Here is a 72,089-nt window from a genome sequence, read left to right on the forward strand (position 1 = left end):
CTGCAGTGTCCTGTCTTGAGACAGGGGACAAGTACTTTGTATCCTAGAATCATTGGCTACCTGGGGAGAGGGGGCGGATAGCCTCCCAGGCTCCCGTGTGGCAAGGGCAAGTAACCAGAGAAGGTCGCGGGTGGAAACTACATACCAAACAAATGTAGGATGAGGGCACTAGCTGGTCAAGGGAGCTGGATAGAGTGCCACAAGCAGCTACCACACCCATGTCTGTAGTGAAATGAGTTATCATGGGATTTTGTTTAGAAACAGCTTCCTAGTATAGGAATCCAGTTTAAAGGAATATTACTATATTATCATGAACATAAAGGACTTTAATAATGACCTTGTGTGCTACATAATTAAGACTATGTCTAATTTCCACCATTTGTTAGAAATTTAAAAAGCAATTGATCGGGCAACAAATTAATTGAATTTTCATTCATTTTCGCTGGTAGCTATGTAGTAATAATTTGCTTAACTGAATCCAGGTGACATTCTGGAATTTACATGAATACGTAGAAATGTTTCTACTCAACTTTATGTGTGGACTTTTAAAGGCATACTGTCTGATGTGTTTGTAAAAATTAGTTAGCAACTGTATTTTATCTCTAGTTTGTATTTCTTAAAATTCTTAAGTGTCTTTGGGGAGTTTAAATTAGTATAAAACTAGATTAATAAGCATTTAATTTTATACAGTCTACTAGAATTGCCTGGAATATATGTCTGTAACATATAATATAGAGATGGTAATTATATATAAAGTGAGTGCTGACCTCAAGATGATTTCAAAAACCTCAAGAACTTGTGTTTACATCTCCCTTCCCCGTGAGAAAACTGTGGAAATTTAGATAAGAATAGCAAACACTTAAATTGCACTTACCATTGGAGAAATTTAAACACTGGATGTTTGAAGACAATCAGGGATTACTATTAAAAACTGAGGAGTTCAGGGGCGCCTGGGTGGCTCAGTTAAGCGTCCGACTCTTGGTTTCAGCTCAGGTCATGACCTCAGGGTCATGAGATTGAGCCCCGCGTCGGGCTCCCTGCTCAGCAGGGAATCTGCTTGGAATTCTGTCTCCCTCTGCCCCTCCCCCGGCTCTTGCACGCCCCCCCCCCCCCCCCCCCCGGTAAATCTTTTTTAAAAAAGAAATTTATCTTAAGGCTATAATCAGACAGGGGCAGAAAGCTCTATGTACAAGAATGTTCATCTCAGCATTATTTATTTTCAAACGTTTGTTACCCATGTTTCCTATAAGAAAAAAGGAAATGTTACTTCAACAAAATGAAAAAGGAACCTAAGATAGATTAGATGAGGACACTGAAATACAAAGAAAACAGTGGCAGCCCAAGGGTGAAAACAACTCAGAAGGTCAATTTCCTATATTTTGGGTGTACTCCAGTAGAAAAGGTTAGGAATCACCCCAAGTACTGGGGAGGGAGAGAGCTCCCTCTGGGCCACTTGATCCAAATATAGTTCATGCTCTTTCCCCCAGATGTGGTTCCTTAGTGGCCTTCCTCTCTAGGATACTTGATCCAAATATAGTTCATGCTCCTGCCTCCAGAGTGTGGTTCCTTTTCCCTCCCCAAACCTTCAGAAGGATGACTTCCCAAGTCAACCTTCAGAAGGATGACTCCCCAAAGCTTACTCCTGGGCCTTCTTCAGGCTCCCTTAATAATGGCTGCTATTTCTGCCGGTATGCCTAACTTTAAATTTTTTTCCCAAAATTATAGAAAAGTTGCAACAGTACAAAGAGCTCTTGCATATCATCCATCAAGATTCATCAACATGTGATATCTTGCTCCATTTGCTTTATCTTTTTACACACGCGCGCGCGCGCGCACACACACACACACACACACACACACACACACTCTTCTTTTTCTGAACCAGGTAAAAGGCAGACATGACACCTTTACTCCTAAACACATCAGTATATATTTTCTAAGAATAAGAATATTCTCCTGTAGCCACAGTTATCAAAATCAGGACATTAACGCTGACATAATAATATCTAATCTTCAATCCATATTTACACTTAGTCAATAGTCCCCCAAATGTCCTGCACACCAAGAATTCTTTTTTTGCTGAGCCAGTGCCCAATTCAGGATCACACATTACTTTTAGTCATCATGTCTCTATCACCTTTAATGTGGAACTGTTCTTCAGCCTTTCTTTGATCTTCAAGACATTCAAGACAAGTAGAGGCCAGCTGTTCTGTAGAATATTCTTTAATCTGGGGTTCTCTGCTGTTTCTTCACCATTGGATCAGCACTGTTTATAACAGCAAGGTAATAGCAATGACAAAACCTGGAAACTTAATGATCTAGTGATAGGGAAATGGCTAAACTAAGACAGATCCACAAAATGGACTATTATGCAACCAGTAAGAATGATAGAGTTTATTTACTGAACTGTGAAGATACTTCCGATTTTTAGGTGAAAAAAGCAGAATACAACTTAGGTATAAAATGCGCCTGTTATATATAATTACATATATGCCCAGATATGTTTGAAGATTTTACAAAAAATATAATGGTGACCTTATGGTTCATAAGATTAGGGGAGATAGGAAGTTTTTTTTACTTCTCTATATTTTCTAACTTTGGTTCAAGGAGCATCAATTCATGTGTGAGAAGTGAAAAAAACACAAAAAAACTTTTCAAAGTGACAGGATAGCTTTACTTTTACATCTGAAGGATCACGTGTGGCAAGGGGACTAGCCGATGGAAGGATTTCCAATCTCGGTCCTGTCATCTAATGTGTTACTCTTGTTCTTGGGTTATCTGCAAAATAACCATGTGACAGCACTGTGACAGTCAGGGACATTACAGTCAAGAAGTCAAGGAAATAAGAACTGAAGAGGATCCACGGGCTTTAGCAATGGCCACTGGTGGACTTTGCTGGAACAGTTTCTGTGTAGTTGAGAAGGTGGAGAGGTGTGAACAGAAGTGAGCGCAGAGAAGCTGAGGAATGAGTAATAAAAATATGGAAGCAGAGGTGTCAAGTGGGGGCTCAACTTTCAAGAAAATTATATGAGAAGAGAAGAGAAACAGGGTAAAACTAGAAGGGAACATAGGAACAAGGGCAAGCGTTTCAGGAGATGGGAGAGTCTTTTTTTTTTTTTTTTTTTTTTTTTAATTTATTTGACACAGAGCGAGACAGTGAGAGAGGGAACCCAAGCAGGGGGAGTGGGAGAGGGAGAAGGGGGAGAGTCTTGAGTCTGTTCTCTCCTTTAATCGTCACAAGTCCATGCATGGAGTACTATTTTTATGGGCATTTTAAAGGTGAGATCATGGAGGTGGAGACTGAGTAACTTAATCAAGGTTACATAGGATCCAAGCCAAGGCCACCAAACCTAGAGTCCGTATGCTTATGTTTGTAATAGTTTCTAAGTATAAAAGGAAAGACAAGTAAAAAGGATTGAAGACCGATGTGGAGAGCCTGAGACTAAACACCAGTATTTGGGGCAGCATCAGTCCGCACTGCGGCGATCTCCTCTAGAGGGTCACCTTCCCCAGATGGAACAGTAGAAGGAACTCTAGGCCAGGGGCAGGAAAAGGGTGATTAACCATCTCCTGCGGACTGAGTAGTACAGGAAGTGAGGCCAAGAACTGCTCCCTAAAGAAAACGAAGGCATGAAGAGTCTGAGGAACAAGGGTGCGGAGCGGAAACAGAAGTTAGGATTCTGGGCAAAAGGTGAAAGAGAAAAACCAACACCAAGTAAAATCCAAACTAGTTTATCAGCAGTGAGAATAAGGAGGATGGCTCCAAAAGACAGAATGACAGATTCTGAGGAACTTAGCGAGCGGATGTGGAGATGGAAGCAGACCAAGTGTAGCCCTATCGACTGATGGTGTCATTAACAGAGATAAAATTCAGGTCAGGACAATTTAGTTTGGGACTCACGCTCGAGTAGCCCGCAGGCTGGGTAGAAATGCCCAGGAGAATAGTTGAGACTATTCAGTGGGTGGAGCCGACTGTGCCTAAGGATGGGGGACTCCTCAGCAGAACACAGAGCTGACAGCTGGAGCAGATGATGGTATAAGTGAGAACAACCCAAGATGGCAAAGACGGGAGCACTGGAACACTGACATCAGGGCTGGGGAGAAGGGTCGGCAAGGGAGTAGTCTTGGAGGGGTGGTACAGATCATGGGAGTTAAGGCAAGAGAGTTTCCAGGAGGGCATCAGAGGAAGAAAAAAAATAAAGATGCGAAATGTTCCAAGTTTTGTGCCGATCTTTCTAGGAAGTGGCCTAGAGTTGGCTGCATTTCATGGAATGAAGTGACCCCAGTTATGAAATGCCGGAAAGGCTACCGAAAACTTCTCTCTCCTGCCCTGCCTCTTCCGGAGCAAGAAAGCACATCTGTCAAGCCTTTCCCTTAAGCAACATATGTTTTCTTTAACCCCGCTCCCCGTGTCCTCGCCCCCAGCCCCCACATACTGGATAGCTGCCCTGAGCGGTTTGGGCACATGGGATAGGTTGAAATGCTTAAGAACAACTTTTCTAAGGGAGGTCCGGAAAGACTGTTGTATTTGAGGATAATGCCAAAATTCCAGCTCTCTGATCTGCCAACTTTCAGAGACTGCTTATCTTTTGTGCTTGCTCTCTAACCGAGAACATGTGAAACCAGGGTCCCAAGAATGATTGCTTCCTGGTAATACTAAATCAATACTAAATATAGAACATAAGCCTAGTTGGGCTTAAGGATCAGGAACATTTGAAAATAAGCCTTTGTGTTAAATTGTCTGGCTAACCTCTGAAATGAAAGCAACAGCAGTCTCCATGACCACTGAAGTTCAAAGTTACAAAAAGAACGAATGGAGTCAGGGTGTTTTCTTACTCCTCTTTACAGACTTCATTATTTCGTAAACATAGGAGAAATGAGTGGAGGGAAACATGATCAAAGGTTGGGTTATTGGTAAAACAGTAAAGAATTATTTTTGTAGGGTTATACATCTGACTTAAATCTTTTTAAATAAAATGGCTGTTTGGCTAATGTCATAAGTACCTAATTAGCACAGACTGATTTTGGGAATTAGAAAAAACTTCTTTTCAGGTGGCATCGATCATCCTTGACTACATTCAATTTATTCTTTACTTAGAAACTGGCAGGTTGACTGACCAGCATAACTGAATACTTGTGTTCTTTTTACCAACAGTTTATTTTTAGACAGGCAGGTAACTGTTGCTTGAAATTCTTAAATGAAAACAATCATTTTTTAGCAAATGAGCTAAAAGCATGATATATACACCAAGTCGATTCGTCTGGTTTGTCTTAGATTTTACTCATACAAGGACGAAACAACTAGTTGAAAAGGGAAAAGTGCCAATAGCTTCATCTTGTTTTTACACAACTGACTAGCTGTTAGACATATTCATGATTTGGGGAGTAATTACGAACCATCACGACAGATAAAGGTCATAGGAATTCTTCAACAAAACAGTACATGACCCCTTCAAGTACATGGAACCGAGCCACATATGACCCTGGACACACAGAGAAGCAGATCCATCTGGCAACAATGAACAGCTTTGAACAATCTGTTACTTTTCAGAAAGCAGGAGGAAGGGAAATGATTCACCAATTACTACTGTTACTAATACATATGAAACAAAACCTTGACTTGTTTCACAAATGAGATATGGTGTCCAGTTTCCCCAAAATAAGCCATATTCTACTTTGAGATACAGTCTACATGGGCTTTATGACAAAATGAAAACCCCAGAGTTTTCCATAGGGCATGTATCATGTTTTTTAAAAGAAGGTACCGTAACTCTTTCCATTAAAAGACACTCCTTTGGAGAGGAAAAGCAGGGAAGCTTAATCCCTTTGGGTGAACTTTTCAATTGGTGCAGTTTTTGGATGGCAGTTTTTATTATAACTTTAAATATATTTACCTTTTACTTAGCAGTTCCACTTCTGGAAATTTAGCTTAAGAAATGGCCTGCGTAAGAACGTGAAGACATACATGAGACCAGACAGAACAATTCCAGTTCTTCCACACATTGCCATGGATCAGAGCTGCTGAACAGAATGCGAGAAATCTAGTTGTTCCGACACTTTGTAGTGTTGTTCAAGTGAAAACGACAGGTGCAGAACTGCATGCCTAGCATGATCCTATTTATGCTAAAAAGTAGAGAAGTTATATATGTACACAAGCACTTTAGAAGGACATACGTCAAATACTGGGGAGCAGGCTTGTGGAGAACAGGGGAATTTCGCATTTTGCCCTACAGATCTTTGTATGTTTTAATTGTGTACGATGACCACAGAGTACTTTTTTAAAATCGAGGTAAAAGTCATATAAAACTCACCCTTTCAGAGTATATAGTTCATGGTTTTTAGTATATTCACAAAGTTGTGCAACCATCACTACTACCTAATTCCAGCCATTTGCATCACCACAAAAAGAAACCCTGTACCTGCTAACAGTCGCTCCCCGGGGGCCCCCCTCTCTGCAGCCCCTGGCACCCACTAATCTGCATTCTGGCTCTATGGATTTGCTGCTTCTGGACATTTCACATGAAAGGCATCATGCAGGGGCCCCCAGGTGGCTCAGTCAGTTAAGCGTCTGCCTTCGGCTCAGGTCCTGATCCTGGGGTCCTGGGATCGAGCCCCACTTCTCAGGCACCCTGCTCGGTGGGGAGTCTGCTTCTCCTTCTCCCTCTGCCCTCCCCCCCCCATGCACTCGCTCTCTCACGCTCTCTCTCTCTTAAATAAATCAATTAAATCTTTAAAAAAAAAAAAAGGGCACCATACAAGATGTGATCCTCGGTGCCTGGCTTCTTAGCATTAAGTTTCCAAGCAGGGATCAGTACTTCAGTTCTTTACACGGCCATGTATGACTTCAATAAATAAAAATAAATCTGGGGCGCCTGGGTGGCTCAGTCGGTTGAGCATCTGCCTTCGGCTCAGGTCATGATCCCAGGGTCCTGGGAACGAGCCCCGCATCGAGCTCCTTGCTCGGCGGGAAGCCTGCTTCTCCCTCTCCCCCTCCCGCTGCTTGTGTTCCCTCTCTTGCTGTGTTTCTCTCTGTCAAATAAATAAATAAAATCTTTAAAATAAATAAATCAATCAATCTGTAAATAGCTCTGATTAAAACAAAAGCACTCAGAAAAAAACCTCACCCTTTTGTACAGATCACTTTGTAGAAACTCAGCAGCTCTAAATCCAATGTCCATATTGAAGCACAGTTTATTTCTATCTTCCTGCTCCTAACACTCACTTTAATATACTCTCAGGTCCCATTTCAAAGGTTTGCCCCTTCAAACGGTATTTTTATTTCCACGTAAGTCTGTTTATGAGATCATTATCATTCACCCAGCAGACCTAGTTAGTTCTTTGCCCAGCTTCATCTTCCCTATCTCCCTGGCACTGCCCCCACCCCCACCGTAAAAACACATTTATAGCCACAGAGAGGTAGAGACAAAGGCATAATGTGGGTATTTATGGACCTCCTATCTTTTGACAAAGATCCAGGTCTAAATGATTTCAGTACACTGACCATGTGCAGAACATGTCTGCCACAGTGTAACACTTTAAATGCTATCATTAACTTTCGTAAGTAACTTTATAGTTTCCACCCTCTGAATAGAAATCAAGAATACATTTTTGCTTTATGTCCTTAATGTCCAGATACCTCATTATCTAAAGGCAAAACTGTGTAACATTGGTTGATCTATAAAGCAGCACTGTCTGTACAGCTGAGGACTCCGGTATATAAATAAGGAGGGTTTTCCCTTAAAAAGATGGACTGGCCCCTTGCTGGCCATAGAATTTTCCTAGGAAATTCTACCAGCTTTATACTTTAGAATGACCTCAGCAACTGCTGATGACTGCAGCTGGGGGGGGGGAACAACAACCCCCCCGAAGGTCCCCAGCTGTCAATAGTTTCAATTAGCTAAAGAAAACCACAGAACCCCCTTCTCCAGATTTTTATGGTGGTTATAAAAATGGAACTAAGTAGTAGGGGTGCCTGGCTGGCTCAGTGGGTAGAGTATGTGACTCCTGATCTTAGGGTTGTGAGTTCGAGCCCCACCTTGGGTGTAGGGATTACTTAAAAATATATTTTTTTAGATAAAATATTTTTTAAAAGTTTTTAAAAAACCAAAATGAAACTAAGTAATGGATTTTGAACACACACGCGCACGCACGCACGCACGCACGCCAAGCACCACTGGGTGACACTTGCAGCCGGGCAACCATCCCACCGGTCCCAGCGTTAATCAGAGCCTGTTACATAATTTTTTTCCTCTCGAGTAGGAATGCAGGTGAGGACTTGTCTGTATGGAATGAGCTCATTCCACTAATTAAAAACTGATTTCTGTCCTGGGTACGACTACCTCAATATATGAGCACTGTACTAGAAGTCAGCTGTCCATGATAAAGGGAGGACATCTAAATCTATAAGGTGGAATCCCTTCACAAGAATATTAATCCCCATCCTTATTAGCAGCCAGATAAACCACACTAGGAGTTTTGGTTCATTTTCAAAATCACCCTCTAACTAGGTTCCAGAGGACCCAATTTCAGCCAAAGGTACCCGAGTCAGGTAATAATAAAAGAACCAACGTGTAACGCAGTTCTGCTGTGGACGTGAAAGATTGCTGTTTCTCTCCATGATGAAACCTTCATGTGGTGAAACCTTGAAATGGACTCAAATTCACTTTTTGTTCTCTCTCATACTTGTTTAATGACAAGTTACTAAACAAACTAGGCATTTCATCTTGAAATGAAGACTAAAGGGACCTTTAGTCCTATTGCCGCTACAAATAAGCTTCATTATACCCTTTCACAAAAAAGACATACATACAAACATGAAAGTCATAACTCATTTATTGAATGAATAGTATATGCAAGAATACCAATAAAAGGAAACTAATACTACAAACTACAATTCTGAAAATAAAGCCAATATAACAGGAACAAAATATACATAACATGAGAGGAATGTTTGATTTTGACCCATGATGCATTCCTTATCTTTACAATTAACCTAAATGCCTGTTAGAACAAAACGGTATACCTTGGTCTAACCTTTAGTGCTTTTCAAAAAAGCAACAACATTCTAGAACACTTTTCTTTTTCTTTGAGATATTTAAGGTTCACACATTTGTTCAAGTACATAGACTCTGATCCAACAGTAGATCTACATAGCTTGTTATTCTCGTAGTATCTTGAGTAGCATGTACTCCTGAGCAAGTACTATCTGAAATTCTAAAATTGCTGATCTTTGAAATAAAATGTATTTCAACTGTGGGTTTTTAATAAATTGAGATGAAAGTAAAATTCACACCCCACCCCCCTCCCCCCAGGAACAAAGAGCTCTTATTAAAGTATAGAAACTCAAGTCTATCTTTCTACTCTAAAGAACATTTCTTACTAACAGTTCTGGTAAGGCAATAAATGCTCCAGAATAATCTTCAATATACGCTTGCAAAGATTACACTGTTGAGTATCAATAACGAAAACAAAACAAAACAAAAGGGGAAAAAAGGAAAGAAAGAAAAGACACTTCAAAATTTCAAGCTAAAATATGCGTAAAAGACAGTCATGGCAGTATTTTTCAAAATGATGTACATGTTATATACTTATCAAATAATGTCATGCTTATTAAAACTACAGTTAAGGACTTAAGAGATGAACAGTAAATACACTGCTGAGGTCCATTTTTCTAAATATTCATACCACAATGTAATTACTACCCAGAAGATGATGATGCTACTTGGGAACATAAGTACTGTACAATTTTTACATTGTAAGGCACTTTTTACTCAGCATGTGACGAAAACATGGATGGAGAATCAAAGTATTGGAGGTTTACAACCAAAGGTGATTTTTCATGTGACTTCAATTTACATTTCAACTTTTAATGAAAGACTGTTTAGCCAATCACACCACAGTGAGAAAAATAGGTAGCCAGCCACTTATTCTAGCCAACCAAAAGGTAAAGTGCTATTCTGGTTGCTAGTGGCAGAGAAAGGGTTGAAGACACCCATACAAAGTTACACACTTGATTACATAACAAACCCATCGACTGACAGCTATAGTATTTGAAATCTAAGATATGATCATTGGCTGGCCACTATTACCCCAGCACCTTCCATTTTTCCTAAAAACATCATTACAGTAGTTGTCCAAAAATGAAGGTGCTCTATTGTTCCATGGGTAAGTCTATGGCACACAATGTAAAAATGATCAAGACACAGTGATTCAAAGATTTTTAAAATAACAGGTTTCAAGCTGTTGTAAGGAAATAAAGTACAGATCCTTTGGGAAAAGTCACATAGCTTGGTAAACAAACATCTAGATCTGTCGTTGCACTTCAAGTCATGGTGAATTTTGAAAATTCATCACATACACACACACACACACACACACACACACACACACACAAAAACCCAATGGCATATTTAGAGCAAAAAGAAAAACATATAGGGCAATCCCACTAAAGCTAGTTTCCTTCTAAAAATAACAAAAGATGGTTAAAATAAAGCAATCATTGAGTCCCTTGATTTAAGTGAATGTGTGAATACACACTTGACAAATGTGACCTTAAGGGACTAGCAGTTAAAAAAAAAAAAATCAGTCATTAAGCACAGTGTAATTTTCCACCTGTTACATTTTAAAAAATGCTTCTCCATAAGCTGCAGAATATCTTGATGTACAGTCAAGTTAACATGTTATTTCTTATTTGCTAATTTGCTTTAATGTGGTAGGTTAACGAAGAATTCGGAAATCAGGATCCCTACCCTTGGTATTGAGGTGCTATGGTAATATTAGGCAGACCACAACTAAAGTTTTTTGGTTTTGCCATAATGAAATATATAAATGTGCTTCAGCAGGTAAGTGGAAGAAAATATCCCTAGCTAGAAATGCCAGTGTGAAAATCCTTTCTAAACAGCTGGGTTCTTAGGCTTTGAAAAACAACTCTGATGATCAAGAAAACACCACCAAGCCCTACCAGAAAAAAACGTAGGGCACAAAAGCCTAGTCAATAGATAAGCAAAGCGATGCATGAAAACATTAAAAATATTAAATAATTTTTTTTAAAAAATAGTGGTCACAAAATGAAAAATAAATACTGTTTTATGCAGACTGTTTTGTTTTTTTTTTTTATTCCAACAGCACATGAGACCTCCTTATGTACTTTGGGCCAGTATATGAAGTATTCCACACAACACGGCACTTGAGAGGAACCAGTTTCAGACATGGTGGCTTAAGTCCTTAGTGAGTGGTAACCCTTTAAATCTTAAAGAGGTTTAATTTGCTGTTGCCAAATCTTAGTTTAAACTTGAAAGGATCCAATCATTTTGCTAGAAGCTCTTTGTAGGACATGATAAGAGAAGAGGTTTACTGTCAAGAGAATTTTGGCATAAGCACTGGAGCTCACAACTTAAAATCACCAGTCGCCCAAGTGCATGCTGGTCAGTGAGAACAACTTTAACAGGAACGAAATGAAAAGCTTTAGCGCACTTCTTGGAAGAGATTTTTAGCATGTGCTGTCAAAGCCAAGAGAAAAAGAAGGTTCTCTTCATTTCTAGCCTCCGTTACTTGAGTGTGAAAAAAAAGACCACAAATTCCCATGTGTTGCCACCAGAGGCGTGTTTGCACTGTAAAGTGAAATTTGCTTATGCTTTCCCTTGAGTATGAATCCACTAAACAAACTTAGACACTCTAAACAGTAGAACTTTGTTCATTCCAGAAATATAGCTTACTTCATTTCAATGTCTGCTTTAACTGTTGACACTATACACAGGGTTAATAGTGTTTCGATTGCTTCCCAGAAACTGCAAACTACAGCTACGTAATATCAACATGTCAAATTCTGCCATCTAGTGAAGGCTCATAAAACAAACAAGACGTTTTTAGGCAGTTCAATGAAGGATCTAAGAGTTGGGCAGTAAAAAGTTACAAACCCTTTTTGATTTTAGAAAACAGTGAAAAAAGAATAGTAGTTATGGATGTCTTATTCATTCCCAGTTTTCTAACTCTGTCCCATGAACCTGTTTAAAAGATGATAAAAAATTGTAAAATATGATGCTTGAGGGGAACACAATAAATATAATGTTACTGAGGAGCGAGAACATCTTACTGGTTCGACATTACAACTACACTTATTGATAAAGTGGATAGCTTGTTTTTACTGTTACAAAATCAGCTAGCTAAAAAAAAAAAAAAAAACTATGCAAGCCTACACAATCCTTTAGCATTCTAGTAACATGCTTAACTAAACATAATAGCATTAAAAAATCATACTGCATATACCATTACTCCAACATGTATTTATCAGCGAGTACTGTATCCTGACAACAGATCCGACATAAGTAACGTTCATACCTAGTTTCCATTAAGTTGCTGCTGAGTTAGTTGTTGCTGGTCAATTTCTACTTTTCCCCGGCTTTTACTCTCTCGTTCCTCATCTTCTTCGTCTCTCTCATCATTTCCACTATGATTTTTACAATATAGTCTACAATGACGAAAGATAAAAATCTCAAAATGTTTTGTCGCTGTTGATGGGAATATATTTATGCCATTAGATGAGGTTGGTGCCCATTTAAAATAAGGGTTTCCTCATCCATGCTTTTTTAAAAACGCTACAATTAGTTACAGGTCCATTTCTATCTAAACGATAGGAAAGCACTCTATTGAGATCGTAAAAAGTTCATCTGACATAAAACCTCTGGTTTAGCATAAAAGTTGTTATGTATGCCCGAAGATGAGGCAATTCCTCATTTTGCCCATTTGATTAAAAATAAAGCTTCCAGCCAACTTGAAAATATTAACTTGCAGGTATATAGATGAAATAGTCAAATTCTAGGTTTCAGATACAGAATTCAAAAGCACATTTTAGGAAATAATATAAACTCTATAGATACTGCTGCTTTCTGCTCATATTTCATGAAACATTTTTATTCAAACTCCTCAAAATGTCTTTTCATCATTAGTGTCCTGGCCCTTCATGAGCCCCCTAACAGTTTTCCAGGCCCTGCATTTGGCTTGTTCTCTCTTGATCTAGGCTGGCTCCTCCCAACTTCTTTTTTTCCCATGACACTGACCTTTTGGGAAAAGTCAGACCAGCTACCTTTTCAATTATACCATTCTGGAATTTGGCTAACTGTGGTACTGTTTTATTTGGTTCTCTCTTACCCCATATTTCCTATAAACTGGAAATAAGGTCTAAAGGCTTGGTTAGCTCTAGGTTCAACTTTTCCTTGTTAGTCCAGGATATTTGATAGGGGACCCTGCATACTTCAGGAGGCATGTTAATTTCAGAATGCCCTACTATTACTATTAGTGATATCGTTGGATCATTTGGTTAAAGTGGTGGTGATAGCCAGATTTCTCCATTGTACAGGTAGGTTTTCCCCCTTTAAAATCAGCAAATAACCTCTGGAGTGAAACTTTGACATCAGACTGTTCTGACAACCTTTTATGTGAGTATACACACTGTTTACTTGACTTTAGTTGTTTTCAATAAAAAAGCAATGCGCATTATTTAGGACAAGGGTTTAGGTAGGCCAATTAATGTATATGTACCAATATGTGTTTTATAGTTAACCACCCCACCATAATCAATGGGTGAGCTGATCTCAGCTCAGTTTTAGGTCAATGATATACAAGATGACAAGATGGAACAATGCTTTAAAAATGTTCAGTGGGTGCCCTCTTGTGGTCAACAATAGGTAAGACATTCATATACGAATTCTGACACACATGACCTAAAACTAGGTTTAACATGAAGAGTTTCTAACGTGTGAGTAGAATAAAAGGCAGGGAGGGGGGTAGGGAGCAACAATAGCAACGGACTTCTGACCTAGTTTTGCTTATTTTTTTATTCTTAAAACATTTTCGATTTTTTCCAAAGAACTATGGAGAATTTGTACTCTTCTTCAAACGCTACATATTGGGAATCACTTAAAAACAAACCAACAACCTGAGTTCAAATATCAAGAGTGAATTCCCTTATAGTACACCTATAAAGTGTCTTCCTCCAAAATACAAGCCGAATTAAGCCTTTGAGCCAACTTCTAAATTACGGGGTAGAGAAACAAGGTGAATGGCATCATGAAAAAGCAAAAAGATAAATCTAGAATGTGGGACTTTCACAGGACGACTTATCAGGGTTCTGCAACAAGTAGGGGGGAAAGGCGGGGTGGAGTGGGGATTGCTCTATATTGAGGGACTTATGAGACATATCCATTAAATGCAATGTAGGGATCTTGTACATACTGAGATTTGAACAAATCAGGTCTGAAAAGGCATTTCCAAGACAACTGGGGAAATGTGAACGTGGACTTGGGAGATGACACTAAGAACTTCCTGTTAATTTTACAAAGTGTGATAATGGCATAGTGATACTGATGTATGTAGGGATACAATGACAAGAGGTGTGGGGTTCTGCTTTAGCAGATGTCAGAAAGAAAAACAACAGATGAAAGCACGTGTGGCAATAACTCAGGAGCTGCTGAGATGGGGAGCTGCTATGCTATCCTATTTTTGTATACTTTTGAAAATTTTCAATAAGAGGTTTTTCTAAAAGGATGAGCCCTTTGTTGTTAAAACAGATTTTAATCTTTTTATGGGATTTTTCACTTCCATAGGCCCATTATGTATCCTTCACCAATCTAGACACCAAGACCACAGCTGTCAACCTGTCAAACAAGATCCCTATCACGTAGTTTACTTTTTTATGGTGGGGGACTGACTTTTTAGAAACATACATATTTTTTAAAGTTTAGTAATACAACACAGACAATAAAACAGGATAAGCAGAATCACTGTAATCTTCCCTCGCCTTTTTAAGGAACAAATACATTTAATCTAATGAATAGATTAATGTAATAATTTAATGAATATATTCAGGATCCAGAAGGAGCCAGTAAAGAAGGGAAGCCGCATGTAGGAGAGGGAAGCCACTTCATTCAGAAGTATTTCTCCTTGCATTTCCTCCTATTTGTGCATTCTTCTATCCCCAAACTACTTGCATATGGACTCTCATTTGAACTCAATAGCCTATGAAAAAATCTGGAATCTGCACCATAAGCAGATTTTAGAAACAAATTTCAATGTGAAAAAATAAAAAGAGTCATTCAAATCATTGTGGATCCCAGTGTAAATATTTTCTTTAGAGATGGTCACTGCAACGTGGTTTTCTAATAGCTAAAGAATAAAAACCATCTGAATGTCTAAGAAAGGAACTGATTAAACTGATAGACCCATACAATGGAATACTATGCAACCAAAAACTGTTTAATGTCACAGAAAAATATGTCTCAGACACAGCAAGTAGAAAACAGATTATAAAAGTGTATATAAGAAAATCTTAAATGCACACACACAATCACATAAATGTCTAGAAAATATTCTGAAAGATTTAAAATTCTCTCTGCTGGTAGAATTAAAAGTTCACATTAAGCTTTTTTCCCCTTTATTTTTCATTTTTTCCCCAAAGTGAAAATGGGTAACTATTACAATATCTTAATAGAGCTGAAATTTAAATACAGTAATTTTCCACATATCTGATTTTAGATGTTTAGCATGGGCCTGCCATTTTTAAGTTATTAATGCTACTTTAAAATAATGGACTGCTTACAAAAATATTCAACCACTGAACTATATAGAGAATACAAAGCTGCTAAACAGGAAGTTGTATAAAGAATATAAAATCGCTTCTCTTCCATCCCCATGCAATGAATGAGGTAACAACTGTTAAGTGGCTCAAAATTTTACGTATATAGACACAACTTATACACATGTATTTCTATATGCCAAAATAGATCCTACAACTTGGTTGTTTCACCTTACTCGACCATGGAATACCTCTGCATGACTCTCCACACGGATCTACTTCAATCTTTAATTGCTGCATAGTATTCCATTAAATGCACGTACTATAACTTGAGTCTCTTGATAAGACATTCTGTTTTGGGCTTGATTTTTGCTATTGTGGGTGAAAGGCTAAAATTCTTTTCCCATTTCACCTTTAGTTAACTCTAGCTATTCCCTTGGCAACTGAGCAAAAATTGGCATGGTGGGTCCGCTTCTTTACTAAGCTGCTAGCCCCCAGCTGGTAGACGGTAGCTGGATTGGGAGAATTATATTCTGATGAGCCGTATCTCCAGCCCTGTGTGGTGTAACCTGAAAATGACCCACGCCTATGTAACTATACGGTAACAGGTGCTGGCTCCAATTGGGTAGGAGGCTTTTAAGGCACGGTGGGCCCCCTGTGGACCCACCCAGTGTGAATCCAAACTTACTGGGCCTGCGCTGTACTGCTACTCTGAATGCTGTGAGTGCTCTCTCTCGGGGTCAGCTGTTGCGCCGCTCACGCCATCTGTGCTAATGTCACCAATCCCAAGTACAGGTGAGTAAATAGGAAGCCCTAGCGGGTAGTGAGCTCTCATTAACAGGGCAACGGAACTGCTTGCACATACATCTTTGTGCTGTTTTCTGCTCATTTCCCCCGCAGAAATCCCTACAGAGCAAACTAGTAGCAAAATACATACGTTATTTTGTTAAAGGTTGTGGTCTCCAATGCTAAACTGCTCTCCTAAATCGCACCAAGGTACATTCTAACTATCAAATGTGAATGCCCAGGTCTCCAGAACCTGGCTGATAATGGGAATCCTACTAATCTCTGCCCATCAGATAGGCAAAAACTGGTAAGATCTTGTTTTAATTTGCATTTCTTTCATTACTAAGGGTGAGCGGCTTTTCACATACTGTTAGCCCATGGCTAGTTCTCCTATAAACTGCCTTTTCATGTTCTCTGCCCATTTTTTCCCCCCTAAACTGGGCTGTTTTTCTTAAGGATTTGGAGTTCTCTTTAGCCTAATTTTAATGTAGTCAAAAATTCCAAGTTTCCTATCATGCCTAGAAAGGTCATCTGTACTCAACAGATTCTAGAAAACTTCTACATTTTGTTTTACTTAGGGTTAGATTTTTAGCCCATTGAGGATGTATTCTGGGGTAGTCTGAGGTAAGGATTCAAATTGTTTTCTAAATTGAGCCAACTATATAAACTGTATAGAGATCAGATACTGAATAATCCAGATCTAGTCCACAGTCTAGTACCACCGAAATTACCCAACGAAGACATGGATCTGTTTCCTGTGATCTTTGTCACTGTGCCAGTACCAGTTTTAATTACTAGGTGACGGGGTTTGATATCTAATAGGGGATTTCTTGATCTCATTAAAATTGTTCTTGGCTGCACGTGATAAAGACTAGTTGACTACCCCAGTACCTATTTTCCCCCCTTCCCTTCATAGCATTGAACCAGATTTGGGTAGCAACGTGCCCACCGGGGGTGCATTTCCCAGCCCCCTTTGGATAGGTGACTAAATTCTGGCTAATGAGATGCTGAGCAGAAGTGTGTGTGGAACTTCCAGGAAAGGATTAAAAACCCGTCAGCTAGGAGGAACTGCCACTTTGTCCTTCCACTTTCCTTTGCTCCCACTTCTACTGCCTATGGAAGGACACCCCAAGGATGAGAGAGCAGAAAGATGGTAATCTGGGTCTCTGATGACACGGAGACGAGCCTAACACATCTGGACTGCTCTCCTTTGGACATCTTGCAGGGAAAAACAAATTTCTATCTTGTTTAAGCTTCTCGTTCTTCCCTGTTCATGAGGTAACTTAATCATTACCAGTAGAAAATAATATCCCATTCACTCTTCTAGATAAAACCATCAACATTTTGTATTTCATTAAAATTGTATTTGATGTATAGATTAATTTGAGGAGAATAGGTATCCTTCAGTGTTGAGTAACTTTTCATCAAGGAACATAATATATTTTACTATCCATTTGGGTCCTGTGTAAAACTGTTTTTTGTTGTTGTTGTTTTAAAAAGGTTCAACTTTGGTGTGCGTGTGTGTGGGGAAGGGGTGGAGGGTGATGTTTTTCCTTTCCATTTTCTAACTGTTACTGGAAAAAACTAGTTTTTAAAACCTCATCTCATACTCAGCAACCTGAGCTTTTATTAATTTTAGTAAATGGAGTTGGTCCCTTTGGATTTTCTTGGTAGACAATGACATCAATAACAAATACTGACAATTTTATTTTGCTCCTTCATGGTATTTATTATACATTTTTCTTCCTTTTCTTGTTGCACCGGCTTAACCCTCCAGAAGAACGCTGAAAAGTAACATTAGTAGTTGGTACCCTTGTTTCGTTCCTGGATCTGAATGAAAGTGTATTGGTATAGTGGTTCTCAATTATGGACGAACATGAGAATAACCTGGGGAGTCATCGAAAAACATGGTTTGGGCCTCAATCCACTGAATTTAAAATCTGAGGGTGGGGCCCAGACATGAATATTTTTAAAGAGGGCCCTATTCACCCTCGGGTGGTTCTGAGGCTTAGCCCTGGTTAAGAACCACTGTCCCTTTACTTTAACACTAAATAAAGCTCTTTGCTGTTGTCTTCTCATAAATGCTCCATTAGGACTCCTCGCTTCCCAAGGGCACTCTTGGTACTGCACTTTAAAATTCAGAAATGGATGTTGAATGCTATGAAATGCCTTTTCACCATCACCAGGAAGGTGACAGGATTTTTCTTTCTCTATTAATGACGATGGATCACATTAATATATTTCCTAATTTTGAACAGTCTTTAAATTTTTAGAAACAGCACGGGATTTGATTTTCTAACATTTTATTTAGGACTTTGGTATATTATTTATAAAAGTAAGATTGGTCTATAGTTTTCTTATTTGTTTTTGTTTTAAATGCTATCTTTGCCAGGTTTGGTCTCACAGTTATGTAAAGTTTTATAGAATGAAGTTTTTCATCTTTTGCTATGTGCTGGACCTCTCTAAATAGTACTGGAATTCTCTGTTAATTAAAGGTTTGATAGAACTCACTTGAAAAACAGCTCTGCCTTTATTATTAAACGAAGTTTGGCAAATTTTATAATAGAGCACTAGCACCTCATCCAGTCACCCAAATACATGGTGACTGTTTGTATAAACTGCTTTGTACACAGAATAGTAGGGTGTTGACTCAATGGTTTATTGCATCCTGGGAATGTAAGGAAGTGCTTTACAACTCGCAAAGGCAAGTCGGAAAATCCACGGATCCCCACCAACTTATTCTTCATTCAATCAAACAAATGGAACCATTAATAGATGCGCACTGATATGGAAGACCCAGAAAACAGAGGGTAACATGTAATCCCAAATCTCCAAACCTTATGCCTTCATCATCCTTCCAAGAGTGTCTTTGGCCTTCTATCTTCACAAATACATCCTAGTCTAAGCTACCACAAATCCTCACCTGGACCCTGAGCAGGAGCCTCCTAACTCAGCCTTCCCATTTGCACCCTTGCTTCTATCCCACCGTAGGGACTTGCACAGGCTGTTCCTTCTGCCTAGAACACTGTCCCAGTGCCCACCTTGATCTTCGCCCAAGAAGATCAAGCTCTTCAGCTCATGCTCTATCTCTTTAAGGACATTCCTAAACACTCTCCCAGTACAGACTAAGTCAGGTCCTCCTTGTCACATGCTCTCTTAGTGCTTTGTAATGTATCCTTTCTAGCACTTGAGTAGATTGTAATTGTAGATTTATTTATGTGGCCATTTAATTAGTATGTCTCTCCCACTAGACGACAGGCTTCACGAGGACACAGTCTGTGCCTCTACTGATCACTCTCGTATGCCCAGCTCCTAGCACAAAACCTTGCACTTAGTAAGCATGATGCATATTGGCTGAATGAATGCGAATCCAGCGATGTGTTGTCAGAGGAAAACGCCAATCGTCATACTTGTTTCGTTATATAGAGTCCTAAGTATTCTACACTTGGCTAAATACCACCTAGGAATAGTGACCAAGTAAACTAATGCCATCTATTCAAGGGCAGTTACTTACTGACAAGTTTAAGAAAATGGACAATTGTTGTTCTCTTACTTGTAAATTCCTCGTGACATATTTTCAATGTATTTAGCTTTGTCTTGTACTCCACAGTGGTAATGGTAAGTCTTAACACAGGCTTTTATTTCACATCCAATAGTAGCACCGGGCTGACTGCAAAGTGTACATTTCTGTTTAAGGGAAGAGAAAGAATAATCATAAGCAGTATTTCAAAGTTTTTGCAACCTTATTTATTCTATTTTAGCCATATTTCAGCCAAACATTCTAGTTTACAAAGAAAACAGCCAGTTTTCTATGGAAAAAGAGTACACTGAACTTACTGTTTAGCGTATCTGTTAAATCATGCTGCAATTTAAACCATACTTTGATAGACTTTCTGATATTAAGTCATTCCCTGATGTTTCCAGTATTTACCTATATTAACCTTCGAAGATCTGACATCTAAACATAAATAAGACACTCCTCATTACTGCCAAACACAAAAGAATTATATTCTATATTTTAGTGGTTGGCTTCTCCTCCTCCCTGGGACTAGTTGCTTTCCTATGATGACTAAAGAATGAGAAGACAGGAAAGCAATTCCCCACCAAGAGGGATTGCTACCAAGTAGGTAGAAGGGCAGAGGGAGACTAGAGGGGCTGAAATCTTTTTGAGACATCACAACTTGGCCTCGATCAGCCTTGCCTCAAGAATGTTCTGAGATTAAAAGGTGGCTGTTGACGAAAGGGTTTCATAGTCAAGTAAGTTTGAGGAATGCTAGTTTTAAACAGATCGCTTGATTGCAGAACTTCTCACAGGCCTTCTGCAAGAAGGAGGGTATGGTAAGTAGTTCCCAAATTATTGAACTCGAGATGCCCTTGTATTTTTGGAGGGGTGGGGGAGTATTTTGACGGACTACTTTCCTTTGGAGCACACTTGGTAAAGTGCTAGGTTGGTGTTTACATGGACATTCAACTGTGCAGAGGTGAATTAAGTTCACCAGGAGAACTGAATTGTTATCCTAGTCACCTATTTGGACTTCAGCTGTATGACACAACAACACTGCTTGGTATGGTAAGTTGAAGAGATTTTTCCCTTACATTTTTTTAGTACTATACATTCTGATTTAGAGGAGTTTCATTTTTAAAAGAGTAATCAAAGTATCAAAACTGAACTGGATTTAAATGGAACAGATAACATCAACAATCTTCACACCTTCAAAAACGCAGCTCCACAAAGAAAGGGTCATCTCTAATGGATTCAGATAAAGCTCACCAACGTCTGAAACCACTAGATGAAAGACTGAAGGGGAACTTCACAACAGAGGGGGGGAGGGATTAGACTCACCACCTGAATCCAAGGATCAGACATTATGACTAGTCTGATGTGATAAAATATGGATGATACAGTCCCACCTGTGAAGTATTCTTACCCCCAAAAATCTTGAAACTGAATCTAATCAAGCCTTTACATCTAACTTCCACTTTAAAAGAAAATCTGGCGGATAGAGGGACAAGTTAAATGGCATCATGAATAAGCAAACAGACAGATAAAACATAGGGGATATTCTACAGGACAATTAATTCATTTTCTTCAACAAGCCAATGGCATACGACAAAACAAAAACAGAAACAACAAAGACAAGGAGAGGGGGAAGTGCCCTAGGTTACATCAAGGATATAGAACAACCAAATGCAATGTGTGATCCTCCTTTGGATTCTGATTCACACAAATCAACTTTTAAAAGATACTTTTGAGACAATTGGGGAAATACAAATACGAACTGGGTATTAAATGACACTGAGAACTCATTGTTAATTCATAAGGTGTAATGACATTGTGGTTAGGTAAGAAAATGTCCAACTTTTAAGAGATACATACTGAAATAATGTAGAGGTGAAATGATATGAAGTCTCAGCTCTGCTTTAAAACACTTCAAGCAACAAGAATAAAAGGCATAGATGAAACGAGTGCCGCAAATTCTTGATAACTGATGGGTCAAGGTGATGGACAGACGTGTGTTACTAGTCTTTCTAATTTTGAGATGGTTGAAAATTTTCACAATAAAAAATTTTTTTAATTCAAGTCATCTCTAGAGACAGTTGAGGTCTTAAAGAAAAGATTTTGCATTCCATTGACATTTTATAATATTCATCAACTGTAAAGGAGTAAGTGATCAATAAAGATGCCAATATTTCTTAAAGCTATTTATTAGTAATTCAGTATGTTTAAAAACATGAGACTTAGGCACATTTTATAAAGAAAACTTTAAAGCTATGATAAACATTTTAAGAGACATAACTGTGTATGTGAACTTTAAACAGAAGGCTCTGAAAAAAAAATCTTTTCCTTTTATTTGAAAAAAAAAAGAAAAAAGAAGAAAAAGAATGAATAACAACATGGGGAAGTTCCCGATGCTCTATTAGGATTATGGAACTATTCTTTAAGCAAGCTTAAATAATATTAACATTTTAAACTTAGTAAGGTGTGTCACATTCACATCTTCATTTCTTTTATTAAAAGACCCTCAGATACCCTGAAATATAAATCTCAGTGTAATTCTCTTAAGTAATGAGGTTACATAGAAAGAGGAGTAAGTTCCAGAAACATCAGCATCCTTTATTATATTACAAATAAGTCAAATATATACTTGCTTTAACATATGAACTACTTTATATTAAATGTTTTAATGACTGGATAAATTTGAGATGTGTTCTAAATTTAAAGCAGAAAGTCAGAGGAGTAACGTTGCATAGCATAAATATAAAACCACAGACCATTCTTTTTCCTCGCTTAATCTCCTGAAGTACAGTTTTAATATCAAAATCTCCAAATTCTGCTCTTGATGTTGTTGTGAGCTGGACTGTGCCAGAAGAAAATAACTAGAAAAGAAAAACGCAGGAACATTTAATGTTCAGAATCCTTGTGAGAGAAACATTAAACAACAGAATAACAAATGTGTTTTATTACTTCAGTATCCTGAGAAAGAGAACTTTTCCTTAAAAATCAAGTACTGACTCAAGTATTTTTAATATATTCATATGTCTGATTAAAATATAACCCAAAATAAGGACAATAGGGGCGCCTGGGTAGCTTAGTCTGTTGAGCATCCGGCTCTTGGTTTCGGCTCAGGCCATGATCTCAGGGTCGAGGGATCGAGCCATGGGTCAGGCTCCGCACTTGGTGGGGAGTCTGCTTCTCTCCCTCTCCCTCTGCCCCTCTGCGTGCATGTGTTCTCTCTTTCGCTCTCTCAAATAAATAAATAAATAAATCTTTAATTAAAAAAAGGACAATAAGGGGCGCCTGGGTGGCTTAGTCGTTAAGCATCTGCCTTCAGTTCAGGTCATGATCCCAGGGTCCTGGGATCGAGCCCCGCATCAGGCTCCCTGCTCTGTGGGAAGCCTGCTTCTCCCTCTCCCACTCCCCCTGCTTGTGTTCCTCTCTCACTGTCTCTCTCTCTGTCAAATAAATAAATAAAATCTTAAAAAAAATAATAAAAAAAAAAGGACAATAAAACAAAACTAATGTGTGGAGCCACACTCCAGTGTGGAGCCAAGATTAAATATTTCATTCAGGGCGCCTGGGTGGCTCAATCGGTGAAGCGTCTGCCTTTGGCTCAGGTCATGATCCCAGGGTCTTGGGATTGAGTCCCACATCGGGTTCCCTGCTCATCGGAGAGCCTGCTTCTCCCTCTGCCTGCCGCTCCCCCTGCTTGTGCTCGCTCTCTCTCTCTCTCTCAAATAAATAAAATCTATTATTTCATTCAACAATGAAGATTTCAACAGTGTTACCCTGTCATCTCCGTTGTTTTATGTTTCCACAAAGTTTTAAAAAATAGTTGAAACTGGCAAATTTCAACCATAGACGCAGATCAGAATTACCTGGGATTTTTTTTTTTTTTTTAAACTAGACATAAACTTTGGGATATATTCCAGGGGTGTATATTTTGGAAAAAGCTCCCCAGGTATACCTGATACACCTCTCCAGCCAAGAACCTCGGATATAAAAAACATAATTTTTAAAACCTAACCATAAATGGGATGAATAATTCAATACAATCAAATTTAAAAATGTTTATGTATCCTATATGTCAGACCTGGATCTAAGGATGCAAAGATAAAGCGTAGTTCTTCTCTTCAAGGAATTAAAAGTCTATTAAGGGAGAGGCTCAAAAATGAGTAACTGCAGTACAACATGTAAAGGACAATGACACAGACATGTATTGGGTTATAGTGGAGGCTCAACATGTATCTCCCATGATAAATTTTTAAAGCTGAAATTTTTAGTTATGAAATAATTAACTATCAATTACCTAGAATATGGTTAACTATAATTAGGATTCCTTTAACTCCTACTAAATCATAAAGGCTGTATTTTAAAACCCTAAGGTCTATGAAGATTTGGGACTATAGGATATACTATTCATAACGCTACACCACTTATGCTGGAAGAGAAAAGTGCCCCATTTGGTTACTTAGCTAAGTGCCTTTCAAAAAGACTTGGGTTTAAAAGCACATAAAAAGAACCATGCTTACCATGCACTTATAATGTGCAGCCGCCTTCTTGGCATTAAATATATGCAGTTTTCCTCTTGCTTCGTTTTCTTCCTCCCCTACATGACAAAATCCACATTTAGGCCTGGTGTCACTAGGGCTGCTTCTATGTGGAGACCTATCTCTCTGCAAATTTAAAAGAAAAAAAAAAAAAACACTTAAAAATATGTTATCAGTACCCTCAAGCTTAGTTAACATTTCAAATGATGAGCTTTACCTATAAACACAGTTTAAATGAAATATTCATGGTACAACAAAAAGTAAGAATCCCACATTTTTCTACTTACATAGGAACTACTTTCCATTTCATCTGTTCCATGGGAGGATGTGGACCTGGTATCTTCCGACAGCCCTTTAAAATTAGTTTTTCGTGGCCTTCCTTTGCGACTTTTCTTTTTACTTTTAGGTGATGAGGGCTCCAATTCATGTTCATTAAAACTTTCTTCTAAGTCAGCTGCTTAAAAATGAACAAAAGATTTACATGGACCAATCTTCAAATGAGCATTAGTTCATGGGTCCTTAGAATACGCATTTCTCCTTAGAATGAAATCCCCTCCAGAAATGAGGGGAAATGGTCTGTGGTATGCTCAACACAGCAACCTTAAGGTTTCATATAAATGTAGCAAAAATCAAATACAAAAAAAGTTTTATTATAATCACTGTAATTATTTCTTTTGAATTTATGATTCTATAAAAATGAGTTTTGGGATCTTGACTGTGCACATAAGTCAGTAAACATTTTCAAACTCTAATAAGGCAATTTTTTGAATTAGCTCTTGTATTATTTTTTTACCATAGGTTTCAAAGAGTTTTCCCTCACACTGTTGGTGAAATCAGAACACTTAGCTAGAAAATAAACTTACTATAACTTGGAAAACTAAATGAAAATAAAGTAGGTATATCTGTGCTGTCCAGTATGGCAGCCACAAGCAATCGGTGGCTTTTTACAATTTTAGTTACTTATAATTAAACAAAATCAAACCTTCAGTTTCTCACTCACACTGACCACATTTCAAGTGCTTATTACTGGTCACATGAGGCAAGCTGCATCTGTATCGCACATCACAGATAGAGAACGTTTCTATCATCGCAAAAAAGTTCTATTAGACATCACTGTTCTAGGAGAGCTCCTTAAACTATCATGAAAATCAAATGATCATATTCAACAAAGAAGTCATCTACAAATGAACTAACCACTGATCAAGTAATTAAACAAATGTTAAGTATAAAAGGAATTTCTAACATAAATGGTAAAAAAAAAAAAAAAGCTATGCTGCAAGTTAGTTGTACACTTTAATAGATTAAACAAAATGTATGCAGAAATTTTAGAACTGCATTTCCCAGCAATTTGAAAAGAATTTCTACCATTAACGGAAGGGTGTTTCATTCAGTTATTCACTACAAATATTTTATTTATTGAGGGCCTAGTGTACATAAGACAATGTATTTAGTGTAAAAAGGTGTAAAAACCAAATGTTCACTTGTCTTTTAGGGTCAAACTAAAGAAAGTTTTAGGCACAGTTCTAATACCTCCATTGCTTTTTCTTTTAACATAAGTTTGCAATTCCAGGGACTAATTTCTCAATGAGAAAGCACATCAACTTTGAATCATAGATGCTGATATGTTTCCTAACAAATGCTTCAATGGTTTTTAATTTTTTGTTTTAGAAATAAAAGCATAGTCATTATGACAAGAAAAGGGTAATTCAGTTAGTGTATCTGAATACATAAACTCAAGAAACTGAAAGCATCAGACTGTTTGCAAAACAGTTGATAAAAATTTATATCAATGCAACTTCATATAACTACAGTAGGATTTGAGAGAGGAAAAAAGCAGAAAAGGTAGAAGTGGATAGCGTTTTATAGGCAACAAGACAAATTTATGTGGCTAACTCCCTGTGAAGACAGAGAAGTCAAAGATACCTTCTGATCTTAACATTATAGCAAATTTCCTATCAGAACACAGCACCGACTTAAAACATTCAAACCGACAGTTTTTAAGATACAGAATTTCATTAGGGCTGTTAGAATTACTTGCCCCAAATTAAAAATTCTTTAAAATGAAAAATCATAAGCAAATGCTTCAATCATTCTGATACATGTCATACCATATGTGTGGTATACATCATATTCTGTTACAGTGAAAACAAATAATCACTAACACTATAACACTACATTCTTAAACACCTTTAGAGAAATTACTTAACTGATTCCATTATCAGGCCAACATGACTAGTTTTCCACGTGGCTTTTTTTTTGGTCCTAAATATGGAACCATTCGGTGTAAAATTTTAGAGGACTTTAACAGCAATAGTAAAAATCATAAAAGACTGACAAATTTAACTATATTAAATTTTCAAACTTACATAGCAAAAAAAGTGCTAAAATTAAAAGGCAAACAATAAACTAGAAAAACCTGCTGTATTTGTGAAAAAGAATCAGTATCCTTATGCTATAAGCTCATAAAAGATTAAGACCCCAACTGAAAAATGGACCAAGCACATGATCAAATAATTCACAGAATGTAAGTAGTTAAACATACTTCTATAGAAAATTTGATTTCTCTGGGATCAAAGTGTAAATTAAGTGATATATCATTTTCACCTATCAAAATAGCAGACTTTATGTATAAAAAGAATAACTGAACAAAAAATGAGTTAGAAATAAAAATCTAAAAGAAGCCCCACAAAAATACTGAGCTACACCATGCTTCTGGATGAACAGGATCAACATTAGAATGTCAGTTCTCACTAACCTAATTAATGCAACTCTGATAAAATGGTTGATCCCACAGTTTCCTGAAAGAGTAAATACATAATACACAATATTTTTTTTAAAAAAGATATCAGAATATACTGTAAAGAAACAGCACTTAAAATCCTGGCACAGGAAGAGACCTATATCAGCAGGAGAGAAAGCAAGGTTGAAAATAGACCCATAAGCATATGGGAATTCAGAGTATAATGGTAGCATTTCAAATGAGTGGGGAAAAGACATGATGGCATAATTGGCTATCTACTTTTTAAACACTGAGATTCCTTTCCTCATACCATCTGAAAAAAATCTCATCATAAAATAACAAACTATAAATGTAACAGAAAAGAAAATGGAGGAGAGTATTTTTTATAATCTTGGATCAAGACACCTAAGAAGTCATAAAGGAAAGAACTGAGATCTGACTAAACATTAGAAACCTTTGCATGGGGGCACCTGGGTGGCTCAGTTGGTTGGGTGGCTGACTCTTACCTCGGGTCAAGTCATGATCTCAGGGTCCTGGGATGGGGCTCCGCACTCAGCAGGGAGTCCTGCTTGAGGATTCTCTCCCTTCCCCCGCTCCCCCGCCCCCCCCCCCCCCCGCATGCACACAGGGGCTCTCTCTCAAATAGATCTTTAAAAAAAAGAGAGAGAGAGAGAAACCTTTGCATGACACAAGGCACCATAAACAGAGTTAGAAGACAAATGATAAACTGGGAAATCATTCACATTTAGTGACAGAATTAATACCCCCATTACAGGAATCACTCACTACAAATCTATTTCAAAAGGACAAACATCAAAAGAAAAATGCACAAAGGATAGAAACTGGCAATTTCTTACAGAAAAAATATAAATGACTGAAAAAAACACGAACAGAAGCCCAATCTTACTAGTGATAAGAGAAATGGAAATTAAATGAGATCACCGGATTTGCAAAAATTAAAAGACTGATAACGTCCAGCACGGAGGCAGGAAATACAATGTTGGTGGGAGTATAACCTGAATGTGTGTTAACCATCCTTTCCCCAATGTTAAATGCAAACCCCTTTTTAAAAATGTATCCTGTAGAATCACTCGTATAAGTAAGCAAGCATATATGTACAAGTAAGATCAATGAGATCTTATTTGTATTAGTGAAACAAATAGATGTAAATGATTTTTATTTGATAGAGAAACCCTTAAACTATGGTTCTATTTATTCTATGAGATATAACAGTTAAAAAGAATGAGGTCAATCGATGGGAAAAAAGACAAAATTGCTTCAGTGGAGGAAAATAAAAAGAATGAGGTCAATCTGTAAACACTGATGGGGAAGGAGATCTGTGATAAATCACAGAATAAAAAAAGCAAGTAGCATAACAGTATGTACAAAGACTATGATGCCACTGTATTTATCAATAAGTGTGCATAGACACTATCTATATAGGTTTGTATGGAGGTAAACAAGGCTCTGGGAAGATACCCACCAAACTTATTACCAGTTACTCCTAGAGAATGTGACTTTGGGGTGAGGGGGGGCTTTCTGAACTGCTTTAATTTAATATTATTGTACTATTTTAATTTTGAAACAGCACTACTTTTGTAATCAGAAGAACTTATACCATCCAATGTGGTGAAAGGAGGGTAAACTCATCCACCACCGATGGGAATACAGTCTAGCACAATCCTTCCAGAAAGTAACATGGCAACATGTATCAGGAACCTTAAAAAGACTGAACCCTTTGATCCAGTGATTGGGCTTTGGGGAATTTACCCTAAAAAATCATTGAAAATGCACACGAAAAAATGAGTATGAGGCTAGTCACAGCGCCTTTGTTTAAATTCTTCATGGTTACAATAGGTTTTTCCCCCCCAATTCAAAAGTGTGAACATGTTTTAACATTAAATTTTGTTTCCTTCTTCAATAATAATTACAAAAGAACTCTGCATAGAAGAAGTAAAGATCTTCCTTTCTACTTTCTAATTCCACCTGCTCTGCACTCCCAGCTGGTGCCCTACCTAGCTTTCTTGCCTCCCCTCCTACTTCCTTCCTTCCTCCCTCCCTCCCTCCCTTCCTCCCTCCCTCCCTCCCTCCCTCCCTCCCTCTCTCAAGCAACCACTCTTAACTGCTTTTCTTCTCAACCACAAGGGTTGAGAGGCTGGTTTAGAATCCTGGAACTGCCAGACTGTGTCCTCTTGCCTCAGAGCCACCTCAGGGTCCACGAATGAACTGAATGAGTTAGTTCGTGTAAAAAGTGAATTTATAGCACAGCGCCGGGCCCGTGAGACACTCTCCGTACCTGTCCGCTACTATTTTCCCTGGGTGTGCAAATGGGTGTTTTTTTTTTTAAAGGATACACAAACAAATGGCATCCTCAGCATACTATTCTGCATCTTGCCCTTTTCTGCGTAATTTATAAATTTATAAATTCCAATTTATAAATTGGAAATAGTCCAAATCTAAGAGCTCACATATGTGCTCTATGATTTATACACACAATCTCACTGGAGCCTCACGACCTACCCTGTGAGGCTGTATCTGTCACCATCCCTATCCCTCATTTTACAGATAAGAAAAAGTTCAGAAAGGTTAGGTAATTTTAGCCAAGGTCACAAGGCTAGGAAGTGGCAGAGCTGGGACAAATCTATGCCTGTGAGTTCCAACATGCTTTTAAGGTGGTAATACCCACTATCACGGAAAATACACCATTTCAAGTGCTCCTGGACCTTAGAAAAAGGATAGTTTTACACATGCTTATGTCTACAGAGAAATGCTCTGGAAGGGATACTTAAGACACTGCCAGGAGTGGTTGCATTTAGCAAAGGAATCTGGAAACAGATATAAAGGTAAGGATGGGAGGAAAGCTCGCTAACAGTGGATACTCTTTCATATTGCTGATTTTTGTACAATGTTCATATACTTATTCAAACAAATGAATGCAATAAAAAACCAAAACGTTACCCTTGTATTCACAGCTGCAATTCCTACAAATCCAGGCTGATAAGGTAGGTGACAAAACAAGGCTGCGCTCCTTCCTGGGCCACCAAGCACTGCCACCCTTTGTGAGCACAGCTTCTAAAGGTCTATGTCACCTCAGAAAGGCCAGGCTCCCCTCTGGTTACCCTTCTGATTGCCACTAGGAGGCAAAGCAGTGACCAACTGACCAGGGCCCCAACTCTCCTCCCTCCTAGTACTGTCAAGCCTGATCTGTTCCTTTACCAATTCTCTTCTTCCTAATCAATGTTTTTCTCATCTTCTACCTTGCGGTTTTAGCTCCATTGCCTTTCCTCCCCCAAATCTCACATCAGTTAACTGTATGAAGTAGAAGGACCCCTGGACAGAAAGTCTGAAGACTGCCACCTACCAGGTCTTAAAACCTGGTAAAGTTAGTTAACACTCACAAGGCAAAGTCTCCTGGTGTATCAAATGGAACTAATGATAACACCTTCCTGAAAAGGATGCCTTAAGAAAATGTGAGAAATGCTTTGTAAACTAGAAAATTCTATCCGACTGTTAGTTATTACTCTTGTCATACCTTGTATAGACCGTAGGCTCTTTGTCAAGGGGCTTATTTTCTAAATTGCCCAATGCGCCCACACCCAGGAGGCACTCAATAAGTGTATGTTGAAATTATTTTGAAAACAAAAGCAAAATGATGAGCATTAAGGTTGGGGGTAAGCATCACCACCTCTGCTTTACATCTTTAGGGCTGCGACAAAAGGAGGGCTGGGGGTCACTTGCCCTGCCTTCTCCAATGGAAACGTGATGTGCTTTTGCTCTGCATAAACTCTTGCTTTCTGCTTTTTCGGTAAAGGTAGGAGATAAATGACTTTATGCATATTCATATACAGATGCATATATAAACACATAACATACATCAAAAACATTAATTCTTAATTAAGTGTGCTAAAATGAAACAGGTCTGGAATTGCATTCACAATAATGCAGACGGAGGAAGGAGGGGAAGGGTGCAGATGAAACAAGACTGGCCCAGAGCTGATGACTGCTAAAGCCAGGAGACGGGGCTTTTTTTCAAACATACTTTTGCGTATGTCTGAAACTTCCGATAATGCGTTTGTGAAGTGTGCTAAATAAAAGATGAGCGTAAACAGTACCTAGCACAGCACTTTGCACGTGGGTAGTCAATAAATCTGGTGAATCAAAGAAAAAACTAGGGAGTCAATTCTAGCAGAGGGCACAATGGAATATGTTACTAAAATTTTCCAAGTTAAATCCCAAATACAATTTAAATTCTATTATCTTCCAAGGAAGAGCACATGTGGTATTTACTGAGCACTTAACTATGTGCCAGGAACATTGCTAAGGCCCTTACACACATTATTTCATTTAATCCTTACAATAATTCTATGAGGTAGGGTTTTTTTTAAATCCCCATTTTACAAATGCAGTGTCTAAGGCTCCAAGAGATACTAAATCACTTGCCCAAGACCATGTGACTAGTAAGTGGCAGAGCTAAGATTCAAATATAGATCTGATTTCAGAGCCCATATTCAACCAGTGTACAAAACTGCCTTTCCAGTACTTCATAAATCTATTCAATGCTGCAAAACCCAAAGGGTTTTTAAAGACACTGATATCATAGTAAAATCTCCCTAAACTTCCATTTGATATACGTAATGAAGATTGGAAGGTGCAGCACATTCCAGAGAAAACAAAGGGGAAGAATATACTAAGGGAATATCCAAGCAGGCAAAGGCTTTGAATCTACATAGATGACAACACACTTACAACATGCTTCTAATATAACTATGATGACTCTAGTTCTTGAAACACAAATTGAGTTATATGATTTGACAATATAAAAGTTTCCAAACTGTCCGTTAAAGACAAGCTCTTCCAAGGTTAGGCACAAAAGATTCCTTTACATGGTCTTTTATGATCACTCCAAGTAATTGTGGCACTTATCACTAAGCTATTTTTAAGTAATTTCAGACTTATAAAAATTGACAGAAACAATTCCTGTACACCCTTCACCCAAATGTTAACAACCGACTACATCTGCTTTATCACTCATTCTCCCTTCATTCATTCATAGACTGTTTCCTGAAGGGTTTAAGATGCAAACACGATGCCCCTTTCTCTCTAAATACTTCCATGTGTCACCACTGTATTTTAATCAGCTGGTCACATACCTGTCACTAAATGGTGTCTTCCCCCACCCCCCAAAACCCAAAACCCTGTTTTAGTCATTCATCTTGCTCTACTAACGCCCGGTCCAAGAGAAGTCACAGGAGACAGAAAGATCACCCCAAAATAGGTGATGCGTTCAAAACCATGCTTTGTTTTAAGCCAAAGGAAAGAGATTACAAACATCTCTTGAGCGCCCATTCCATGCACAACATTCTATATTGGGTAGTTTAACAAAAGCAATAAGCCACAAGTTTGGCTACTTACAATGTCAAGAACCCACACTGAGCTGAGGTTATGTTTGTGATCACAACTTCAGAATCTACACATTCTTGCTACAAACAGCTAACACTCAGCAGCTATTCTACTGCTTTCTATCTCATCACAGATGACTTTGCTCCATATAAATTATTAAACAGAAAAGCTTTAAGCCCTTAGTGAAAAGGATTTTAGAAGAACCACCAAGACATAACCACGGTTCCTTGTAGGTGCTCAAATGTTTACTGATGACAAGGTGTCATGTTCGAGTACTTCTACAATTCAGAAACTAGCAACAGTTACAAGCTAGACCTATATGCTATTGCTAAGGTTTGACATTTTAAAAATTTTGCTTTAAAAAAAAAAAGGTAAAGAATATACCTATTATCTAAACACATAGGCCAAAGGGGGGAAAACACATTAAGATGCACGATTTAATTCTGGCTTTTCCTGTCCATTTTTAATGTACAAATTCCTATTAAGACTAGGAGGGTACTAAACCATTTTTAAGTGCTCAACAACCACATGTGGCTAGTGGCTACCATATTGGATTGGATGGTGCAAATATAGAACACCTCCACTGTCACTGTCAGTTCTACTAGACAGCCTTGTTGAACCATTAGTTCTGTATCCCCTTGTAAAAAGCCCTGCGCCTGAGGTCCACATCATTCAGCTAAACCTCGGCTTCTCAAACTTTAACATGCAAACAAACCACCTGGGATCTTGTTAAAGTGGTGATGCCTATTTAGTAGGTCGGGGGACGGGCGCCTGAGTTAGGCATTTCTAACCAACTCCCAGATGATGCCAATTTTGCTGGTCCACCGACTACGCTACCTTCCTCCCTTCCGCGTTGCTAATAATTACCAACTCCCAATCATTCTCCCCCATGCATCAGATTTTCTTTAGCACACAGCTCACAGCTCTTTTCTCCTTCCTAGTCCCTGCTGCATCCTGGGTGATTTCAACAGCCCACGGGACAATCCAAGCAAGTTCCTTGACCTTCAACGGTGTCCTCCATCAACTACCCAATTCCTATAATCACACCCAGACACCTTTAGAATCACCTAAAAATGGTTCCAACCTCTGAAATCACTATACATCACACACACTTTGGGACCACAAAATGATTGCTTTCCCATGTACTTTGATTCTCATTGATCCTCAACCTTAGCAGGACCCCCAGTCTATTAATTGCTTCCTGTTTCTTTTTTTCCTGCCTTCACTTCCCTATCTTGGATTTTTGCCTTACAAATACCCTAAACTCCCTTTTACCTTTACCACTTTGTTGAACCCACTTGGCAAAATCCCAATTCTGAACTAACCAACTAACCCCTTTCTCTGTGCTACACACGGGATCCTGAATTGCTGGAGGAAGTCACACAACCTGAGGGTATCACTATATATAAATTAACGGTTAAAACCTTAACTGAGCCCTCTATCCAGTCTAGAAACCTTATATTTCTCCAAGCAAACTTCCTCTCCCAGTCTTCACAACTATTCTTTCGAACTTCCTCCTCTCTCCTTCAATTTCCAACCCTCATGGCTCACCCTACATTCTCCCTCACAGAGAAAACAGACCAGTTAGGAACCCACCCCTCCTCTTCCTTCTCTCCTATTACAATGGAAATTTCTCCCAGCACAGGGCAATTCTTCTGTTTGTGCACTGAATCCCCCTCCTTTCCTGGACCTTCAATCTCTTCTTGCCCTATCAGATCCTTTCTTGTAATCATTTACATATCAACTAATCCGCTGCCCTCCCAGAAAAGGCCAACAAGGTGAAAGAAGCCAACCTGAAAAGGCTACATATGGTATGATCCTCACTAGATGACATTCTGGAAAAGGCAAAACTATGGAGATGGTAAAGAGATCCTCAAATTTAGTATTTCAAAACACAGTTCATATTACATCAAACTAATATGAACAGACTGAACTATGGAGTATTTAGCATTTTAAGTATTAGCAAGCTAGGTTACTGAGCCACACGGCCAATGATCGAGACATCGCCACAGCTATCAACCCCTCTTCGCTGCACAAAGGACCGCGGTACAGTTCTCCAAGGTAGTCCTTGAAGGACAACCCTATCAACCCCGACCACAGACTAATCGTAAAGTAGAACACAGCTTTCCCATTAGAACAATGAAGTAACTGGAAGTTCTGCTTCTGACAAAGCCCTCAATATCAAGTAAATTAAAGCTAGATAAAAGTGATAAAAGCCAAAATTCAAGAAATACAAACTCTGAGATGCCTTTAAATTGTAAGATTATGCTTCAAGTTCTACAATATGAGTATAAAGACACTGCATATACATCGATAATACAAGGGGTCCCAAAGTGCTACAAAAGTATACACTGAACCCAAAATTCAAAACAATTGTATCACGAATTTGAATTGTAGGAATCCTGCCAGTTACATTAAAAAACAGTCATCTTGGAAAGTGTTCCTTTAGGGCACCTAGGTGGCTCAGCTGGTTAAGCGTCTGCCTTGGGCTCAGGTCATGATCCCAGGGTCCCGGAATCTGAGTCCCGCATCAGGCTCCCTGCTCAGTTGGGGGGGGGGGGGCGCTGCTTCTCCCTCTCCCTCTGCCTACCGCTCTGCCTACTTGTGCTCTCTATCTCTTTGTCAAATAAATAAATAAAATCTTAAAAAAAAGATTTTATTTATTTATTTGAGAGAGAGAGAATGAGAGATAGAGAGCACGAGAGGGGAGAGGGAAGAGGGTCAGAGGGAGAATCAGACTCCCTGCCGAGCAGGGAGCCCGATGCGGGACTCGATCCCGGACTCCAGGATCATGACCTGAGCCGAAGGCAGTCGCTTAACCAACTGAGCCGCCCAAGCGCCCATAAATAAGATCTTAAAAAAAAAAAAAAGTGTTAATTTAGATCTTTCTCAGTAAGTTTCTCAAAGCAAAAAGGTGGTCAAAATTACTTTACTTTACGCAGTCTGCAGTGACTTTTCTCTACCACTAGATGGTACTATGAGCTTCAGAAATGAAGGGAATAAAAGGGAAGCCGGCTCCATTAATCACTGTTGGCCAAGCTCAACTATCCTGCCCCAGAGAATCCTATGCTTGTACTCATCAAAGCCTAACTCTTAACCCTTGGTTTACCATACACATCTGGTCACTACAATCTTAAAGAGAATCAAACACACTTGTTAAAATCTGAAGTAACGAAAGGTGGGCAAGCTTCCTCTTAACCTTTGAACAAGGTTTTTCAATTGAATTCTAGAACTAAATGAGAAAAAAAGGAAAACACTGTAAAGGTTTCTCAGTTGCACTTTATCACCTCTAAAATGTTCTGTTCTTTTTATTTATCCAATCTGTTTACCTTAAAGACAAGTTTTTGCTCAAGATTATATATTTAAACCAGCACTACACTAAAGTATTGGAACTAACCTGGAGTCCCAAAGTGGAGGATACAGCCACAATCTAAGATATCAAAAAGGGTCACAAACTTTAATATGCTAACACTGATAATTAGGTAAATCTTGACACAGGAAACCACTTCCTAAATCAACATGTTCAAACCATTCTAATTCTTCTTTCTATTTCAGTTTTTATTTATTTATTTGACAGAGAGAGAGAAAGAGAGATAGCGAGAGCAGAACACAAGCAGGGGGAGTGGGAGAGAGAGAAGCAGACTTCCCGGGGAGCAGGGAGCCCGATGCGGGACTCGATCCCAGGACCCTGGGATCATGACCTGAGCCGAAGGCAGATGCTTAACTGACTGAGCCACTCAGGCGCCCCTCAAACCATTCTAATTCTAAGCAACACGTTCTCAAAGGCTAGCAAAAACTAAAGATATCTAATTTAAATGGAAGGATAGAAGAATCTCAGATTAAATCTAAGCCTTTGTATATTGCTAGTAAAAGTATCAAAACCATCTGTTTGCAAAGGTGTGAAACAAGTCAGAATTCAATTTAAGAACTTTCCCATCCCTTTTAAAGACCAAGGACAACTTGGCTAACTACATATAAACACCCCTAACCTTGTTTTATATAAATTTAAGGGGAAACAAACTATAAAGTAATTTTAAAAGTTAATATATTTTAAAATTGATCACTTCTTATGAACATGTCTGTATTTTCAAAAAAGTACAATGTGAAAATTTAACAGGAAGCCATAAAAGGTATCAGTCTCTCTAGCTCATGTGACAGTAAAAAAGATCCCAATTATTAACTTTACAATCTACTAACACTTATATGAACACAGAAATCCAAAATCACTAGCATCCTTTTTTCCTAAAGATAAAATATATTCTCAACATACTCCTTACAAAAACTTCAGGGGTAAAAATTTTCTCAAAAATCCAGATCTTTTTCACTATGTAGTTTATCCTAACACTTTTCTTAATTCTTTGAAATGTATTCAATGTTGAGATACATCTTATGGCAAAAATTAGTATAGAATTCACTCAAATTTCTTCTTGATGTTGAAAAGTGGCTACATGACGTACCTTCAGAGTTATGTGCAGTTTTCTTGTGTTTTCGGCAATAAACCCTATAAAAAAAATGAAGAAATCAAAAATTATCAAGTAAACAAACTAAACTCGTTTTTGAAATTAAGAAAATGAGCAGTACACTTCACCCCATTCACAAGCTGGATTCCAAAAATCTTATTAAATGTCCTATGCCATTTCTCTAACCATTAAATTCCTTACCCCAAAACACCCTTTACAATGACGATGAAATGCTCTGAAATGGGAAAAAGTTTTACAAAAGCCTAAAGAAAGTATGACTGCTAAAAAAAACTTAAAGAGAAGTTAAATAATTACATGTAAATTCCTTGTGAAGGTTTCTCTCGTATTTGAGCTTTATCATGCAATGCACAGTGGTAGTGGTATGTCCTGTGACATGTTTTCACATCACAACCAATTGTTGCTCCAGGACAATGGCACAAAGAACACATCTACAGCAAAACAATAAAATAATTATTATTAGTGTGTGATTTTGCTAAGGCCGTGATGTCAGGTTAGAGGCATATCAATCTCTGTCAAGGAAAACAAATCGGTTATTGAAAAGTTTTGTAACTAATAATGCTACTTTTGTTTTCTCGCCTAGAAATAATCTGAATAAAATTCTACTGGGGTATTTTTTTCCCCCAGATTAAACACTGACAAAATTAATGGAATATTATTAATGTCTATTGTTTCACTGTGGTCAAGAGAAAATTTGAAATGCTGCAAATCAGGAATGTAAGCTGTATACAACTTAGACCTTTTCACAATCCAGATTTTCCTGGAAACGGGTAACTGTGGAAAATGTCTCATACCAGAAAAAAATTTTTCCTTCACATTTCCACTTAATGAAAATCAGAAAAAAACAAAACAAAACAAAAAACAAAAAAACCAAAACCTCACATACTATTGGGGAACTTGGTAAAATCAATTTCAAGTGAGGGAAGAAGGATAAAAAATTAAGTAGATTTTTAAATATCTCAAGCTCTAAAAATATTTTGTGATGTCAAGTTGATTATGAAAATATGCTCATCTATTTTAATTTAATCTGTTACTTACCTCTTGTATTATGAATTCAGGCAAATAGAAGAATGGACTCTAAACATATTTTAATGTAATTTACCTTCTGACTTTATTAGATAATTCCTATTGTTTAGCTTATGCTCTCAATTTAGGAAAAAGCTCTTTAAAAAAAAGCACATAACAATGACTGTTAGTGGTTTTGATTAACATATCATAGTATACGGTATTGAGTGGACTTTTAACAAGGCTATCCTCCTAAACTATAAATGCCATGCCAAAATAAATTCACTGTAAGGTAAATCTTAAAAACTGTTTCTTGGTTGCTAGATACCTCATTCGGAACCGTTCTCATTCCTCTATTAATTTTAACATAAAGAACACTTACCATCCTAACTTTTGGATTACTTGGCCCCTGAGCAATTTGGGTATACTGAGAAGCTAATATAAATTCCAATAAAATTCCTTACACTTCTCTAAACAAGTCAAACACTCAACCTCTCATTCAAACTGTCATTTAAGAAATACTCCTAAGTCAGAAACATTCTCAATACAGGTACATCCCAGAAAACATGAGGGCCAGTGCCCATTATTAATACTAGGGAAATACTCCATTTCCTTAAATACAGAAACCTCAAAGTATTACTGTAAAAAGAAATATTGTGCCAAATTATCAAGCAGGAAAAGCTGTTAAATACCTTTGGGTGGCTTGTAAATTCTTGAGAAGGTGCAGCATTCGTACTACAGCTTAATTATGAAGTTTTATCATTTTAGCAAATTATATCTTTCATCAAGAAACACAATTATAGAAATTTTGGAAAACACAAGGGCAAAAAAGGAAATTAAAAAAAACAACTCATGCTTACCAAGCAGAAATGCACTTACAGTGTGTTACAATGTTTACATGCAAGTATTTTTCTATGTAATTCTGCACATACTATTTTACAACCTGTTTTTATCTTAACAAGTTGAACATTACCCCACCTCTACTGCAAGTAGTTCATCTTGAAATTTCATCAAAAATGGGTTTGTGCAGATATATTTTGAAAAAAAATTTTTGAATTCAATTAGCAAGCAAAAATGAGAGGGGAGGGACTATTAAAAATACTGTACTTGGCTCAACACTGGCAAAAATACAGTGAGATGGGTCCTCTCATATCCTGCTGGAAATCACTATACTCTGGATAGCAGCTTGCCTTATTTATCAAAGAGCTTTTAAAAAAGTTCTTATTGGGGCGCCTGGGTGGCTCAGTTGTTAAGCATCTGCCTTCAGCTCAGGTCATGATCCCAGGGTCCTGGGATCGAGCCCTGCATCGGGCTCCCTGCTCAGCGGGAAGCCTGCTTCTCCCTCTCCCACTCACCCTGCTTGTGTTCCCTCTCTCACTGTGTCTCTCTCTGTCAAATAAATAAATAAAATCTTTAGAAAAAATAATTAAATAAATTAAAAAGTTATTTCCTGATCCACTAACTTTACTTCTATTAATCTAGTCTAAAAAAATGAGATTGAAATGATTTATATACATATCATCTTCATTGCAGAATTGTTTACAATAGTCCAAAATGTAAAACCACTCATGGGAGGGCGCCTGGGTGGCTCAGTTGGTTGAGCGACTGCCTTCGGCTCAGGTCATGATCCTGGAGTCCCAGGATCGAGTCCCACATTGGGCTCCCTGCTCGGCAGGGAGTCTGTTTCTCCCTCTGACCCTCTTCCCTCTCGTGCTATCTCTCATTCTCTCTATCTCAAATAAATAAATAAAATCTTTAAAAAAAAAAAAAAACCACTCATGGGAAACTGAAAAATCTTTGAATTATAGCACACCCATATTTAGAAATATTCTATAGCCACTCTCCAAAGAAAACTTAATGGCATGGGAAAATGTTTATGTATAATACTAAATGAAGAATAAAGCAGGATACAAAACTATGTTGATTATGATCAAAATTATGTTTATAAGTTCTTTGAAAATGGGGGGAAGCAGATACAGCAAGATGCTGAGGAGCTGTCACTAGGTGGTTGGTTTTCTTTACGATTTCCTGTATTTTCTGATTTTTCTACAATGAGCAAAAATACTTTCACATACAAAAAATTACTTTGGGGGGAATATACTAGCACATGCTTTTAATATCCATCTATCAGTTTATTGAGAATAAGAAGGAAACCAAATGTCCAAAATATATCAAAATTTGTCTTTGCTGCTTCTTAATTTAAATCTGCCCAAAGTATCTCGAGTTAACTACAGCAATTTAGGACAGATAAAATTTTTTAAGTGAGAAAAAGCTCATTCTCACTTTTGTCAGTTCCTCAAGGAAGAAGATATTCCAATAAACATGGTTTCAAAGAGTGGAAAATTCTTTTTAGGGTTAGCAGCAGGAATTTTTCTCAATTAGAATTTACTGGATCTACTTTAAGCAGCATTCATATAAAAGTCAAAATACCCACTTGTATATGAAATTCTGGCAAGATGCTAATAAAATAGCAGAAAGTACCCATAATAAAACTAAATATACAATTTAAACATGCTTATGGAATGGAAATGGAAAACGTAACTGTTATCTTGAAGTCTACTACACTATACACCCCAACTCCTAAATAATTCTTTTATCCCTGAACTCCTGTGGGACTTAAGATACAGTATTCATTTTGGCTCTTACCATTTTACTTCCTTGTACAGCTAACAGATTTTATCTATCAGTTGTTTCTAGACTTGAGTTTTTTGCAAGACTGACACTGTGCTTTACAAAGCAGTGCTCGATATATATGTTCACTTTAAGCTTACTGTTATTGAAGATTTTAATATCTTCCGGTATATTTTTTCTCATTCATATTTCTAATACCTACAGATTTAACATAATAATCTTCAAGCGTGTCTACAAATTTGAAGAGTCTGATCTAGAATTTGGAAAGGTAAAATTGAGAAGAACAATCCAGCTGAAGGGGCACAGAATGAAGAGAGGTGAGAATATTTGGGAGGAAAAGATTAGCCCTGTGAAATACAAGGTTGAGAATCAAGAGAGAAAAAGAAAAATTAGAGAAGCTGGAAAACCAGATAGGTGGCTGTACACTTTCCTTAAAAAAAAAAAAAAAGTTATGGGAAATAAAACAAAGATGGCCTCTCTTGAAAAAAGTAGAGTCCTAGGAAAATGGGATCCCCAACACAGCAAGACTGCAGTTGTTTGGACCCAAATAATGTCCTGTGTTTCTCTTTACATAGAACATCTGCCCTCAAATTTGTCATAGTCCCTACTGGGCTCCTAGCAGAGTGACTGTCAGCTGTCATTTAACATCAAGTTTGCACTACCCGTGACTCTTTCAAATGTGGGAAAATGAAAGTTAACCTGACAGGAACATGGTGAACTAACTGTGGACCTCTTCCCCCTGCAAAAATGTCTGTCCCACACAGCAAATATTCTGTTGAGGGCTAATTTCCTGCCCCTAACATAAGTATAAATGTCAACTGTCCGCTTATCCTGTTCATACCCTGATTTCAAGTTCTTTAAGTAGAGGTGAAAATTTGTTGATAATGATTTTTCTTTTATTTTTCCTCCTCTCTTCAGTTTGCTACCTAGTAGACCTAGTAAGCTTCAAAACTCAATCACCTCTTCTGAAATGGGGAGACTGGAAAAAAAAAAAAGGCCCCATCCTATTACAGATGTTTGCACGTCATCTTTATAGTATGGTTAGAAGCTATACTAACTTAAAAATTTTTTTTGCTAAGAGTTATATATATTTAGGATGTATGGCACAATATTTTAACATTAGTGAAATGCAACTTTGTATCCTTTAACCAACATCTACGCACCCTCCCTGCCTATCTGTGGTAACCACCATTCTAAAATCTGTGAAGCTATCCTATGTTAACGTTAAGCTGTACCTAACAAACTGAGTCTCAAGGGACTGACCCACAGATTTAAGAGGAACTAAGTCACACATAAGAGCCGACAAAGGGAACTGAAAGGACTATGACTTAGCTAAAGTCCTGTGGGAGCCAGAGGCTGGCACGTACCCGCTCTTCAGTCAACTGAACCAGGCCAGGGCTGAAAGTCAGTTTGTAAAAGGAAGAAGTCCTAAGGAATAAAAGGAGAAATACCGCTTTCTCAGTAGCTATGGGTAAAGCTCAGGGAAAACTCAGCCAAGGGCACAGATAGACACAAAGTAAAACTAAAATGAGATTCCCAACTTCTAGGATAGGCAGAAAGGGATGGCTTTTGGGGGAAAAGCCAGAGTCTGATGGCTAGACAGAGTCATAGGGAACCAAGGGACAAAGGGCTTGCTAAGACTTAGCTTTGCACAGCTTAACTACTGTGTATGGACCATGCTTATCAGTGACTGACCACCACTGTATAGATATAAATCCTCACAGCCAAGTAGTTACTACTCTCAAGACATCTGCTCCAAGAAAAGAGCTATAAACGTATGACAGTGCAAAAGAGGCTCCAAAATGAGGCCATATTCTTGAGTCTGTAGGCAAAGAAAACATGCCAAAAGCACTTGAGTTGGGAACAGGGTACCTAGGGTATCTGCACAGGAGACATGAGACAAAAATAAAGTGAGGGCAGTCCACCTTACACTGGTGTCTGTTGTTTTCAATAACAGATAACACTACCTCCAGTAAAAACCAGAATGCGGGACAAGGCAGTTGGGGTAAGTTTCCAGAGCTGCCTAAAAAAATGCTCCTAAACTCCAGGTTCATTGCTTTACTTATAGGACTCTCTCTCCTATCCAACATGGTTAGAAAGCTCAGAGTGACCTCTGAACTATCTGGTTAAGTGACAGCTGTCTGATTTACAGGTTAAAAATTCCTAAAAAGAGAGGTGCCTGGGTAGCTCAGACAGTTGAGCGACCAACCCTTGATGTCAGCCCAGGTCTTGATCTCAGGGTCCTGGGATCGAGCCCCACATCAGGCTCCACGCTCCGTGCAGAGTCTGCTTGAGATTCTCACCCTCTCCTTCTGCCCCTCCTCCTGCTCTCACTCACTCTCTGTCTCTCTCTAAAAACAAATAAATCTTTTTTAAAAACTCCTATGGGGTGCCTGGGTGGCTCAGGTGGTTAAGTGTCTGCCTTCGGCTCAGGTCACGATCTCATGGATCTCAGGATCCATCTCAGGATCGAACCCCATGTCGGGCTCCCTGATCCAGGAGGAGTCTGCTTCTCCCTCTCCCTCTGTGCACGCACGCTCGCTCTCTCTCTCTCAAATAAATACATAAAATCTTTAAAAAAAAAAAAATCCTAAAAATAGTACTGCATGGTAGGGTGGAACATGAACTCAGGACTGTTTCTGGTTTATGCTAGGGCTACAATTAAAAAAAATAGTTCAACATTTCGAAGAGGGTCTTATAAAAGCACAAATTTCACAATATATTAATAATAATAAACTTCATATAATAATTAGGTCTAAATGGAAAGCTAGTAAGCAAAAATGACATCTGAAAGCCATCAAAGTCATCAGAAAAGCACACATCTGATAGGTTAGGACCTTAAATTCCAAGTGTTTCTAAAAAACAGGGCCACTGAAAAGTACTTGTTTTTACTAGAGTAACAGACTAAATCTAAGCAGTTACTGAACAAATCAGTTCAGAAATCTTTTTAGAACTGGAGGGCCATGAACTAAGTAAGCCTATCAAGTTCTTCCTTAACCTAGTCCCCTGACCTTGCTCTGAATATCACATACTCCATACTCATACTTTATGAGTCATCACTGATGAGCAATTTAAATTCTCTTATTGTAGCTTTTGAAGGTTTTTTTTTTTTTTCACCTGAAAACATTCAGAGTTTTTCTGAGTTCAGATCGAAAGGTTCAGGCTGTTCTCAGGTGTAGGTGTCTCAGGCTGAGGGTACTGTAAACTCTAAACATGCTGCCTGCTATTCTTAATCAGTGAAGAACGTCAAATACACATCCATGCTCAAGTCAGAACCAAGACATACCCCCAAACCAGACGTAGATTATTTTACATTACTGGTTTGGGTTCTCCTCCATTAGCACAAATAAATGAGAACTAGTTATATAATGACATAAATTTACATTATTCCCAATTACAAAGAAGTATTTAATGAAGGCAAAGGAAAAAAATTAACTTATTCAGTAATAGTCAAAGACCTGATTTTCTCCATCATTGGGATTGAAGTTTCTCTTTCACCTTACATTCATTCTCCTTAATCACTTCCAAAGTAAAGCAAAATTCATTTTAATATAAATGACAGGTAAAATATTTGCACACATTAAAATTAATCTGCATGCCATAATCTGAGCCTTATAAAAAAATACACATATAAAGGAATACACTCATGATGGATTTACACTTAGTTACACAGATGACAATGCGGCCAGTGAACAAATCTGCAGGAAGAATTTACCTGTTTTTCCACAAAAATACCCTAAGGCAGGGTCCTGCAAGTCCAATCCAGCCCAACAACCATTTCTGAAAATAAAGTTTTATTGGAACACAGACATTCTCATTTCTTTGTGTATATTGTCTGTGACTGCAACTGAGACAATATAGCTGGCAAATCCTTAAATATTTATAATCTGGCCCTGGACACAAAGTTTGCCAACCCCTCTCCTAAGGCAATGGTCCATAACCAAGAGTGTTCATCAAAAATCATTGGGGGGCGGGAGCGCGGGTGCCTGGGTGGCTCAGTCGGTTAAGCATCTGCCTTCAGCTCAGGTCATGATCCCAGGGTCCTGGGATTGAGCCCCTGTGTTGTCAAGCTCCCTGCACAGCAGGGAGTCTGCTTCTCCCTCTCCCTCTGCCCCTCCCCCCACACTGGTGCGCACTCTCTCTCTCTCTCTCTCTCTCTCTCTCGCTAATAAAATCTTTTATTTATTTATTTATTTGACAGAGAGAGACCAGAGAGAGAGGGAACACAAGCAGGGGGAGGGGGAGAGGGAGAAGCAGGCTCGATGTGGGGCTCGATCCCAGGGCCCTGGGATCATGACCTGAGCCGAAGGCAGATGCTTAACGACTGAGCCACCCAGGCGCCCCTCAAATAAAATCTTTTAAAAAAATTATTTGGGAACCTTTTTCAAAAGATACACGCCTGCAATCCCCTGCTCACCCCCCTTCAGATTTCATAGTTGGGTAAGGACCACTGCTCTAAGGATTTAGCAGCACCACTGACCGATCACCTGGTATCTTCTGCTTCTCTGTATGCAGTGAACAGTCGTAGCATCCTATGCACTGCGGGCACTCCGTTTTGTCCTTACTGAATGCTAAATGAGCCATTCACTCTACTTTAAATAGCACTGGCATTTAATACTTACCTAGTATTTTTGCCCACTTCCTCCTCCTTGAAACTCTCCCCGCTCTGACTTCTACGACATCACTTTCCCACTGGAACACATTTCAAACGTCACTTTCTATGAAGCCTTCTGACTTCCCCAACAGAATTACTGATGCTCCTCTATCCCAGCTCTCCGGTGGCATTCTCTACATATTCCTAAGGCTAAACTGTATGTATTCACAGTGGCACCGCCACCGAGGTGTCTCGCCTTGTGCTTGGTACAAAGTAGGCACTAAATTAAATACCTGATAAATGGACAGAGAGATGAATTCTAGATTCTAGGGCGAGGGCTTGACAAATACCATGCCCAGGGAAACAACAAAAATAACATCACACTGGGCCAGGGAATGTTGAAGAAACATGCAAACCCTCCTGGGTGAGGCATACATAGCTCTCCACCATTCTGAACAAATAACCAACTGGATTTTTCCCACTAGATTTCTCTCCTTCCTTTTCAAACTGCTAGAGCTGCAAACCACACTAGAGCACTGATTAACCAAAAAAGAGGAATTTTATGCTCTACCATTACTTCCCTGGCCAATCTACACCTAGCCCGTTATTAAGGTTTCACACTATTATCCAACTGAAGCTCTTCTCCAACAATCCAACAATTAATGAGTGCCCACCTATTGATTAGAATGCTATTGAGCACAAATGAGACATCAAGTACTGTGCTAAGTGTCTTCCATGCATTATCCCCACTTAATCCTATGCTAGGCCAAGAGAAGAGTCTCTACCTTCCCAGAGACCAGGATATAGTGGGGAAGAAAGCTTGCACACATGTAACAAATACAACGCATATCATGTTAAACTCTATGACAGAGGTGAAGTTTGAGCTGAACTCAAAAACAGAACTGAGAGGCAGCTAAGAAACAGCTAGGATGAATAATGTCAGTATGTGCACAGCAGTGGGGACAAACAGAGGATGTTTGGGAAACCAAAAGGAGACAGAATGAGATCAAGAATGGAAAAGGTGAGTTATGACTTCTGAAGGACAGGCTGAGGCCTCTAGGTATGATTTTGTATACACGAAGGCATCAGTGTGAGTTCGAAATCAGGGAAGTAGAGATCCAGTAATTAGCAGCAGTATGCTGGAAGGATGGGCAAAGGAAGACTGGGTACAGGGTAACATTATGAAAGAAAAGTCAGCAGAGACATCCCAAAGGAGAACCAATGTGACAGATGTGTAAGAAGAGCTGAAGGTAACGGATTCAGAAAGAGAATCAGGGTTCCAGGCAGGGAAGATGATGAAAAATGATTTAGACAGGCTGAGTTTTAAGATGCCCTTGCAGGACATTTATGTACAGCAGACAAATATGCTGCCATGATTATATTTCATTCTCCACAGTGACTACTGTATATCCCTTTTCTCCTGAAAACTGCTTTGCCCGTCCCCATCCCCTCCTATCCAAGATGAAGTTCCTGCCTAAGGTTTAAAGACCTTAGCATTATCCCACCTTAACTTGAATCCATTACTGCCGGTCTCAATGACCCATTCTGGTAGTTAACCTATTTCCTGGACTCATTCCCCCCTCCCTTTTTTAAACACTGCCATTTCTAGGAAGCAGTCTTACTTACCTAAATAGGCAAGGCTCCTCCCACACAGAAAAAGGTGTACCTATGAATTGTCATATATGCAGATTCATGGCATACCCAATATTTAGATCATAAACTCTCAAAATCAGATACCCCATTTCTCTAGGGTGCCAAGCACTCCATTGGAACCATGTAAAACTGGTCTTTCCATTTTTAGAGGCCACAAAAAATATCTTGAGGGTAACAAAGAATCAGAATACTCTTAGCTAGTACGTATATAAGATTTTTGTCCTAAAAACTAACAATGCTATTAAGACATATTAAAAGGAGTCTGATTTAAATCCAGTAGTATTTCCATATTTTTCAAAAAACTACTAAGCTCTAATAATTGTATTTTTTAAAATCTGATTTCGGGTTGGGTAGCTTAAAAGGCAGTCTAGTATAAGCTGGGGTGATCAAGAGTTCTAGCTGTGGAGTTCACTGTCCCTAAAGTCAAATGGCAACTCAGCCACTTAGTAGTAATAGGACCTTAGGCAGGTTACTTCTCCGGGCCTCAGCTTCCTCATCCATAAAGGGAGAAATAATACCTCCCATCTCACATTATGATTGTCAGGATTATAAAGAATCATGTATTTAAAGTACTTTGCCCACATATTAAGTGTTCAATAAATGTTAGCTATTTCTACTAGTGGAAAAAGAAAACAGGAAAAATGTTCAGAGGCTTTCTTTAAACGTGTAAAAATGTAGTTTGAAAAGGGGAAAGTTTAGGAGTGACCTGCGGATACTCATCAAGTATATGAAAGATTTTCCAGTTTTAATAAAGAAAAAACCCAAATACTTCCTTTAATGGAAGGAGAGAGACCTAGAATAAACAGCTTAAATTAAGTGAGATAATTAAGTTATAAAGAAGGATGAATTTCTCAATTCTGAAGAGTGTCATATAATTATGGTCATGATTCAAGTTGCTTGGGTCTTCACAACCTCTGGATATAATTAAGAATAGCATAAATAAGATATATTTAAGAATAGCAGAGATGTGGGTGCCTGGGTGGCTCAGTTGGTTAAGCGACTGCCTTCGGCTCAGGTCATGATCCTGGAGTCCCGGGATCGAGTCCCGCATCGGGCTCCCCGCTCGGCGGGGAGTCTGCTTCTCCCTCTGACCCTCTTCCTTCTCGTGCTCCGTATCTCTCATTCTCTCTCTCTCTCAAATAAATAAATAAAATCTTTAAAAAAAAAAAAAAGAATAGCAGAGATGAAAATCTTATGTTGGATGGCTTGGAGGCAATCTTGCATAGGGCTTGAGGAAGGTGAACTAAATGGCCTTCTGAACTCCTGTTCTCAGTGATACATCTGACACAGTTACCAATTCCAACGGTAACTATCCGATGTACATATTCTTAATGATTTCACCACCTAGCTTCAACCAGAAAGAGTATGTTCTTCAAATGTACTCCTCCCAAGTATCTCCTTAAAGAAAATGAAAACGGGGACGATGATTCATATAATTTTACTTGGAAATTTGCATTTCTTGGCTAGATGGCTGGAGAATTAAGAGTAGATGGTACAGATGTGGTGTCTCCATATGGCTGCAAAAGGAACTAGAAACCATTCTGGAAAAATATATATCTGTCCTAACTGCAAAAACAAAGACTCAAATGATAAAATCCTTAGTATTCTGGCAAATTCTTCCTGGTCCATCTTGGTGCCAAAAGGTAATGCAAAAGAGACGAATTTGCTCCTACAGAATAGCTTTCCTCCCCTGATCTTTGTGACTGACATGAAAACCTTGGAAAACTGCCTGTGGCAGTAAGAACACAGAAACCACATACCTGTACCTCCTGTTCTGTGACCTCCCACTCTCTCAAGACTCTGACCCATCTGGTCACCTAAACACTTTCACTGCAAGCCCCAGACTCTTTCCTCTTTACTTTTCTTTCAGGAGAGTGAACACCTATCTTAAGCCAACACCAGGTATAGGCCGGAACCTGACTTGAAAGCACCCAGGGACCAGCACTCCTGTTTATTTTCAACAGGTATTCATGACCTATTTTTCACCTAGAAATCAAAGTTAAATATATGAATGCTACTCTAGCCCTATCCCCTCTGTAACTTATTTAAATTCTGACAGCTGGGAGAAGGAAAAGAAGCAAAACTATGTACTAGGCTCAAGAGTTCCCTCCTTTTGACCCTATTCCTTACTACTAGATGCCCACAGCCTCAAAATAGCTTTTTAAACACCTTTCCTAAGGTAACTCTATCTTTCATAGAACTGTTTAGCCACGGAACATCGCTGTGTAGTAAGCAGTGATACAGCATTAGCTGTTTACCATTGGCGAAAAGACAAATAAGTTAACGACCTGTCTAAAGTTACATAATGTGTCAGTGGCGGAGTTATTTAAAAACAAACAAAGAAACAAACAAACAAACAAAAAACAAGCCTCATGACTTTCCCAGCCAGCATGCTTTTCACTAGCCTACAATGCCATTAGCAGGATATTATTATTTATAAACACTAACTACAATGGGTGCTATCATTTATCAAGTCCTAACCAGGTGCTAGGCACCATGCTAAGTCCTGTATAGTCTCTCTTTTAATTCTCACAATATCCCTGTGAGACAAGTCCTGTCACTATCTCCTTTTAGCAGGTGAGGGAAACATAGCACAGAGAAGTAGATAACTTGCCCAGGGTCATCCAGCTAGTTAGTGACAGAGCTAGGATTCACATCCAAGTCTGTTACTATAGCTTGTGGTCTGCACCTCCAGTGTTCTTCTACTCCCTCGATCAAGGGACAAATTTAATTCTTTATAACTCACTACACTTGGGAAAAAATTAACTCCCTGCACCATACCATTAAAAATTAATCAAAACAATTTATATTAGTGAAACCTGTACAAAGTTCTGGTGCTCTCCTCACAAACAAGTCCAAATAAATGAAATCTCCACTGGATTTAGCAATGCTGCCAGATGTACACTGCTGCTTCATGTAAAACTAGGCCTTGGATTTGTTAATAATAAGTAACATTAGAGACCAAAACAGCTCCTGTTCGGACCAGAGCAGCCATGCCAAGTGACAAAAATGCTAACAAGTCAGGATGTAGAAGCATTTTCCAGGCATATTCATAATGCCAAGGAATAAACAATGGGGTAATAAGGTTTACAGTACAACCACTTTCAGGTAAATAGTATTCTTTCTTTACATCTGAATTTGTTTTTAAGGACTAAGAAATAAAAACATACTGCTCTGTTTCTCAAAAATCAGCAAGCCATAATAAAAACATGAAGAAATCTGAAACCACCAAATAAAAAATCACACTAAAAAAAAAATGAAGCATTCTATTACTACTACAGTTTTGGGGGTGGGGGAAGATAAATACTTTCAGTTAAGGTCTCACTGCCACAAAAACTGTCTGACCTCTGAATTCCCATTTGTGCCAATACTGATCCTAGGATTTTAGACTATTTATCCTAAAGCAAGTTTCAAATCCTTGAACTTCTTCATATTGCTTTTTTTTTTCCTACTACTATAAGACTAACAACTTCTAAAAAATAGATTATTCCTGGTCATCGAAATGATAGTTCCTAGTTCTGCTCCTTAGATTCTTTGTGAAATATGAGATTATCCGGTGCCTAAGAACACAGACTGATGTTCTGCTCAACCCATCTTTAAAATAAGGGAGCACTTAATAGTGAAGCTACTGATGGCACATTTGCAGATATAATTTCAGTAAAGGGTTCAAAGGAGAAAAATAATAACCAAACGAACAGAAGTTGTTTCAATGTAAACCATAATGGATCATAAATACCAACTGAGATGATGTTATTTTCCAAAAGAGCAACATAGTATCCTGCCAACCTGGTTGCTAGAAGAAGACAATTACAGGATCATTCAGTGTGGCAGAGCTTCACACAAACAGTAAAAGCCATCAAAGTAATACTAAGTTATAAATGCTGGGTTATATAGCTGAACCACAGTCAAATACTGCAAGTGCTAACATTTTCCTGCTGAAAGGGTACGGTCATCTTCATTTATGATGACCACAATAACTTTATAATGGAAGATGAAAAGACATCTGAATTATGAAAATTCACCTAATGAAGACTTCAACACATGATACATTCAAATTAAGCAAACTGCTTGTTTTCTCAGTCAACACAGCCTCCAAGAAGATTTTGATTCTTTTTGAAAAGGAAAAAAAAAAAGTGAATAAATATAAATATTGATTCACTCCTTTTTTGTTGAGTGGTAAATAAGTTAAGTCCAACCTTGGAATTTCTGATTCGGGGGGGCAGAGGGGGGAAGACTGCAATTTAAAGTCATAATGTTAATAATGCAATACACTGTAAACTAAGCAATTTCCTCCTTAATGAGCTTAAAATAAGTTTTATTCTCAAGAGGCAGAAATACCAACTTACCAGCTTCGTGCCTCTTTTAATTTCCTTTTGGACATCTTCAATAGAAAATCCACCAAGACTTTCGTTATCAGAGTGTGATGATACCAAAGCAGATGAAAAGAGCTATAAATTACATTTAAAAGAAATTAAGGTTCATATTTAAAGAAATTGCAGTGAAACAGTGAATAAGATGTTAACTTTACAAGGAAACTTTCTAGTAAAAATGGCATAGCATTAGTGAGAAACCATCCGTTTAAAATTTTAACTGACTTTTTTCGTATTTGGGAATATTCATTGTCAGGACTCTCAGGGTTTCAGGTGTCTCGGTTGCCGGCCTATACTTACCATGCACTTATGGTGTGCTGCCACCTTCTGGTTTTCAGATATAAGCAACTGTCCACATTCCTTGTCTCTATTTGACTTACAAAAGCCACATTTGCGCTGTCTTGTAGGCCCCTTTTTCTGTTCAACTGAGCTTGACATGATTTTTAAATTGCTTTTAGAATGCCACTTTAAGCCTCAAGAAATGCTACAGAGAATAAGAAGGGCAACAAAATGGTTAATTTCACTTTAATACCCGTTTGCAGTCATGTAAGTTGTTTAATATTTAACCTAAGTTTTAATGTATGCATTTTAAAATGGCTATTTAGTATAGACAAATTAATACTAAAACCTACAATGCCTCTGTAATGAAAAAAAGAACATATGCATAAAGACAAGGTAATGAAATAATTCAGGAAAATCAAACTGCTCCCAAATTAGGGGATATGTGAAATAATTAAAACAATTTCTGTGTGATCAATAAAAAAATGTACAATGTGTGATACTAAAAACAACCATCTGCTGACATAATTAATATAAAACATTTTTCATGTATAGCTAGATGCCTCTTCAAGGAGACCAAGAATTATGTATCTAAGAGCAGAGCAGAAACTTCTCAGAGAAGGACACAATATCCAGAGTGAACAGAATTCTAACATTGCACAATTCCTTAAAGTTCACATATTGATAAACCAACAAAAGACAAATGAATGCACTTAACCATGATTCTGGAACATTTATTTTTTAAAAATCTGAATTATTTTTAAGTTTAAAAAAATCATGTATACATCTTTAACAAATTTTTGCTATTGTATTCCTTTTCAGAGTAAAGAAAAATTAAACTTGTAACAGTCTATTCAAAAAAAAGCATGCTTTAGGAATCAATTATTTATTTTAAAAAACTATATTATCTGACTCTGAGGCTTACTCCAGAAGCCTGCTTATCAAATTAAAGTTACAAACGGACAGTGGTGTTCTAAATGTAGTAACTTCCACATTAAATTAGCAATATTATATAAAAGGAAGGAAAATTTTTCTGAATGACCCTTAAATCTAGTCAAATTATAGGTAGCGGAATCAAACAAAAAAAGGGAAGAAAAGCTTTAACATAGAAGGTTTCAGATTTAGATCATCAATCTCAACATGGATTCTTAAGAATCTGAACAAGTGTAAAATCGGTGATGTGACTTGTGTAGTTTTCCCAAACTAAGCAGTTCAGGATCCAGGTTGCTACAACACACATCACAATCAATAACATCTCCAATTTTTGTCTTAAAATTTACTGAAATTCTTCCCGTTTTTCTATATACTTGAATATTTTCATGATACTGTGTTGAAAACTGGACTCACTAACACTACATTGTAGCTTTCTGAGAAGCACTTGCTCCCCAACAAGAACAGTAGCAGCTGGATGCCAGCAAGGTGGTAGCTGCAAACCATTCAGGGTTTTACAATATAAAAATGCAGACACGGAATTAAAATTTAAGGTGAAGCCACAAAGAAACAGGTCTTTTTAGCAATTTATACCTAGGGTTGTTTTTGTTCTGCTTTATTTTGTTTTCTAAAAACAAAACTTCAAAGGCCTTGGCAGTCTCTGCGTTGATGGGTTTAACAAACTCTTAATGCTATCTACAATTTTAAATACCTCAGCCTTTCAAATGGCATCGGATACTTTGCAACAGTACTGTATTCATAGCACTGGCTATAAACCATGAAACTGATTGAAAACAGGCAGCAAATACTTTTAGGATTAAAGAAAAAAAGGACATAACAGAAACAAAAGAAACAAAAGGGGAAGTGTGTTTGCATTTGTACAGGCAAATATGTGTTCAGTTGCTTTATCAAGAATATAGCTGCCAAAATCTTTAAAATTAACCATGCAAAACACCAAAATTCACAAATAGCGCCAAAATTTGCTATGTGAGTTCTAAATTAGCTTTCTTTACTACTATGCAATGAATAGTAGGCACTCTGAAACCACTGTAATGTATTCAGCATTTCTCCCGGTCATCCTTGGCCAGTTGAAAGGATGGCACATTGTGAACCTTATCTGTACAGACATCTATAATGTCTAATTTCTGTACAATCCTAGCCTACGCTATAAAACCGGTTTAAGATCTGAAAAAAGTCCTAGAGTAGAAAAGCACTTTTTATTCTTGAAATTAATCCTGAAAATGGTGTCCCTCAAATTCTATCCGTATTGAACTCTGCCTCTTTGAATTTATAAACAGGTACATTTCTCCTCCTAATTTTGAGAATTTCTTTTTCCAGATATCAAAGACCCAAAAATCTGAGAAAAAAAGGTACGCTTTATTTTGCATTCAAAAATATTCTAGTGTCTTAATCAGTTTAAATTGGTAAAGCAAACAGAAACACAAAAAAAGTGCACCAAACCAATTAAAAACTTTCCCCAATGTACAATGACTAAATGGATTTTTCCACCAAAATTCAAATAATGCATCTGTGCATATCTCGCTAATTTTTTACAGCCTTCTAGTAAAACATGAAGTGGGGAACATCATGGAAACAATGACTCCTAACAAAAATGTCTTTATCATAAAAATACAGATTTTTATCTAATGCTGTCTCATTTGTGGTCTCTAGTTAGGGAGAATAAGGGCATTCCAAGGACCAATATTAAGGGATTCATAATGATCCACACAGCTCTATGCCCTTTTAATTTCAGTATAAAAGGTTTTTCAGCGCATGCAGAGATCAAACTTTGATGCTTTCGCCCAACAATGAAACCTTTTCCTTAAAAGAAACAGAACATTATGGATAATGTTATAAAGCAGAAATAAAAAAGCAAAGGCATCGGCGTGAAAAACATCATTTAAATGTCTGGCAAAATATAAAAGCTCGATTAGTTAGGCTGAAACAATCAATGCGTTCCTGATTTTACAAGATGCTGTAAAGCACCAAGGTAGAAATAACCTGAAACATCAAGGAGAGCATTCAAGAACCCAGTCGAGAGCTCATTCAATGTTGGTATCTGAAAGACCATTTTCACAGAAAAACAAACCAAAACAAAACAAAAACTGCAGTTCCGGAAGATCAAACAATTCCGCACGCAATCAAGCTGAAATATACAGTTCAGAATATATAAACGTGATCCCTAAAGAAGCAGTATTTCTGTCAGGAAAGTTACAGCGGAGAGAAATAAACGAATAAGAGATGAACCGGAAGGGCACCTGAATTTGGTTGCACGATATTATTACATGCTTCGCACTGCTTTTTGCGGTTATTCAAAAGGAAACTGAAGGAATTTTCCAGTTGCTTCAAACCCAAGGGTAAGAAAGAATTTGAACTGTATGAATAAGACCTGATATTAAGTAGTAAGCCGATGAAAAGAAAAGGTTTTTCAAAAAGAAAGGATTTTTCAACTTCCACGCAGGATATCGAAACGAACAAATTTCAAAAGAATGCCGTGCTGTTCGTCCATATAATAAAGGATGGTACACATAACGTACCGGATCCTCTCCCCGTTATTTATTCCTCAATACACACTAGACTCCAAGACCTCCCTCTAATCAAGCGCTGGATAAACTCGCAAAACTATCTTCCTCTAAAACACTTTAGCAGGTCCTTTCGGTCGGCAAGTCAGGGTCCCCTAATCGTCCTTTTCCAATCCTCCCGAATCCAGGAAGCTATCCCACCACTTTCTTTAACCCTCCTTCCCCAGGAGTTCGCCCTCAAACAGTCTTCGTTTCAGATCTCAGTTTCGCCCCTAATTCCCCCCACCCCAGAGTTCCGTAAAGCTAACCCTCTTGCCATCCTAACCATTCTTCCTCTTACGCTTCCCAAACTGGGAGTCTCCCTCCTTCCCAAATATGTCCTAAGCGATGGCAAAGACTAAAAATCCCCAGTATTTTTTCCTCCCTAAATGCTGCGCCCCCTCCCCCGAAGTCTAGGCTTAAGCCTAGCCTCTCCCTTAGCTCCTCCAAAACACTTTTCTCAGCAGCCTCTCTGCCAAGCGCCTTCAACGAGCGGCGCTTCTGGGGTCCTTGACAATAAAGCGAGACCACCAAGAGTCCCCCTTAACAACGGGCAGGGGCGGCGGCCTGGCCATCGCCATCCTCCTTGTCTTCTCCCGCCGGGCAGAGAATGGGGGGCCCCAAGCTACCGTGGGGACTCACCGGCGGGGCCCAGAGGCGAACGGCAGCGGAGAAGCGCCAATGAGGGAAAAGAGAAAGAAGTCGGTGTCGGTTCTCCGGCAGCGCCTGGGAGCGGGGCTCTGTCGCCGGAGGTTGTTTCCTTTCATTCGAGGAGAGACGGGCTCGCGGAGCGCCCTTACGTCGCCCCCCTCGCACGCAACGACTCAACACAGCGTTAATACGTCTCGAGCGCGCCGCGGGCCCCGATTGGCTGCACGGCCGGGCAACTGAAGCCGCAGAGCCACGGCGCATGTGCGAAGGCCACCCCCAGTACGGATCGGGGCGGCAGGCTCCGCCTCCTGCTCGCGCGCGTACCTTCTATTCTCCCGTCCGCCGCTCAGCCAAGTGTTTGGGGGCCGGATCCGAGGAGATAGAGAAAGAGATTCAAAGATATCGCTGTGGCTCGGGCGGAGAAGGGGCAGGGTTGGGACTAGAAATCACTGGACAGGGGCCCTGGGTAGCCAGTTTTCAATAGTGATTCAAGTGGGTAGGCCTGATCCCTTGCACTTGTTCACCGAGGCCTTTTCACATCCATTATTTCATTGTACTCTCGTGGCATCCCTTTGAGGTCCTCCGTTCTCTCATTTTACTGCCAGGAAAGACTGAGAAGCTCGTAGTGGAGTCAGTCGGCCTGGATTTCAATCCTCGGGCAAATCATTTTCATCCCCGTACCTGAAAAAAATTTTTTGTCTTTAAGATGGGGATTAAAAATAGGATCTCACGGGTTTATTGTGAAGAAGAAATGAGATAATGCAAGTTAAGCGTGTATGAGCGTCCCTGGCATATAACAGGCCCTCTATACATGCGGAGATTATCATAATCAGAAAAAGATAAGTGCTTTTCTTTGTAACTCAACACAGGTAAACGCGACAGCTAATCGAGCGCTTTCCTCTTTGATGTATGGAGCCTGACTGCTTGGGTTTGAATCCCAGCTCCCCCACTTCTAGCTCTGTGACCTTGAGCACGTTGCATTACCTCTCCTCAGTCCCTCAGTTCCAGCACGTCCAAAATGGAGATCACAATGGTATCCATCTCATAGAGCTGCTAAGAGAACTGAGTTAATACATGTAAATCACATAGAATAACACTCGGGCACACAGTATGCCCTGTGTAAGGGTCAGCCTTTGTTATTTTCAACTACGCTCACACACTAAAAGCCAGTGGTTTAAAAAATAAATAAATAAAAGCCTTAACAAACTAATGAAAATTTAAAGATGCCCTCTATGTAGCTATTTTTCCTGTAAAAGCCCCCCCCCCCCCCCCCGCCGGTGGATTTCCGTTGTTGCGATCCAATGCTGTTACTACACTGTTTCATCATTCTTTTTATTTTTCCCTGCAATGTCAACCTTAAATTGTAATCCTAGAGAAAACAGTGATCGTGTTCTTGTAACACTGTATCCTGTTTTTGATATAAACAGGTATCAAAAAGGTTGGACAAAGCAGTCATTTAGCCAAATGGGACCCTTAGCCCTTTTACTCATCTATGCACTCATTTCAACGATTTGATTCAATAAACATCAGCGAAACTACGAAGTTCCAAAACACAATAGAGACACAGATCAACTCAATCCCTAACCTCAAGTTCATGGTCTAAAAAGGGAGACAAAGAAGCAAACAGATAAGGTATGGTGTGATAAATGCTATAGAAAGGTATGTGCCTGGTACAGCCATCCTCCACCTATTACGTACAAGGCACTATGCGAAGGTACAATACAACAGTGAGTAAAACACAGCCTTTGCCCTCAACTATTTACCGTCTAACAAGGAAAAAACAAATAGCAATGATAGGAGATGGACGGCAGCACTTGCCTTAAGAGGTGGAAAGGAAGTGCAGGGAATGTTCCAGAGAGGAAGAGCTCAGCAACCCTAGTGAGTTTCAGGCCCCAGGTCTGCTAGCCAGTTTCAATTAGCATGACTGATACATGCAGCCTGTTATTTCAAGGGGCTACGGAAAGGAGTCAGATTGCGATAACACGCTATTAACAATGCCTGAGGATATAGCACAGGATCTCTTACTCTCTTATTGATCCACCAGCACACTCCCACCAACACTCTTCTAGTCCTTCTTCAGGCTCTAGATCCTGCTTTCTGTACCTCGTTCTCAGCAAAGGCCTTAACTTCCTGACTTATTTAGAGTTGGGCCATCTGAGCTAAGTGACTTTATCTTGTACACCCATCCTTTCTTGCTTCCTTCAAGACTCAGAAAGAACTGTCCTTCCAGCTTTTTAAAGCTAAGGCTGTGGTTTTAATCACGTCTCTTCCATGCTCTAGACGAACTGCTTCTCTACTTATTCCCTGCTGTTGTTTGCCTTCAAACACTTAGGATTCTTCTACCTTCTTCACTCCCAGACTGTGTTCTCAGCCTCCGATTCCTTCCCCAATCACACATTCGGCAGGCACACATATTCTCCGTATGCCAGGTACTATGGCACACCCTGGAGATTTGAAAAGAAAGAAGAAACAGCTCCTGCCTTCAAGGAATTCCCAGTCTACTGAGAATGAAAACCCAGTATTTCTAACAAAGAAAAACAGAATTTCAATATAAGAGACGAAATGTTCTAATGGAATTACATACCACAAAGATTGATGGGCTCTGTCCAACAGAGCAGGAAATACATCCTTGGGGAGGAAATGTTTTGAGTTGGATCTTGAAGGACAAGTCCAGGCCCAGAAAAATCTGGATTCCATCTTCACAACTTTTCTCCATCTTCATTCTTGACATCTCTGTGACATTTGACACGTTGGGCAGTTTACTTATTCTTAAACTTTCACCTTCTTTGGCTCTTAATGGGGACTCTTGACTCTGGCTCTCTGGCTTCTCTTTCAGTCTGTTCGTTGAAGATTTCCCTTCTTCTTACCTTATAATGCAGACTTTTCGCTAGTCAGAGTCTTAGACCTGCTGCAGGTCTATTGTGATTCCAACCCAGCAATTCTCAAAATGTGGAAGTGAGAATTACCTGGGGGCTTGTGAAAAATGCAAAAATTTTTGGTGCCACCCCCCACCCCGCACCCCACTCTGGGGATGCTGTAGTGGGTTCAGGAAAATGCCTTCTTAAACTGCCCAGATATTCTGATGCAGATCTGTTGGGGACCACACATTAAGAAACTGCCTTCCAGGGCGCCTGGGTGGCTCAGATGGTTAAGCGTCTGCCTTCGGCTCAGGTCATGATCCCAGGGTCCTGGGATCGAGTCCCGCATCGGGCTCCCTGCTCCTTGGGAGCCTGCTTCTCCCTCTGCCTCTCTCTCTCTCTCTCTCTGTCTTTCATGAATAAATAAATAAAATCTTTAAAAAAAAAAAAAGAATGCTAACTAATTGCTACAATTTAAAAAAAAAAAAAAAAAAAAAGAAACTGCCTTCCATTCTTTTTTGTAGAATTGAAACAGTCTCTTGATTTTACCCTGTAAACAACTGCTTAGCAACTCCATCTGCTCCTGTCCTTGAGCTCACTCACTAAGTCCAGTAGAAGCAAATTCATCCTTTCCAGCAACTAAAAAGTAATTCCTCTTTCCCATCTTCAGTGTTTCTCTGTAAGATACCTCTAGTATTTCTGCTCCTGCCTAAAACAAAGGCTAAATTCAACTACATGCCTGTCACCTCCCTTCTAGCTATAATCAACACCAGTGGATCATTCATTCATTCATCAAGTTCATATTGATCACCTACGGCATGTTAGATGAAGGTGGACACAGTGCGTTTTGGTGTAGTGGCGGACAGACCTTAATCAAGTAGTATAAACAAATGTAAAATTACAACCTCGTCTTGTGCAAAAAGAAGTAAATGTCACCTATATGGAACTGAAGTCTATTTGCATTTTGTATATTGGATACATTTTACATTTCTTATTTTTTATTTTTTAAAGTGGAAGTATTCTGCATTTTAAATAGTTCTGTGCAGGGGGCACCTGGCTGGCTCAGTTGGTGGAGTGTGCGACTCTCGATCTCAGGGATGTAAGTTCGAGCCCCACTTTGGGCATAGAGATTACTTAAAATGAAATCTAAAAAAAAAAAAGATAAATGTTTCTGTGGGGGGAAAAAGTGCTGTTTATTTGTGTGAGATGCTGCATAAGAGTCAGGAGACCTGTGTTTGAGTTGCTGGCCTGCCACTAACTAGCAGAGTGACCTTGGACTATTCATTTGACTTCTCTGAACCTTAGTTTACACGTCAGTCAGATGAGATTGATATTACTTGCAAAGTTGTTATGGAGCACAAAGACAGATAATGATGTATGTGAATATTCTTGCCCCAACACATATGAAGGACAGGTTTTTTGTTTTTTCTTTTTTAAGTATCCCTTAACTGCCACATCATCTGATTGATCAACCTGCTAATGTCGGCTGCCAGAATTTGGCCCCTATGCTATTCTACTTAGTTTTTGTTGTTTGTTTATTTAACTTCCACTTAGTGTATTGGTGAGGTTTACTTTGTCCAGGCTGTGGAGCTACTCAGGTACCTAACGGAGGAGCTAGGAGCCTTGGCGGACTTGGATGTTTCCTCTTGTTAAGCAGTTTGACGCTGGGTATGGTACAGACTCTGCCCAGGAAACTTGCGACTGTGGCAAAGGGAAATGCTTTAGAGGCACATGGATGGACATCTCTAAGACGTTGTTTATTGGATGTTAAATAAACACAGAAGCTGAATGTAATATATCGATGGCAATATTGGGGAAGTAATAAGCTTTATAGTGCTGATGCTTGCAAAATTATAAGAGTTAACTGACTTCTGAGGACAATGTACTAGGCACTCTGCTAAATACTTTATGCATGTTATCTTATTCATCCTTACAACAGCCCTGAGGGGCCGGGAGTAAGTAGTCCCATTTTACAGAGGAAGAGACTGTTGAGCAATTAAGTAACTTGCCCAAGGTGATACAGCTGAGAAAAAGAAGAACCGTGGGTCAAGCCTACATTTGTTTTGACTCCAGAAGTCAAACTCTTAATCACTATGTAGCACTGCCTCTTTTTTATTTGTTTGTGTGTTTTTTTTATCTGTCTCCATCAGGGCAGGGGCTCTGTTTTGCGACGTTCACTGCTCCATCCCCAGCCCGGAGAACTCTGTGCCTAGAGTAGATATTCAATAAATATTTAATGAGGGAAAGACCGTGGAGAATGGGGAACGGAAAAGAGGAGAAACGGAGAATGGGGAAGGGAATATCATGAAGAATGGGGACAAGTACATTTGGAATGGAATGGAAACATCTCAGGAATTGGTTAGTAATGCAGCAGCCCAAGCCCAGCTACAGTGATTCCGGCACAGCCGTGAAATGGGGTCCAGAAACTTTATTTTTAACAAGCTCCCCAGGTAAGACTGCAGTACACGCAAAAGTTTGAGAACCACTAACCTACAGGCTTCAGGCGGAAAACGAAAACAAACACTTCCCTCCTGGGCATTTTGTCAGTTACATCTGAATGCCTGAGAGACTTCCTTCTGAACAGTATCATTCTTAGGCATGTATCTTAGTGAAGACACTTGCCACTGGGTCCTGGGTGATCTTGAGCATCTTTGTTCCTTTTGGTCCTACTTTGGCTGTTGGTTAAATAACAAAACCAGAAAGGGCTACACTAATCTCAAATAGTATAAGAATCAGTCTAAAAACTCAAAGGATTTATACATGACTAAGATTTGAGAGAGCTAATATTCACAGTGAGATGTAACTACCGGGAGGAAAAAACCCGAATGGCCTGGACACAAATCCTGATTTCAGATTAACCTCTTAGTGCCTTGATTTCCTCATCTGTAAACTGAGAATGATGGAAGTAACTTTCTCAAGGATTATTTTTCTTTTTTGAGAATTGCATGAGATAATCCACATACCGCACTTAGCACAGTTCCTGGCCCACAGAGCTCAATAAATAACTATAAGAGCTAGCTTTATAGGAGGTAATATGGAGCATTTTTTATCTTATACCACTTACGAGGAGCTAATAATGATCTCCAGTTTTTCTGAGAAGTGGAATAGAGAGACAAAAAGCCTTTGTTTCTTTTTTATTATTTCAATAAGCTTTTCTTTCTTTCTCTTTTGAAGTCCAGTTGACACACAATGTTCCATTAGATTCAGGTGTATGACATAGTGATTTGACAAGTCTATACATTATGCTGTGCTCACCACAAATGTAGCTGCCATCTGTCCCCAAACAGAGCTATTACAATACCACCAACTATATTCCCTATGCTGTGCCTTCCATACCCAAGACTTGTTCATTTCATAACTGGAAGCCTGTACCTCCCAATCCCCTTCACCCATGTTGCCCAATCCCCACCTCCGTTCCCCCTGGCAATCACCAATTTATTCTCTGTATTTATGGGTCTGTTTTTGCTTTGTCTATTTGGTCTGTTCTTTAGATTCCACATATAAGTGAAATCATATGATATTTGTCTTTCTTTGTCTGACTTACTTCACTCAGCATAATACCATCTAGGTCCACCCTCTGTTTCTTTATTCGTGCTGTTCTTGCCTCCCAAAACTCCTTCACAACTCCTTTTGGACTAGGTTAGGAGCCTTCAGGATGCCATTCAGGTGTCAGCCCTTAGCTTTCCAGAAGTTTCACTCACCATTTGATTGAGTAAAGCTCACCTCCAGCGCTTCCATAGCACCCCGGCCAGACCTCTAGCTCATCACTTGGCACATCATATTGAAATTATATGTACTTCTGACTCTCCCATGAGAGAGTGAGCTCTTTGGGCAAAGAGACCACGTCTTATTCTTTTTTATACCCCCGGCACCTAGCACAGTGCTCGTCCAATAAATATCTGCTGAACTTTCTCAAAGGAACTTGTCGGGGAGCCAATGGTTATGGCTGTTGGAGGACAGTTTCCTGTCTGAGACTGTTGTCTTGTGCTCCGGGCGTTGGCTCCTGTGCCTCTTTTCACCGAGAGTCACGCAATGCATTTCAGCAGTTAATTATATACTGTATACCGTATATTATTCTCTCATTGCATCATATGTTAATGCATCACTTCTTTCCTCTTCCCTCAAGCATTGAGAAGAAAAGATTATGAATCGAAAGTGGATGATACATGGGGTGCCTGGGTGGCTCAGGCGTTAGGCATCTGCCTTCGGCTCGGGTCATAATCCCGGGGTCCTGGGATAGAGCCCCTCGTCGGGCTCCCTGCTCAGCGGGAAGCCTGCTTCTCCCTCTCCCACTCCCCCTGCTTGTGTTCCCTCTCTCGCTGTGTCTGTCTCTGTCAAATAAATAAATAAAATCTTAAAAAAAAAAAAAAGAAACTGGGTGATACAGCTGTAAGCCACCCCCAGTTATCAGTCAACTCTCCTTATTGAATGCCCAGGGTGCTGTGAATCCCACTGTTCGTCACCAGAGGCAAATGCACATGAAAAGGGAGCATGATTTACCATAAGGGCCTAGAGCAGTACCTTCACGTAGTAGGCACTCAATATTTGTTATCTAAATGAATGCTTTAGTGAAAAGGAGTAGCGTACTTGGTTAGGTGAGAAATCAGGAGGCCTGGCTTGTAGTCAGACTTCTGTCACTTCATTTTGAACTGGAAAAGTCACTTCATCTTTCTGGGACATGCTTTTACATTCTGAAAACCATGACGGAATCAGACTAGATGACCTTTAAGGTCTCTTCCAATTTTAAATATGCAATTCTTCCCACCAATAGTTTGAAAATCCCTCGAGAGTAGGCACAGTTGATATCCCTTATCTTCTCCATAGCACCTAGCACGGTGCTAAGCACACAGGGCTTGATAAATACTTTTAAAGTTAGAACCAGAATCCTCCATAGTCACCCTTACCCAGAATTAAAAAAAAAAAAAAAAAAAAAAAGCATGACCAATAGACACCAAACACTGCCATGAAACATACATCATCTCTAAAAATAGGACCTAAAGGAAAAGTAGGAGAAAGCCTGGAAATCTCTTCTATTTGTTGCATGTCAAAATCTTTAAAACATTTATGATTTGAAATCCTAACTTAGGTGCCAATTGCCAATCAAGGAATTTCCTTAATTCCAATGAACACTTGAATGCAATGGGAGTACAACTGCAGCTTGATCTTAGGCCCTATCTTCATGCTCCCTTGTAATCACCCACACTCATCACTTTATTTACCACCCACTGATGTGGTAACACACTCATTTATCTCTCTAGCCAACATCACTCCTCTGAATTCTAGGACCGTATAGCCAACTGCCTATTTGAAACTGCTTAGTCATCTCAAAGGCATCTCAAACTCGGTATGTCTTAAAGAGAACTCATGACCTTCTCCCTATAAACCTGGTACCAGTCCACTGTTGGCTAGCCAACTCACTGCACGGCACCTCTCGTCACCCAGTTCTGCAGGCCAGAGATCAAGGAGTCATCCTTGATACCACCCTCCATTCTGCTCCCTACCCCACCACTCCCGCTCATCTCCACTCTATCATTAATCATGGCAATTTTGTCTCCTAATCATCTCTAAAATCAGTCCACTTTTCCTTATCTCCTCCACCATCTCTGCCAACTTTAACCGGGACCACGCTGCTAACTTACTGACTTGCCTACCTGATTCAGTTTTCCCTCCTCCGATGTAGTTTCCACACTCCTGCAAGTGTCATTAATCATTTGTTCATCAAGATGTTTACTGTAGAAATACTTACCCACAATGTGCCAAGCACAGGGGATATAGCAGTAAACAAAACAGACAAAGATCCCTATTGCCATGGAGTTTACATTTTAGTAAGAGAAAGACAAACTAAAAATAGTATGTAAAATACACAGTGTGGGCGACTTACTTCTGGCAGGATGAATGAAGGAGGGCAACAAATCTTCTCCCCAAAACAACCATAAAGCTGAACAAAACTATCAAAAACAACTCTCTCGGTACTCTGGAAAGTGACCAAAGGTATAACAGAGGGACCAGTCATCCTGATTTCCTTGGTACTGTCCCAGTTTTAGCACTGAGAGTCCTGCATCCCGGGAAACTCCACCCCAGGATGTGAAAAATCCATTTTCAGCCATGGTTGCTCATGTTTGGGGGGGAAAGGGACCAAACCCAAACCATGGCTCCAAAAAATAGGAGCTGAAAGCAACATTCTTTTTAGTGTCAAATAGATATGGCAAAGATTATCTATCCACAGCCACCGTCAACCCTGACCACTGATGTTGGCAACCATGATTTCCGGTTCCCAATAGCGGATCATCCACTGTTGCTCTCTTGGAGGGATGCAACTTAAGAGCATTGCAGGCATGAGTTGTGACATTCTGTCTTGGACTGCCTGTGGATTAGCTCTTGTGATCTGTATGGAGACAGTGCTACTTTAATTTTTAATATTATGAATATTGTACCTGTATTCTAAGTGTTCAGATAAAGAAACTGAAAACAATCACAATACCAACCCCAGCTTGACCCAGAAAGCTTCAAAAGAGAAAGCTAAAAGACTATGTTATTTTGATGACAGATGGAACAACACATACAACTAGATTAGGGAGGTAAACAACCAAAACACAGCTTTCTGAAAAAGAATTTGGGACTGGGCATGCCAGAGAAGGGGATGTGAAAGCCCATACAGAGACTGAATCTCAGAAGTTCTGGATGAGACAGACAAGCCTTACACATCAATCCAAAGTTTTTAGTCTTCCAAAAAGACAGGAAAGTTCAGTCAACGTTGGCGGCCACTGATTTTGCTTGGCATACCTCAGCAACAAACACCCATTATTGCGCCACTCTCTTGATTGCTCTTTGAATAAAGTTAGATTTCCTGATTCAGAGGTCACAGCTAAAATGTCCTGTAGACGAACAAAAGAGGAAATTTTGCTCCGAGACGCGTTGGTCTCTACAGTGTGGAGCTGATTCTGTCAGACCTTACCAAGGATTATGCTTTCTACAGTGTATCAACTGATGTGGAAATCACAGCAACTAAAAATGTTCCTCCTAGCTTTTAGATACTTTGATTTGAAAAGCAATTTTAAATCATTTTCTTGATTTCTATGAAGATCATAATGAAACTGCAGAAAACATAAAACAAAAGATTGTTGATATCTTGTATAATTTTGCTCATCTATCTGCATATTCAGCTGACAGTGCCAATGTAAATTTTAGAAATCAGAAGGCTTTAGAACTCAAAATAAAATGTCACCAGAAAAGGGCAGTCAAATTAAACAGGACTTTCTCAATTTCTTACGAAAACTCTAACTTATTTGGAATCCAATTTTGATTTCACAATTTCAAGTTACTGCTGTGCTTTAAAACCATTTTCCCTGAGAAAAAGAGGATTAACTTATGATGACATCCAATGTGCTTCATGGTGTTCAAAACTTATGGACATTTTGGGGGTACCTGACTGGCTCAGTCAGGTAGAGCGTTTGACTCTCAATCTCAGGGTCATGAGTTCAAGCCCTGTGGTGGGTGTGGAGCCTGCTTTAAAAATTATGGACGTTTTAGATATGAATAGCCTATGTGACGAGTTCATAGATGCAAAGGACCTGTTTGGCAAACAGCTGGTCTACCAAAGGTAGCTTGAAGATACAAAGTGAATGTACATTTTTGGGGAATTGGAAACTAATTCCTACAAATCTAAAAACCTGTTGTTTTTACTTAGTAAAACCTATGTATTCCATGCTCAACACTTTTGTTCAGAGGGTATTTTAGCTCTTACAATTAAGTCTTTAATCAATTTTGAATTAATTTTTGTATATGGTGGGAGGTAGGGGTCCATATGTATCCTTTTGCATGTAGGTGTCCAGTTGTCCCAGCACCATTTGTTGAAAACAGCTTCCTTTCCCCCACTGAATTGTCTTGGCACCCTTGTTGCAAGTCAATTGACCACAAATGTGAGAGTTTATTTCTGATGCTCTTCCATTGCTCTGTGTGTTTATTCTTATGCTGGCACCCCATTCTCTTGATTATTACAGCTTTGGAGTTAGTCTTGAAATTAGGAAACGTGAATCCTCCAACTCTGATCCTCTTTTCAAGGTTGTTTTCGCTATTCTGGGTCCTCTGAATTTACAAATGAATTTAGGATCAGCCTATAAAATTCTTCAACAAAGCCAGCTGGAGTTTTGATAGAGGATTCTTGAATCCTTGCTGAATTTGTACATCGATTTGAGGAGTATTGCCATCTTAAAAATCCTAAGTTTTCTGATCTATGAATATGGGATGATTTTTAATCTTTTAGATTTTTAATTTCTTTCAACAATATTTGGTAGTTTTTGGTGTATAAGTCAGCACTTCTATTGTTAAGTTTATTCCAAAGTATTTTATTCTTGATGCTATTGTAAGTGGAATCATTTTCTTAATTTTGTTTTTGATGTGGTCATTGTTAGTGTATGGAAATATAGGTGATTTTTGTACATTGATCCTGTGTCCACAACCTCGCTGAACTCATTTCTTAGTTCTAGTAGATTTTTAGTGTATTCCTTAAGATTTGATATGTACAAGATCATGTTATCTGCAAATAGAGATAGTTTTGTTTACTTCTTCATTTCTAGTCTAGAGGTCTTTTATTTTTTTCTTGTCAAAGCCGTGGTTAGAACCGTGCATACAATGTTGAATAAAAGAGATAGGGTCTGAGGATGAAAACTTGCAACTAGTAGCTAAATAAGTCCTTTGAGATCTAATGCACAGTATGGTCAATACAGACAACAATATTATATTATAACCGTCAAGTTTGCTAAGGAGACCAGATCTTAATTATTCCCAGGACAAAACAGAAATGATAATAATGTGAGGTGACAGAAGTGCCAACTATGGCTACAATGGCAATCATATTACAGTATATGAATGTATCAAATCAACATGTTATACATCTTAAATTTATACAATGTTATATGTCAAATATGTTTCAATTTTTAAAAATGTTGCCTAGGAGTGACAAGAGCAGACATCCATGTTTCATTCCTGATCTTAGGGGGAAAGCTTTCGATCTTTCACCATTAACTATGACATTAGTTGTAGGTTTTTCACAGATGTCCTTCATCAGGTTGAGAAAGATTCCTTCAGTTCTTAGTTTGTTGAGTGTTTTTATCATTAGGGACAATGAATTTTGTCAAGTACTTTTTCTGCATCTATTGAGATCATTAGGCAAGCTTTGTTTTTTATTCTATTGATACGGTCTGTGACATTAATTGAGTTTTGGATGTTAAAACAACCTTGTAACCCTGGGATGAATCCCACTTGGTCATGGTCTATAATCTCTTTTATATGTTGCTGAATTTGGTTTGCCAGTATTTTGTTGAGGATTTTTGTTTCTAGCGGGCTTTTTTTAAGATTTTTTTTTCAGCCATTTGAGAGAGAAAGAAGAAAGAGTTTAAGGGGGAGGGGCAGTCGGAGAGGGAGAGAAATCCTCAAGCTGACTCCCCGCTGAGTGGGGAGCCCAATGCAGGGCTTGATCCCAGAACCCTGAGATCACGACTGAGTCAAAACGAAGAGTCAGACACTCAACTGACTGAGCCACCCAGGCACACCTTGTTTCTAGTTTTATAAGAGTTATTGGTCTTTAGTTTTCTTTACTTGCTATGTTTTTGTCTGATTTTGGTGTCAGAGTAATACTGGCCTCATAACATGAGTGAGGAAGTGTTCCCTCTTCTATTTTTTGGAAAAGTTTGTGAAAAATTGCTATTATTTTTTTAAAATATTTTTGTAGAACTCGCCAGCGAAGGCTTTTGATCCCAAGCCTTTGTGAGTAATTTTTACTTATTTATTTTTTTTAAGATTTTATTTATTTATTTGACAGCGAGATACACAGCGAGAGAGGGAACACAAGCAGGGGGAGTGGGAGAGGGAGAAGCAGGCTTCCCGCCGAGCAGCAAGCCCCATGCAGGGCTCGATCCCAGGACCCTGGGATCATGACCTGAGCCAAAGGCAGACGCTTAACGACTGAGCCACCCAGGCGCCCCTGTGAGTAATTTTTAAATTACTGATTCAAACTCTTCTTAATACGGGTCTGTTCAGATTTTTCTATTTCCTCTTGTGTCAGTTATGGTAGTTTGGCTTTTTAAAATTATTTATTTATTTATGGGGCGCCTGGATGGCTCAGTCATTGGGCATCTGCCTTTGGCTCAGGTCATGATCCCGGGGTCCTGGGATCGAGCCCCACATCTGGCTCTCTGCTCGACGGGAGGTCTGCTTCTCCCTCTCCCGCTCCCCTGCTTGCATTCCCTCTCTCGCTGTCTCTCTCTCTGTCAAATGAATAAATAAAATCTTAAAAAAATAAAATAAAATAATTCATTTATTTATTTATTTGTTTATATTTTTTAAAGTAGGACTCCATGCCCAAAGTGGAGCTCGAACTCATCAAGATTTGTGTGTTCCTTGCACTGAGCCTGCCAAGCACCCCGGTTATGGTAGTTTGTGTCTTTCTAATAATTTGTCTATTCTGTGTAAGTTACCTAACTTTTTAGCACATAGTCGTTCATCGTATACACTTAGAATCCTTTCTATTTCTGCAAGTTTGGTAGTGATGTTCTCTCTTTCATTTCTGTTTTCAGGACATTGAGCCTTCTCTCTTTTTTCTTGGTCGGTCTAGCTAAATGTTTTTCAGTTTGGTGGGGTTTTTGTTTGTTTGTTTGTTTATCTTTTCAAAGACCTAACTTTTGGTTTCATTGATTTTTCTCTATTCTTTTTCTATTCTCTAATTCATTAACTTTCACTCTAACCTTTATTATTTCCTTTTAATTGCTTTGGGTTTAGTTCGTTCTGCTTTTCTAGTTTCTAAAGGTGGAAGGTTAGGTTATTGCTTTTAATCTTCTTTTTCAATGTGGTATGTTGTGTTGACATGTTCACTCATATTCATCTTGAAACCTTTTGTAATTTCTCTTCTGGTATTTTCTTTGGCCTATTGTTTAAGTATGTGTTGTTTAGGGGCACCTGGGTGGCTCAGCTGGAGGAGTATGTAGCTCTTGATCTTGGGGTCATGAGTTTGAGCCCCACAATGGGCATAGAGATTACTTAAATAAATAAACTTTAAATAAATAAATATTTTTTTTAAAAAAGGAATGTGTTGTGGGGCACCTGGGTGGCTCAGTCGGTTGGGCGTCTGCCTTCGGCTTGGGTCATGATCCCAGAGTCCTGGGATCAAGCCCCGCATCGGGCTCCCTGCTCGGCAGAGAGCCTGCTTCTCCCTCTCCCTCTGCTGCTCCCCCTGCTTGTGTTCTCTTTCTCTGTCAAATAAATAGATAAAATCTTTAAGAAAATTAAAATAAAATAAAAAAGAATGTGTTGTTTAATTTACACACATTTGTGAATTTCCTATTTTTTTCTTTTATTCATTTCTAATTTCACTTTATTGTGATCAGAGAACATACTTTGTATGGTTTCAATCATTTTAATTGTACTGAGGTTTATTTTATTGCCTAATATATGGTCTATCCTAGAGAATGTTCCATGTGCACTTGAGAAGAATGTATAGTCTGCTTTTGTTTTGTGCAAGTGTTTTATATATACAAATCTGTTAGCTCCAGTTGGTTTATAGTGCTATTCAAGACTTCTATTTCCTTTTGATCTGCCTAGTTCTTCTTTCTATTATTACAATTAGGGTATTGAAGTCTTCAGCGATTATTGTTGCATTGTCTAATTTCTCCTTTCACTTATGTCAGTTTTTTTTTAAAGATTTTATTTATTTATTTGAGAGAGAGAGAGTCAGAGAGAGTGAGAGAGAGAGAACACGAGTGGGGTGAGGGGCAGGAGGAGAAGCAGACTCCCTGCTGAGCAGGGAGCCCAATGTGGGGCTCGATCCCGGGATCCAAGATCATGACCTGAGCTGAAGGCAGACGCTTAACTGACTGAGCCACCCAGGCGCCCCCACTTATGTCAGTTTTTGCTTCATGTATTTGGGGCTCTGCTCTAAGTGTATGTATGTTAATACTTGGTATACGTTCTTGGTGTATTGACTTTTTATCAATATATAATGTCCTTCTCAGTGTCTAGTAGTAAATTTTGTCTTGGCGTCTATTTTGTCTGATATTAGTAGAGTTATTCCAGCTTTCTTATGGTTGCTAATTGCACGATATGTACTTTTCCATCCCTTGACTTCTAACCTATTTGTATCTTTGAATCTACAGTATGACTCTTCCCATAGACAACATATAGTTGGGTCTTGTTTTCTCTTGTTCAGTCTGACAGTCTCTGCCTCTTGATTAGATTGCTTAATCCATTCACTTTGTTTTTTTTTTTTAAGTAAACTCTACCCCCACGTGGGGCTCAAACTCATGACCCCGAGATCAAGAATCGCATGCTCTATCAACTGAGCCAGTCAGATGCCCCAATCCATTCTCTTTAATTTTATTATTGGTATAGTTGGATTTACATTGCTATTTCCTATTTTGTTTTCTATAAAATCTCATGTCTTTTATATTCCTCTATTCCTCCTTTACTACTTCCTTTTGCATCAAATGACTGTTTTCAAGTATAACAATTTAATGCTTATATAATGATTTTTTATTCTGGTTTTTTTTTTAGTGATTTTCGTTATGGTTGCTCTAGAGCTTCTCACATACATCTGAACTTATCAGAATCCACTTCACATGGATACTTAGTTTTAGCAACATATAAAAGTACTCCCACATAGCTCTAGTCCCTCTTCCCCATTTTGTGCTGTTATCGTTACACATGTTATATTTATTATGTTACAAATTCAAACATACAGTGTTGTAGTTATTCCTGCATATAATTTTATGTCTAGTAAATAAGCTGAGAAAAGAAGAGGCCAAGTATACATTTATGGTTTGCTGTATTTGCCTTCTCATTTACCATTTCTAGTTGTCTTCATTTGTCCCTATGGATTTGAGTAACCCTTTGGGACCATTTCCTTGCTCCAATACAACTTGATCTCCCCCCACCTGTTTTGTGCCCTTGTCAAATACATTACATTTTTATAGGTTATAGGCACAATGATACAATTAACATATATTGTTTAATACACTTGCTTTTTAAATTAAGAAGAGAAAGGAGATGAAATAAAGATTTGTACTGTCTTTTATTTTTTTATTTATTTATTTATTTTTTTAAGATTTTATTTATTTATTTGAGAGAGAGAGAATGAGAGACAGAGAGCACGAGAGGGAGGAGGGTCAGAGGGAGAAGCAGACTCCCCGCTGAGCAGGGAGCCCGATGTGGGACTCGATCCCGGGACTCCAGGATCATGACCTGAGCCGAAGGCAGTCGCTCAACCAACTGAGCCACCCAGGCGCCCTGTACTGTCTTTTATAGTTACATAATTACCTTTACTGGTGCTCTTTGCTTTTCACGTAGGATTGAGTTATCATTTGGGGTCACTTGCTTTCACCCCAAAGAATTCTCTTTAGTTTTTCTTGTAAAGTGGGCCGGCTAGGGGCACCTGGCTGGCTCAGTCAGAACAGCATGTGACTCTTGATCTCAGTGTTGTAAGTTGGAGCCCCAGGTTGGGTGTAGAGATTACTAAAAGAAAATAAACTTAAAAAAATCATTAAAGAA

General features: G+C 38.9%; 1 protein-coding gene across 4 annotated transcripts; it reads right to left on the reverse strand.

Annotated features, from left to right (window-relative positions):
• Window positions 1-8,817: 8,817 nt before the first annotated feature.
• PHF6 (PHD finger protein 6) lies at window positions 8,818-55,873 on the reverse strand. Of its 4 annotated transcripts, none has more exons than XM_027608892.2 (11): window positions 55,687-55,873; window positions 51,575-51,758; window positions 51,251-51,352; window positions 37,319-37,452; window positions 37,001-37,044; window positions 24,691-24,857; window positions 24,386-24,529; window positions 22,628-22,732; window positions 19,908-20,041; window positions 12,337-12,466; window positions 8,818-12,002 (listed from the first exon to the last, which is right to left on the reverse strand). In XM_027608892.2, exons 2-10 carry the CDS (start codon window positions 51,710-51,712, stop codon window positions 12,337-12,339), a joined length of 1,098 nt encoding a protein of 365 aa, XP_027464693.1. In that variant the 5' UTR covers window positions 51,713-51,758; window positions 55,687-55,873; the 3' UTR covers window positions 8,818-12,002. The 4 variants fall into 4 exon arrangements, with proteins under 4 accessions (XP_027464693.1, XP_027464692.1, XP_027464694.1 ...); XM_027608891.2 differs by having other exon boundaries at window positions 24,691-24,860; window positions 55,687-55,863; XM_027608893.2 differs by lacking the exon at window positions 51,251-51,352 and having other exon boundaries at window positions 24,691-24,860; window positions 55,687-55,863.
• Window positions 55,874-72,089: the final 16,216 nt, after the last annotated feature.

Source organism: Zalophus californianus, chromosome X (assembly GCF_009762305.2).
Source record: "Zalophus californianus isolate mZalCal1 chromosome X, mZalCal1.pri.v2, whole genome shotgun sequence".
Lineage (NCBI taxonomy): Eukaryota > Metazoa > Chordata > Mammalia > Carnivora > Otariidae > Zalophus > Zalophus californianus.

Coding starts and splice junctions, on each gene's coding strand:
- PHF6 (XM_027608891.2), bottom strand. CDS start 51,712: ATGTCAAGCTCAGTTGAACAGAAAAAGGGGCCTACAAGACAGCGCAAA. Junction 37,045..37,318: donor CCTTCACAAGGAATTTACAT/GTAATTATTTAA, acceptor TTTTTTTTATAG/GGTTTATTGCCGAAAACACA. Junction 20,042..22,627: donor TTAAGCGAGGAAAAAGAATG/GTCTGTGGTTTT, acceptor TCCCTTAAACAG/AAATGTACACTTTGCAGTCA.